The 58913-nt window shown below is 31.5% G+C and overlaps 3 protein-coding genes across 3 annotated transcripts; 1 reads left to right on the top strand and 2 right to left on the bottom strand.

Moving 5' to 3' along the window:
* Positions 1–11124: 11124 nt before the first annotated feature.
* LOC100809848 (uncharacterized) lies at positions 11125–17672 on the bottom strand. The gene is made up of 10 exons (XM_006591066.4): positions 17233–17672; positions 16673–16723; positions 15757–15873; positions 14488–14937; positions 13341–13780; positions 13105–13204; positions 12885–12944; positions 12585–12674; positions 12342–12461; positions 11125–11646 (listed from the first exon to the last, which is right to left on the bottom strand). Exons 1-10 carry the CDS (start codon positions 17617–17619, stop codon positions 11338–11340), a joined length of 2124 nt encoding a protein of 707 aa, XP_006591129.1. The 5' UTR covers positions 17620–17672; the 3' UTR covers positions 11125–11337.
* Positions 17673–21109: 3437 nt separating this feature from the next.
* On the bottom strand, positions 21110–27778 carry LOC100809312 (ABC transporter G family member 28). The gene is made up of 14 exons (XM_014764160.3): positions 27333–27778; positions 27136–27212; positions 26577–26852; positions 26282–26345; positions 26051–26197; positions 25836–25870; positions 25287–25360; positions 24056–24930; positions 23564–23860; positions 22745–23236; positions 22521–22669; positions 21945–22234; positions 21718–21857; positions 21110–21613 (listed from the first exon to the last, which is right to left on the bottom strand). The coding sequence occupies exons 1-14, from the start codon at positions 27554–27556 to the stop codon at positions 21457–21459; spliced, it is 3297 nt and encodes a 1098-aa protein (XP_014619646.1). The 5' UTR covers positions 27557–27778; the 3' UTR covers positions 21110–21456.
* Positions 27779–41625: 13847 nt separating this feature from the next.
* LOC102664392 (uncharacterized) lies at positions 41626–42243 on the top strand. The gene has a single exon (XM_006591551.1). The coding sequence runs from the start codon at positions 41626–41628 to the stop codon at positions 42241–42243; it is 618 nt and encodes a 205-aa protein (XP_006591614.1).
* The last annotated feature ends 16670 nt before the right edge of the window (positions 42244–58913 follow it).

The raw sequence follows: 58913 nt of genomic DNA, 5'->3' as shown, positions 1-58913 counted from the left end.
ATGATTTAAAATTATATACATTTTTTAGGGGGAAAATTATATACATAAATACTCACCCACACATATTGTTCAAGTTTATCATATTTTTTAATTTTGTTTTTCTAAATAGAAAATTAATGGAGACATATCTTTGATTTCTAAAATAAATAAATGGTCCTTAGATCTTGATAAATAAATAAAAAAATCAAAAGGAAAAACAAAAGAAAGTAATTATAAAGCTAGAATATAAAATTATTAATAATATGTCTTATACTATGTACTTTTTTGCAAAATATCTATATGTAGACGTGCATTATTGTGAGACTAGCCTTTCAAGCCTACGGTCTACGGTGATTAGGTGGCTATTCCAGTAGTCAGCTTCTTCAAGATTTGCACTTTTGTTGTAGCTTTGTACTATACTGATACCCCAATTACTCACCTCCCTCTATTCTCCATGTTACGGAAAAATTACCCATTCAAACTGTAATATACTGTAACCACTAGGAAGTTATATTAAATATGGCCAAATTTAATTAAGACTATCTGTCTCTCTTACTCTATTAATACATCCTTTTATTTCATTTAGTGAAAAATGCATAAAGAAAATATAACGTTAAAATATCTTCATATCTTTTTTTTTTTAATTTGGTATATAAGATAATATAAAAGTGAAAAATAGTTTGTTCTTTAAAATTACTTACATTTTGAAATAGAAATAGTAAAATTTATATAAACTCAATTTTTGTTTTCATGTTTATATAAACATGTTCAATATATAATGATGTGTTTTCATGTATGTTTTCTTTATAAAAATGAGGTACTAGTCTTAAATAATTTTGCATTACTATAAAATTTCGTAAATATGATTGATATGAAAAGAACTTTTCGATTTAATGATTTGTTTTAAGATAAAATTATTTCATTGAAAGTTTTTTTTTTTTTACCAAATTTAAATGAAAGTTACTAAATAGTATAATAAATTGTACAAATTATATTTATGTAATAATTAGTTTAAACTTTACTAACCAGTATCTGTCAAAAAAAAAAAAAAAAAACTTTACTAGCTAGTGTAATTTACTGTTGCATACGAGGATAATGATAATGAAATTTGAATTTTTCAACTTTGGCATAAGCTATTTAAACTCTTTTCTTTGTTAGTTCAATCTCGGTGGATTTTTCAAAAAAAAAATATAATTTTAACTTTAAAAATACTATAAGATAATTACAGGTACATGAACGTTCTATAAGTACACAGTAACACTGTGTTAGTTAATCATTATTAGTTCAGTAACGGTGTCAGATTTTTATTTTCTACTTACACATTTTATCATATAAGTCTAATTTTATAAATTTTATCACTTAAAATTTTAATTTTTGAATATATTATTGATACATGCTTGTAAAACAACATCAGTTCATTATCAACAGAATGACAAAGTGTGCAAAATTAAAAAGCTGGGTGATAAATTTGTGAAAAATAAACTTATATGAGAAAATGCACGAAAATTAAAAACTTTAAGCCATGAGATTTGTGGAAAAAAAAATTAAGAGATAAAATTTATAAAATAATAGTAATTAAATGATAAAATTTAAAATTTATTTTTTTTTAAATAATTATTTTAATTTCTAAATATATAAATTAATAACAATTTAATCCGTAGAAAAACAAAAATTCCATTTATGAATATGCAAAAGTTATAATAATTATATTATGTTATAAAATAAATGATAAATTAATTGTTAAATTTTAAATCTCAATGTCTAATTGTATATGAGATAAAATCATCACACTCTTACACATTTGAAAAATAAATCAAAATTTTTATTTTTTCAAATATTAATCCATCACTAATTTATATATTTAAAGAATAAAATTATTTTTTTATTGGTGCTAAAGAATTTTAACTCAGAAAAGTTTGAACTCAGAACTATTCTCCCACGTCCTGGCCATTCATTTTCCGTGAACAAACAAACGTTGTCTTATCCCTCATGTACGGTCAGTGTCTTTTGATTCTGTCACCGTGGGCTCTTTCTTCCTCCTCATGCTTCACCACCAAAATACCAACTTTTCTTTTTAGAAAACGGAACAAGTTTCCACGACATTTACTTATTATTACTACCATACTATTTGTTTTTGTTGCTATATATAACATTTTTAAGATTCAAGTTGAATTTAAAAAATATAATGATTTATATATATATATATATATATATATATATATATATATATATATATATATAAAACTTGATCATTCAAACGAAATTAATCCAATTCTAATTGGATTAATTTAAATCAGATAGGTTAAAAATGTTTTCAAAATATAAACCAAACTAAAGAACTTAATAGAGACTTTTATTTTTATTTTATTTCAGTCTATATTTCCGTTTTTCTTTCTATTTTTATTCACCGTATTTCACCTATTTTTTCTTCTTCTTACGAAACAAACTTGTGAGGTAAATAAATTTAGAGGAAATAAATTACAAATGTAATAAATGAAATAACATAAAATAAGATTGAAATATAAAGAGAATAGACTAAAACTAAAATGAAACAATAATGGATATATTTTATAATTTTTCTAAACTTTATTTAGGATCTTAAATAACATAATCTATATTCTCTTAAAATAGTTTGAATAATTCTGTTAATACCAAATAAAAAAATCATATATCTCAAAATTATAGCATTATCATATTTACGTAATCAAAATGTGTTTTTAATTACGTAAATATGATAATGCTATAATTTTGAGATATACGATTTTGTAATATATCGGTAAGTCTCCCAATTTTTTAGTTTTTAAATAGATCTTTAAAGTTTAAACTAAAGTAATAATATGTAATCGTGTCATTAAAATTAGTAAAATTGTCATAATTTTTTTTTTATTTCAGGTCATCATAAACTAACTTTAGAAATCTAATTGCGAAAATTGTAAAAGATAAAAAAATCAATCATAAACTTTTAAGTTTAATTACAAACTACAAAAATTTCAAAAAAAAAAAGAGAAGAAACCTACCAACATATTAAATCTGTTTCTTTTTATGGATAGATATTTAATGTTAAGTGTTTAAGAGTTTGATCTGACCTTTTAATGTATGTGTATGAAAAAATATAATTTATAAGTAATCAAAGGCAATATTTCAATTAGTTTTAGTTTTTTTATTAGTTAAAAAAATTATCTAGTAGTTTTAAATTTTGTTTAAAACATTATATTCTACTTTTTAACTTTTTATAATTTTTATATTTATATTCAGTATATTTATCTAATTTCTTAATTATTTTTTTAAAATAATATTTTGTTATTTTATAATTTTTAATTATTTCAAAAATTAATTTAATTGCATGTTTATAATTTAATAAATTAATTTTTAATTATCAATTAATTTTTGAACTTTTAACTAATTTTTTTAATAATTTGCCGAACATAGTCCAACTCATAAATAATTTTGACTAATGTTGAAAATTGACATACCTATTAAACAAGTTTAGAAGTTTTTGTAAAATTTCTTTAAAAAAAGTAGTTTTGCAAAATCTTTTTAATGCATACGGTACTTTTTTATACGTTAAATATTAATTATACTTTTTATTCAATATCTTTGTTAAAAATTAAAAATATTTATGAAAAAAAAAATTAATTATTTATTTAATTATTATCCTTTTTAAACTTATCTATTTTAGTTTTTATATTTAATAAGTAGATTTTTTAATCCTAAAATTTATATTTTAATTTTTGAAAGTGTATGTCCTTAAATTTTTTTAACACCGTTAAAGAATTATAAATTATATAAAAACTAAAAGTAATTAAACCCAATAAAAATTACTGCATTTGTTTTTCTACAGTTAAGATGATTCAAGAAGGGGATTATAAAGTACTACTCTCTGTATAAGTTACAGTAATATTTTAAGAAAATGAAAATGATTAATTACGCTGTGTCAGTAACAAATCCCAAGGTTTTAATTATAGTAATAACTCAGTGATTTTCATGATTGAGGCTTAGAAATCCACAAATATAGCTGACATAATGTTCAATCAGTATCCAGTGACTAATAGTAATCATTGCGGTAACCGCAAAGCACGAGGGAAACGGAGTGAAGAGGGTTAAGAATAGTGTGACCGGCTTTTCAATTTATCGGTAAATGGAGATATGATCACTGCCGTTAACCAAAAGATCTGCTGCAGACAGGTGCAGGATGAATGGTTCGACCCCCAAAACCACAACTAAACAGAAAAAATTAAAATAATAATAATAAACAATGACTGTGACAGACAGGGTATAATCCACAGTTGACGTAAGCTTCAGTTGCTGCCTCGTATGGTGAATTGAACTGAACGTGTTAGTAATTAGTACTGTATTATTTTTTCTTCTTTTCTTAATTCATGCATAGAATCTCATACCTGTAATAAATAAAATACATGTATATATGTGCACACTAGCAGCACTGCACCATGCAAGGTACTGTACATTTTACAGTGTTTTTCTATTTTTTTAAAGAAAATAAAATTGTAATGTTACGATTATTTTATTTTTAAATTAACATCTTACTTTAAAAAAAATTAATTTTATGCGGGGCAGAGTTAATATTTATTATTTTAAAATACCAACAAAAAAAATTATGTTGTAGATTGCAGATATATATATATATATATATTTAAAAAACATATTTAGGTTATATCTGAAATTAATAAAGCTTAAATATTATAAATGGATAAAATTAACTGAATTTCTTTTTGTCCTATTGGATAGAGAAAAGAAAAATGTGATAGATAAAAATAAAAGAGTTGTGTAAAAATAAGTAAAAATAAAAATATTTGATTGAAGAAAAATAAAAAAAAAATAGAAAAAGAGATAGAGTGAAAATAAGTACCAATTATAAAATCATTTTTCCTCTAACACTCACAAGCTTTACTTCGGAATGTGTATTTTTCCATTTAAACGCATTAGAATTCGTGCAACCAAAATTTTAAAGGAGTTTCCAAACATGTACTTAATCAGCTCAATGGATCTAGGTCTAATTAGAGGTCCCTTAACAAATGAAACACCAAGTACTAGCTGAGAAGAAGGAAGAATATATTTAGTTACCCTGAAGAAGGCCTTACAATGACTAGGTAAGGTATTTTGTAACAAAAACTCATTTCACTAACTTTAATCTATTATAAGTTAATCATTCACAGATTAATATAGTATTTATTTTCCACAAAAAGTTGTAATTTAAAATAGAGTTTACTGAGTTTTTTAATATAAAGTTCGTTTCGGTTTTTCGAAAAGTTGACTGCTTATTGATTTATTATTACTGTATATAATATAATTGTATATAATTGACGTTAAAAGCAAATTTTGTTGTATTCATTTTTCAATAGCAGTGAATAAAGTAGGCAATTCTTTTGGTCACGAGACTCTATTGTCCACGATGTCTTATTTCCGTATGTTTCAACTTTCATGCCTTCGGAGGAGCACGACATACATAAAAATGTCAGCCTCTGCCTACTGTATATCTATGGGCATGTGTTTGTATACGTAATATTCATGTGTCGGCATTTAATTTACACAAAAAACTTCATATGACAGATTTTTTTTTATTTAAAAACCGTCATAGCTAAGTGTTAACAAATTCTATAGCTTTGTTTAAATTTTGGCATAGATTCTTTTTTTATTTACCATTACTGTACATTTCTTTTACTTAAATCCATTAATTTAAAATAATATACCTTTGTATTTTAAATTTATTTTTTTTTTATCAATTGTGATGGCAATAGTTGAAAGTAAAGAGGAAATAAAAAAGAAACTAGGATAAGGTTTTTTTTTTCTTTAGAGAAACTAGGATAAGGTTAATTATTCGATGACGAAACGCATTATGAAAGATTGTTTACATGATATTAATTTTTTTTATAAGAAAACAAAGTTAGTGCTATGTGTGTGAATTATTATAGCGTATTGTTTAAACTTATTTATTAAAATAATTATTTTAAAAAATTTCTTTAAAAATAATTTGTATTTATTATAAGAAAAAAAATCTTATTTGCTACTTAAATAAATATTTCTATTTAAAATCATTTTTTAAAATTTAAACAAATTCATCTATAAATATCATGATATTTTCATAATTATCTTCAATTTTTTCTTATGAATAAAAAGATTACATAAGTTACCTTGGTATCATTTGAATGATGAAGAAGTGTTATAAATTTTTAAACATCGATTCTAGCCCATGAATTTTTTTATACATAAAACACCACAGAAGGAACGTTTATTGGTAATTGAACAAGTGCAAGGAGTTAATTAATTGGGAGTGAGGTCATGCTATCACGTCACTACAGAAACCCTAGCTGGACGATATAGGTACCTATAGTTGCGGCAGGTAGCATCGGCTGGAGCACTGTGAAAAACCACCAAATGAGAAAGAAAGAAAGAAAAAAAAAGCTGTGTAGCCCCATAAATCCATTCCCAGTTCCAGGCCCTGGCTTGCTTTGTGGGTCAGTGTGTTATGTGTGAGCATTGGGTAAGGGTTTTTGTGCTCAGTGCATGTCACTATCAACCATTCATTTATTCTCTCTCTTTCTCTCTTTTGCCACCTTTGTTTTCCTCTATTCACCCCACTGCCATCACTCTTTGTGTGTTCTTTGCCCTCGACGTGATAGCCTGTCCTTTCACCAAGAGTGAACACTCAACCATTTATGCACTTCATTCGTACCTTTTTGCTATGCTATGCTAAATGCCACACTCCTTAAGCAGGCCGTGTCCTTACATGCATTTTCGGCAAGCCGAAATAAAAAAATATGTTCTTAGCATATGAAGCAAACCCATGCGTCTATATCTCAGGTTATCTTTGTCATCATTCTTTCTTTGACTAATCATCATCTAACCTTTTACTTTTATTTTTTGTAATCATCATCCTAATCTCCACACTCCATCCACTCCTTCAGATAATCTCTTCATTTTGTTGATTAACATCAATTTCTTAAAATCCATTTTTTTTATCCGCAAAGTTGATTTAATTTACTAGCAATAGATAAATTAGCTTATATAAATTTATTCCGATTAAATAAATTAGACAATGTTTCATTTACCATTTAATTTGTCGTTACGAATTTCGAAATAAAATCCAAGGATCTAAAAGAAACTGACCACAAAAAATAAAGTACAGATGTTCTTGCAAAAGTAATTTTATATTAATGTTTATTTGCAATGATAAATCAAATATGTATTTAATAGTCTCAAATTTAAATTTTGAGCTTGTAGTTACCTTAAATAATAGTTAGAAAAAAAATTATTATTCATAATAATTTTATCTGATTTAAACAAATTTATCTTTTATAAAAATTATTTATCGTCTCATAAAAAATAATTTTATTTTATTTTATTTAAACTAAGTACTTATAAATGATTTATTTTATTTCTTTATATACGATGTTTGATTTTAGTAACTTAACATCAACATTAACATTCTACTTGGTAGCATAGAAATAGAAATAGGTAAGAAAATGAGAGGGGAGAGTGGTAATAAAAAGGATGATAAAAGAAATGAAATTATTTGATACATGTGAAATAGAGAGGAAAGAAATAAAACTATAATGAGCTCCACTTTAAATACTTATTTGCTATAATGAGGAGAAATATAGTGAAAATGTTTGTAAAAGCTGGTGATTCTTTCATTAATGGTTAATTGTGTTATACTACTTTTAACATTATTTTACTTTGGCTAAGAGAAAAGTGACAAATTGAAGTATATTCATGCACATGTGTAGTCAAAGAAAGAAAGAAAAAAAGTGGGGGGTGGCTGATATCATTTAGAAAGCAAAAAATTGAAGGGATGAGATTCTCACGTACAGCTAGGGAATACGGTCTACACACATATATATATATGCACTAAGTTGCGAGAATATAGAGATGAAGAAATTTCACAAGAAGGTACAGTGGATGATTTATCAGTCACATTGACCATTCATTTGCTTAATGACATGAAAGCATATAAAAGAAAAGAAGTGGGGTCTATCTCCGAGATGGAACATGTTCTGTTTTTCAAGTTGTAAGGAGCAGTCACACTTCAATTCACATAATTAAAGATCACGAATTGCAATCGATCCAAAGGGGTTGCGAATCGCAATCATGAACCTAATATAAACCAAAGCGCGCTTCAAAGAGAATTACGTAATGTAGGCATGTTGTTTGAAACGCCAGCATCATAGCATGCGTTGTGTTGCGTTCGGAAAATGCTTTGGCCCATCTACTCTTGGTGCTTAATTGCTTTACTTTATTCGAAATCAATTCAAAGTTAGGGCTTCAAAAATTATATCAATCGGTGCATCAACACTTTCCGTTATATATACACTTTCTTATCTCATGCTTTTTCATCTTTTCCTTCGTCAACAATTTTTTTTTTACCCCTTTTACTAGAAGGAAGGTTTTGTGTGCTAATAATGTCTTTGTGGCTTTTTCATTTATTATTTTATTTATCTATTTTTTATCTATTAATAAAAACAATTGGATTAAAACAAAGAAAAGGCTCTACAAATTGAAAATTCAATTAAAAGAGAATTTGGATTTTATTTTTTCAAAAATAAAATTTTAAATACTTATTAAGTTAGGAAAAATTAAATTAAAAATAATTTATGGTAAACATATTATAATTTAGTTCATGAGAAAAAAAGAACTATTAAATTTGGATAATAAACAATTTAAAACATTTTATTAGAATTTTTTAAAAGATTATAGTTCAGCAGTAACAGGTGAAACAAAAGGTGTTTTTTCGTGTAAAATTAGAAAATTTGCCCGGACCAATAAGAATATATAACTTCTTAAAGATTAAGGGTTTATTTGATTTGTTAAAAATTATGACACTAAATAAAATAAATATTTTTGTTTCATGTTAAATATAAAAAAAATATAGGATAACACAAATTAAACAAAACAGAATAGAACAAAAATTTAACTTTTTATTATTTAGAAAATCAAAGAATAATGATTTTTGTATAAAATATTCAAAAGATATATTATATCCTCAACTGAGTCACCTCTCTCTTAAATTTGAATCACTGTACTGCATTTGAATTCTCATTTTAAATGATAAAAAAATAAATAGATCGTAATCAAAGTTATAGTTTCATTGCAATAGTATTTTGTATTATCCTTTAATATTACCTTGTGGTGGGGCTTAGCCTCTTTCCCAAAGAGAAAATAACCTTTTTAATACATGCATGAGTTATTGAAGTGACAAATACACAATACTACGTATAAGTCTTGTCTATGATATAACTCCAATACAATTTACCACCCAAATTACTGAGATTCTAATGCTTTTTCAACCAATAAAGGCATGAGATGTAATGGTTAGCAATCACGTGTGGGAGAGACACTTGGCGCAGTTTCTAAAGCAGTACCTAAAGGCACTCATCTTTCACTAAAAATGGTCATGTCCTATAAGGACAACGATAAGTTCCTTGTCACACTTTGCTCTCATTAGGTTGACATTAAAACGATATTTACTTTATATATATATAAGATTTAAAATTTTACAAAAATAATCGGGGCAGAGGTGCTGTTGAGAAATCCCCGCCTGAACTGCACAATGCATGAATAGGCACAAACCTCTAGCCGAGACCCAAATTAAAGAAATAGTGGGCCCTGCCCACAACCGTCAATATCAACATATAATATCTGAATATCTAGCCCAGGCCCAAGGATGAGCTTTGATAGATTAACCATATAATATATCAAGTATTTAGCATAATAATCCTCTGGCCGGTGCTTCTTGCACTTCACTATTGTTTTCTGCACTTCCCATTACTTTATGGAAAGTCCATTCTGGATGAGAATTTATATTCTGAAATGAATTTTTCATAATGTAACGAGAAGTACATGAAACAATAGTAGATTAGTAAAAGTGTAAGAAGTTTTATCCTGATCCTCTTTCTGTGCTTTCCATGGGTTGTCATCTATTTTTTGTTGGGTTCAAAAGTGGCTGTTAAATGTGCTAGATATTTGATTCTTTAAATTAAAATGAAATATGAAATAGTGTATTACAGATTAAGAATATATTGATAGCATTTTTGTGTTTGGGTAAATCAAAGTAATACTTTTCACTTCGCTAATTGCGTAACTTTTCATGTAGTTGGGTTATATTAAAATGTTGAGCAAATTATACTGATACTTCCTCAGATTTTGTCAAATTACATAAAATATTGATACTTTTTTATGTAATGTTTTTAGAGTGTGTTTGAACGAGGGAATTTAAAATACTTCAATTGAATTTTTTTTTATTTTTAAAATTTTGTGTTTGGATAAAAAAAATTTAAAATTGTGATGGTGAAAAAAAATAAATGCAAAGAGAAGAAAAAACATGGTTGGTGTGCTTCCAAAGAAAAAATATTGATGTAGCATGGGTAGTCGCAGGAAAACCGGGACACGATGGCATACACCACCATACCCAAGCATTTGGTCAATGGCTCAAGGCATGGCCCAGACCCTCCACACCGGTGAGCACCTCCACCACGTGATAGGCAGCGACGGCTACTCCCCTGACTGGCATGTGCAGTTCTACATATTCCCCTATGCCCGCATCCAATCTACGTTCCGCGAGCTCAGACAATATTTTTTGAAGAAGAGGATCATGAGCGTGAGGGAAGAATCACGAGTTCAATAACGAGATTTCGGGAACTTGTACGTGGAAGAGATGATGAAGGTTATAAAAAAAATACACAAATATTTTGGAAGGTTCTTCCATCAAGAAGAGAATTTTAATTTCTCACCTTTTAGAAAAAAAATTAAAATTCCATAATTTTAGTTGTTTAAAATTCTGTTTTAAAATTCTAAAAATTTAAATTCTTCATAAAAAAATCCAAACAATAAATTTTAGATTAAACAAATTTAAATTCTCTAATAAATTACTTTCCTCAGTTCAAATTTTCTGTCCAATCACACTCTAAGCAAAATATGTGTAATGTAAGTAAAATTATGTGTGTGTAATATTTTTCAAATAATTAAGGGAGATATGTTAAAAGATATAAAAACTGAAGTATTTTGTGTAATTTGACAGAACCTCATGAGGTCTGAGGTGTCAGTATTATTTGCTACAAAATGTTTAAATTAAAAATATGCACTATTCAAAATTGTCTTAAAGTAACAGTATACAGTATATTAGAAAATAGAAATTCTCAACATGAAAAGAAGTGGATCAATATTCATAGCATATGACTTTTGTTCGAATAAAAAGTCAAATTGATATTATAATAACAATAAGGCTTTAAATTCTATGTAACAAAATAATTATACCTCAACATGGGACCATGGCAATTCTGCCCTTCTATATTTTGTATACTGAAAAAGTTTTATGGGGGATTAAGAGCAAGAAGAAATGTACATTTATATTGTTAACAAATACTGGAATTCATAGTCATAGGGTATCTTTTCAACAATGGTAGAAGGCTTCACATTACTGTGGCTTCTAAAGCAATCCACCATTGATTTCCTTAGAGTCCCAGATGTAGGTAACTGGCTGCATACCCACTCCACCAGTGAGTCTGTGTCCACAGAAAAATCAAGCATGTTTCTGAGAAGGAGCTCTGGGAATCCTATTCTTTTGGTGCTAGTTGCCAGAATTGAAGCCTGTAGATAGTCTAGCTTTGATTTCTCCAATTCAGCTGTAACACCATCTGCTGTGTATATCCTCACCTGCATCAAGTGCACATCATTCCCTTAATTTTCAATCGATTTGTCGATAACAAACGGATTTCAAGTAATCTGTCGATCTCACTTAAGTACATATCAATATAGATATCAATATATATAAAAATCTGCCAAATCTATTATGACATAACAGTAGGGCGCTCAATGGATCTTTTTTAATCTTCTAAGACTTTTTTTACGAACTTTGAATGGAAATTAAATAATTTTTTATAAAGTCTAATATAATGTATTCATATTTTATTCTGAATAAAAAAAGTCCTAATTCTTTAGAAGATCTATCTCTTTGAATTGAAATTTAAATAGCGATGCAAGTTCTGTCACCCACACATATCTATTTACTACCTTCCTTTATATCCATCAATGATATTTTTTGGCCTATTCTATAGTTAGACAATATTCTTTTGAAAGTAGACATCACTAGAAGAGAATTTGCCTATCTTAATAATATCTTTTTCACACACATAAATAGTAATTGACTTTTAGTCTAACAACTTTTAGGAACTCACTTATATATACCAAATGTAGCAGACTTTATTAATATATATTCTCTAGTACTGCTGACAATTAAACCGACTCATAGAACCAATTAACAATAATAGAAAGTGTGTTAAGAGTCGTTTAATTTATGTTATGAGGGAAAGAAGGAATACATAGATATGTTCTTGTGCAAAAGGACTTACAGCTGGAGAAGAACGAGTTCCACAACACAGAGCAAATGTGACATTAGGATCATTAAACTCAAGTCCATAAAGTTCACGGACAAACGATTCTTTCTCCTCCCATTCACCCTTTCGCTGTACCTAAAGCACGAGACACATTGTTTTGGAGATATATAACAACAACAATAACAAAATTAAAAGCTTAGTTGTTGATGTATTTAAAAGAACAAGAAAAAACTAGCTGATCATGTTTTTATTATTTACCTCTTTCACATTAGAAATATCTCGTTTCCTCAATATGAAATGCTCTATTGCTTGAGCGTTTATTATGTTGCCTCCTACGTTGAGAGTTGCCTGCACAGAAGCCAATTCAACATTATATGTTTAAAAATATTATAATAATTAAATGTGTTCTCTTTTCATAAATTAGAAAAATTAAATTCTGAAAAGAATCATATTATAATTTTCTTTTCTTTTTAATTACGGCACTCGTCACCAAATCAGGGCAGAGTCCAAGAGGCCACAACAGGATAAGTAAAATCTATAACAAGATTTTTAAGGTACCTTGTTCATCAATGCAAGTAATTTTTCTGGGGTAGATGGCACTCCATATTGGATAAATCCCTGAAACAAACAATACATTAATCATTTTCCTAATCCATGTCCTAGAATTCTCATTAATCAGATTGGTAGTGAATCAAATTCCTAAACAACACTTAATCTGATGTTACAACAAAGATAATAAAGAAATTTAAAAAAGAAAAAAGGGAATCTTCTACTATACATGCATGATGCAAGCATTGCACACATTGATCCAGAATGCTAATTTCTGTTGGTTTGTAAGGCTTTTCAAGTCAACTGTTTGAAGATTGCTCATCAAGATCCTGTAGACCACATGAAAACAAAAATGTTACTTTGAATTTTGTCACTTGTCCTTGTACCACTTCCTTGTCTAGTAGAACTTAACAAAGTTGTCAATGTTGGTTTTTCTCATAAACGTACACATCATCCATGCCATACCTTAACTTCCTTAGTAATGGTATAGAGGATGGACTTGAGATGAACTTGGGATCCATAGAGCTAGAGGTGAATATGACCAAGTTCTTATAAGGACCAATGTCCCTTGGAATGGACTCTTCTGTGTTAAAGATACCATATGGGTCTTGCTGCCTTGATTCCTTTTGCAACAAGAGGCTTGGTTTTGGGTTTGATCCAATGTCCACCCTGAAGCTTCTTGAGCTTAAGGAAGAGTGCACAGACCTTGAAATTGGCCCTGATTTCTCCAATTCCATTGCTCTTGATGTTCTGAGTAGTCTCACATAAATGAAATTCAAACACTTCATGATGCTCTCAGATAGCTTGTTGGGTTGCCACTTGAGATCATTCTCTTCTGACAAAAGTGGATCAAGTAGTGATCTAGTTGGGAGATCCAAGTACATCTCTGGATTGCGTTCCCGAAACTGAAAATAGTAAAGTAATTGCAAATTAGCGAATTCACTCAGTTGACAACAATATCTCTTCCAAGTTAAATTGGTTAGAAGTTACAAGTTTAAATCCTCCAATTGCTATTTTTAATGAAATTAACAAATTAATATTTGTTGATAAAAAAAACAAAATTGATTAGTTTTAAATTTAAATATTGCTTTATGAAATAACGATAGAATTCAAATGATATTTAACTCATTAGAATTGACATAGTGGTAGAGTTATAATAATATACATGAAATCATAAATTCGAACCAAAAATATCTATTGATTCAGTGTTTTACAAAATATTTCCAACAAATTCAAGTAATCGAGCTGATCATAGTGGAATAAATTGTTTTTTGTTTAGACGAATTTTATTTTGAAAACCATAGGTTGATTTTACGGTTTACAAGATCATCAAGAGATTTATATATTTTCCCTTTTACTTTGGTGTCACAACAAGAAATTATTAAATAATTTAAGGTCACTATGATCTCCACTAATTTTTATATGACACTTGTAACTTAAAAACTTATTATTTGTCACGTTAAGAATCTTAACATTAACCAAAAATACAGACAGAATGATGATCCTAAACCATAAACCATAGAATAATTTATACCACTATGGCCATCTGGCCAAAACTTTTAATTAAGGAAAATAAAGCTACATGCATGAATGGGAAAATGGGCATGCATACCTTGGGTGATGGATGGCGGGGGTCACGCATAGGTGAAGGAGGCTTCACCATCCCATTTTTTCTTGGAAGTTTTTCATGAAATTTCACATCTTCTTGGAACTTACTTTCTTTCGGTTCGACAGAAGTCTTAACAAAACCTGTCTTGTCATTATAACTGAAGTCATTGAGATTGTAATCGCCCTTTATAGCTTTGCTTATGAAATGCAACGCCTTGGTTTCAAATGCCATCCTTTCTTGAACATTTCTGCGAATAGGACTAGGATTTGGAACCGGAGAAGTTGATAAGTGATTGTTAGAATTGCTCAAGTTCCCTTGATTCCACGTTTTAGGCTTTGATTCCTTGGTGATTTCTTGTTCATGTTTCAAATCAGCTTGGAGTTCGCTTATTTGGGATTCAAGTCTAGCTATCTCACCCTCAACCATGACTAGCTCTCCTAAGAGTTCTCTCATCTGCACAAATTGCAAGTTGCTTCAGACATGTTTGTAAGACTATTCACTACTGCCACCTGATAAAATTCCAATTTAACCATTCTAGATATATTCCATATATTTTATGTTTATAGCTTCTAGATTTAATTCCTAAATTAAGGTTATGTATTATGAAAAATTTAATTCAAATCATCAATTAGAAATGTTAACCATACACTTTTTAACATTTTTTTAATATAAACTCTATTATTGATTGAAATTTATTAAAAAAAAATAACTTCTTATATAATGAATGCTTCTTCTAATTTTGTAATTTTTAATAAATTTTAACTAATAATAAAATATATTAGAGATTGTGTGGCTAATACTCCTCAACAATATATGCATTTCTTAATTTATTGTAGAAGAGTTAAATGAATAGCTTCTTCTATACACCTTAAATGAGATGCACAATATTAAATTGAGACAAGTTATAACATTTTAGGAACTCGGTTGGTGAAGTTATAGACTTTGATGGACCTACTTATTTTTGTTTGTTTGACAGATGATATACCTCTTTTTTTTTTTTTTTTTTTTACTGAATAGATGATAGACCTACTCAATATGGAATATGGAAACATGTTGAAGTTTTTTTTTTAAAGAGAGCCCTCCTGAATGCAATGGACAAACTTGCTCTATATATTGAGCCCATATCCCTAGCTCGATACTTTCAAAGCACACACATAAGCCCATCGTACTTACCTAAATGAAATTTTGAATGAAGAGCTATCTATCACTCTAGCCAGAGAAAGAAGGCAATAACATTATAGCAAATTGTGATCGAGGTGAGGATTAGATTACCTTGGGTGGAAGAAAATTGGGAATTGATATCGATGACCCATTTGGTCTACTATGCACCATCTCCAAAATCTCATGAAACTTTTCTTCTTGGTCCAACAACTTTTGAAGCATAGCGACCTGTTCATTACATTAAAAAAAATCATGTAATTTTCTCACTAAGTGTGGAAATGTCACATCCGTGAAAAGAATATATGCAATTCTCAATTTTGTCCCTATTAAATACATACACTTAATTGTCAAATCGGTTGAACATCTAAACTATGATATGAATATGCACAAAATTTCCCATTTAAGGCTGGGCCTTTGAGGGGTATGGTTCTCATTCACCGCTCGTACTCTCCATTGGCAAAAATAGAAAACCTATAGTTCCAAAGTTTGTAGAAGTAATTGCTGACATAATCATGAACCCAGTGGTAGCTTTTTCAAAAGGAGAGCGACACTTTTCACTCCCATCTTGATTGGCTAATAAAAGTATTGGTTACAGTTTCAGACAATCATCTTATAGAAATGGTATATATAAAATCTATAGAGAGCATGCTCTACGATGATTAAAAGAATATTGTACTTCATAATTTTTGGTTATGGGTGACGTTAAATGATACATAATAAGTTAATTAATCTTGATAGGTAAATGATCAAGAGTTCGCTAATTCTGGCGCAAATCGTAATTAGTAGTGACATCCTTAAATGCACGCACCGCTGGTTTTGTTTCATGTAAAAAGAAAAAAACTCAACTATTTTCCATGTCAAAAACAAAACTAATTTTTCTTATCAATGTATGGTTAAATATCATCTATGAATTGAATCATCACTCATTGAAACGAGCATGCAGCAATTGAATTTTAGATGTTTCATTCTACATGGTAATTAGAATTTGCTATCAAAATGTGCAGTGCGTATCAATATATATATATACCTCCTTTTCAAGTTCCTCTCTCTTTTGCCGCCCAGTAATTTTCTTTTTCCTCTGCAAACAAAGAAGAAGAAGAGGCGGAAGCGTTTTAGATCGTGATGCACACAATTTTTTTTGTTATCTGGAATTCTGGATGGAGGAATTGAATACAAACAAGTGCATTGCTTTATCGAAGAACAAAATTGAAGCATGTAATAATAAAAACTAAAGAAGTCTTACTCACCAACCAAAACAAAAAAAGGCAAATAAAAGCATACCAACTACATATGTCTTCATTCTAAACACCCTTAATATATGCCACGCATGCACTAATTGGATTGATTGTCTTATATACATAGCAGATGACATTTATACATAGCAAAACAACAGTTCTAGTGACGCACGCCTATACATTCGGTACAATTTCCTCACAAACATTAATTTATATTAGAAGGGTTAAAACTATGATCACTAATACTAATTTTAGCTCAGTTGATTGAGTAGAATACATAAATTATTGTAAATCTCTGGTACTTGTCTTTGATTCTTATAGATAAAAAAATTGATGAAATTAATAGACTTACAATGATCTCAGAGGCAGAGTGAAGTGATGATGAGAATTCTACTTGAGGGTCCATGGAGGTGCAACCAAGCTTGAAGGCACTCCAACGCCTCGAAGAGACATTAAAACAATTACAAGGGAATGAGGAGGAGGGGCTGTGAGGTTCATGGAAGTAGTAGTGTTGGTGAGGGGATGATGACACAATCTTGGGGCCAAAGAAAGAGTGTCTTGGGGTTGATGTAGTTGACGTTGTTTCGGAGTGAATAAGACATAAGGGGATTTTGGTTTTGTAATGTGTTTGAGAAGATGAGAAGGAGCTTTCAGCAGGGTGTTCACGAAGTTGGTTCAGGCATTGAGATAATAACCGTCTTTGTTGTGGTTGTGGGTGCTGGTGGGAGTGGGACATCATGCACAGAGAGAAGAAAGAAAAAAGAAGAAGAGAGGGTGGTGTGTTTGGTTTGGTCTCTCTTGGCGTAGCTTGCAATCCTGGTTTAATTTTTGAGAGTTAGCTACGGGTTATGGCATGCTATTGGTGCATTCCCATCCTAAGTTCCTTTCTAATTACATGACTGACTTTAAATAAAGCTAACCTCCTCCTCCGTTTTTGTTTTTCTAATGTATATAGGAGGAATGATAAAGTTAAACTAATTATTCATCTTTATTGTTCATACTCTTAAAATCTAATGATTAACATTAATTATAATTATAACTATTGAATTTTAAAAAATAAATAAAAATAAAAAATAAGTATTTTAGAGTTATTTTGGAGTAACTTCATTCCTCCTCTTTATATATATTCTTGTTTTTGTAGTTTATACTCATACACCAATTAAAAAAGGACAATAATCATGATGAATCAATGTTGATAAATCTTTACCACTAGACTTGGATGTAACATAATGGGTTAATTTCTTATAACGTAAATAACAAAGATTTAAATATTTATTGAAAGAAATATTTATATTTAATGTTTAATTATGATTCAAATAAGATTATTTTTTTAAGGAGGATAGATATAAAATAATGATAGTTTTTGTTTTTAAGTTTGTTTGTATAAAAAATACAAAAGAAGAAACTCTTTTAATAAAAAATTATTAGCTAGTTTAAGATAATTATAATTTTAATTAATTTTCATATCACATATAATAAAATATTATTAATTTTTTCTCTTAAATTGAAAACTTATATATATGTTGTAAAGAAATTGATTAAGATCATCATAGACACTTGGTAGTTGGTAGTTTGGGGCTTTCTAATATATTAATGTTAATTAAAATTTGGTCAAAATGTTAATTAAATGTCAATTTAATTAAATTTTAATTTGGTCAAAAAAATCTTAATTAAAATTTAATAAAAATCACAAAATTTTCTCCATTTAATATCTTACCATTTAATATATGGAACTTAGTTATTAAATATTTATTTTATTAATAAATAAATAAAAAAACAAAAAACCATCCAACTGAGCTGGATGTTAATTCTGGTTAATTCAACTGACTTTTTTTTAAATAAATAAACAAATTAAATCGCACGGCAAATATCTCTATTTTCATATATCAATTAAGGACTAAGAAGAAAAAAAAAGTAAAGTAAAACTGGAGAGGCAACGGGATCCAGTTTTTTATTAGGTTTGTTGATGTATAAAGAGATCTCATTCATCCCCATCCACCTATAAAGAGAAAAAATAGCTTGTTTTTAGGGAATGAACGGGAAAAATAATCCACGCATAAGAGCCTGGTGCCCATGCTTTCGTGTCACATATATACTGTTTACACTCATTTGGATTTTGGACCATGCTAGCTCTATATTGTTTCATCATGCTACCCGCAGAGCTGCCTAAGGCGATGATATTTATGCCCAATTTTATTTTTGTATAAATTAATTATTAGTTAATCAAATTATTTTTTATTTTTCTGTTAAGTTTACAGATCCAACTCTTTTTCACGTTTTTTTGTATAAAGAAAAAACTAATGAAAGAGTCCAAGCACAATAATCAAGTGATAAATACATCTTTAGCTATAATTGCTTTTAACAATTGTATACTCTATTGCTTTCTATAGTTTGATTGTTGTGAAAAATTAAAACTGAAATTAATCACTATGGGTGAGTGATTTCATAAACCTCTTGTCCTGTTATCTGTGACTGTACCAGGCTCTAATCATATGCAGTTTTTTTTTTTCTTTTTCAGTTTAAGGTTTTATCATTCATAATGGCTGTCTGTCGTTGTATGTTGACATGTTTTTGGAGAACCTATGCGTGGCAGATTGTGATGCACTTAGTAAATTAATGTTAATATTTATGTGTACGATACAAATGCTCTTTTTTTTCTGCATTATGAAGACTAATTTACTTTTTTTTATTTAACTTTATTTTAAAGAAAGGATTTATCAAGCACCTAAGCTTAGTCAAGACGCTGTAATGATACCCGGGCCTTTATTGGAGGGATAAGAGAAAGAAACGTGTACTAGTCAGTGTAAATGTATTTATACTGGTGCTTTTTGTTTTAAAAAAAATCGTGGGACAAATCAAATCAAATGAAAATAGATTGGATGAAAGCTCAATTTTCTATTACGGGATACATTATGAGACAGTTTTTTTTCCTTTAAGTACAAAATATTTAAGGGTTTTAATATTTAAATGATAATTTAAATAAAATTATGTTAAGAGAGATACAGATTCATGTTATTATGTTTTACTTTTTTCTTCTATTCATATGAATAAAAAAAATTTACTTTAACACTTTATATTCAATATTGTTATAACTGTTAAAATGAGTTGTGTGATCAAAGTGTGAAAAATGGATTCAGATTGATTCAAATTTCTTACATGCTACACTTTTGTCAGTCCAATCTAGCTTGACTTGTTGACTTATAAGTTGAGGTAAATTGACCCTATTTTATCTAATTTTATTTTTAAAAAAATTTAAGAAAAAAATATATATGAATAAAATATCAAGTCAAAATAGGTTCGATAGTTCATGGGCCTAAATTTCATGGGCACGCTCGAACTACTTGACCGGGTCAATTTTAACAACAACTCTATACATTCTTATTCAATTAGGCTTGCTTACTTATTCCAAACACACACATTCATGCTATAATGTTTTGCTTTAAGATCCTATGTTGTTACTAGTTCTTTTATCATATGTTGCACATTTTTTTTTTTATCTTGAATGTAGATTATAATAATTATTTAAATTAAAATTTATATTTTTATATTTTCTTGCCAATATTTTTTAAATGACTTTTGTAATTAAATATTATTTATGAAAGTTAAAGAAATAATTGTTTAAATTGACTATTTTAAATTGGGTAAAATATATATTTTATCTTTTAGTTATATATATATATATATATATATATATATATATATATATATATATATATGTATGTATATTATTATGTAAGCGCCTTCATGGATAAAGAGATAAGGGGTGTATCCGCTTTCAATTCATAGGGAACAAGTTTTAAAGTTGGTTAAAACTAACATTACAGAGAATTTCATCTAAAAAAACATTACATAGAGATTTATGATTTTTATAAATATGGCTCACATTATAAAGACATTACCTGAACATTATGAATATAAAATAAAAAATAAAAAAATTAGTTCAACATTTATAAAAAAGGTTAGTAACTTCTCTAAATCAGCGAGATAGTAAACCAACAATTTGTTACATTCTTCTAAATTATATTTAAGATGCACACTAATAGCTTTTTTTTCTTCTAAAAAAACAATATTTAAGATGCACACCAACAATTATATTTAAGATTCTTCTAAAAAAAATATTTCTTTTTTTCTTTTTTAACGAAATGGGTTGTAATCTGTTCACAACTGCACACTAATAGTTTTTTACCCAAAAAAAAATAATAATCATAGAAACATATATTGAAGGATAGATAGAACAATTAAAAACTCAACAAATTACACTAAACGAAATGATGGAGTCGTGAATGATAATGTTAATCACAAAACTATTGAAGCCTATTTGAAACTAGTTATTGTGATGAAAATGACAATTAGTGAGAAGGATTATCTTTCAAGGAAGTACAATGCTACATTATCCACACCTATCAAATGTCAGACTTGCTCTAATAAACTTTTGTCTATACCAAGATACACCAATGTCATGTTGCTTTACACAGTTGTTGGGCACACACCACAAGTTGTAGCACCAGTCACAGTTTTGGACTTACCGTCTTTAAATTTGTCCAAAAAGAAACTAAAGGGATTGAAGCTGTTGAAACTATTTCTTCTGGAATGTTATCATACAGGAAAAAGCAAGCATGCGACTAATGATTCCCATTACGATAAGAAGGCCTAAACATTGGTACCAATGTTTAAGATCATAGCCATTAGTATAGAGTGCCCCACATCGACTTATTAACCAAACTCCAGTGTATCTACATGGGAGAAAAATTATCTTAAAAATCAGCATATGAAAAAAATCAAGAGATAATATAATAAATCAATGTGATGCAATGAACATATATATCATAAGTCGAACCTTTTAGCATTTGATATTACAAATGCTTCAAGAGCCCACTTGGTGTAGCACAAGTCAGATAGAAATTTTATATATTTGCTATCTTCCTCATTGCTATAGGTTGCTACCAGAGTCAAAACTACTGGAAGTAACACTGACCACTGCAAAAATACAACAAATGACTTGTAACTAAAAGTAATTAAGACATGGCAACATCACCTACAGTGGAGCAAGATTTAAATGCTCACCAGTTGTGCTGGACCTGGTTGAAGAAAGATTGCTAACACATAAGCTATGCCAGTGACACAATAGACTAAACACAACAGAACCATGTAGTTATCTGTGACTGAAGATCTTGGATTGTTGAAGAAATAAAACATGGAAAGGTAAACTAGTGGCTTGATAATTGTGCTAAAATGGTCAACGGTATCTTTTGATAGAAAGTAAGCCAAACTACTCATGCCTGAAGAACTTTCTCGCCAATAGTGCAACTTATCCAATGAGAATGATCTTAAAGCTGCGATTTTAGAAAGGAGAGCTGAAAATAAAGCATCATTAGATGACAACATAGGTAACTTGGTAACAATAACAGAAAAAATGCTAGCAATACACTCTATTTAACACACCCTTTATTATTGGATGAAATTTATTAGAAATCACATAATTATATGTGGTTCTCACTTTATATTTAATGAGTCACACTCATGATTTTGTAATTTTTAATAATTTTCAACCAATAGTAAAAGGTGTATTAAAAAAAGTGTGTCAGAAAATGTATCACTGACACTCCTCAACAGTCAACAACAAATTCAAATGAAACTTACATACTGCTATTACAGTGTATGTGTAACCAGTTGCTCCAAATGATTCATCACTCACTTTAGCAAGTGTTCCTAAGCAAAGGCCAGCTAAAAGCAAAATCAAAAAATCCACAGCCTGTGTTCTAGCTTCTCTTAGTCGCTGCTTACCAACTCTGCAAGGAACCAATAACAAATATAAAAAAAAAAGTGACAATTATTTGAAATATTCCTTAAATCTCATAACTTACCTTCCAAGAAAGTATTTGTATTGGTTGAACACTCCTGGTGTTAATCGATCAGACAAATCATTTGAACTTAAGAAGTTCAGGTGAAGGTTATCCTTTTTCATCTCAACATTGCACTTTACATCCTGCCAAAGTTCTCCAGCAAAAGAAGGTGCTTCGTTGTTTTCTGTAGCAGTTGCTGCTCCATGTGATGAACCTTCACCACTTGGCGCAGCCATTCCTTCCATAGTTTGTAGCATATCCATGGGCACAGGGTACCCATTATGAAGCATCCATCTAACAGGTAGTTGTTTATAGTTCACTCCTAAGCTTGGGCTTAATTTTACTATTCCTTCTAAAATGTCAATGAAGTAATCTGGAGGGTTAACACGGTCAGGGACATTGATGCCCATGCTTGAAAAATACTCTTCCACTTTGTTCACTGGTCCATGATACACTGTCAGGCCTCCCTTTGCAAGTAGTATAAAATCGTCAAACATCTTGAACAAGGTGTAACTAGAGATCACACAAAAAAAAGGTATTATTTTTTGTAAGTGACACCATTGTGTGGTAAAATGTCAGGATACATTTGATTAAACACCTAGATTAGACTAGTAAGTGTCGATCACTTTAGTACATGACTTCTTCTAAGCCTTTATTTGGTTCTTAATTTAGTATTTTAGTATCTTATTTTTTATTGGCATTAAGAACAAAAGCAAATGACTTTTTGCAAAGTCAAGGATTAACGTAATCAAGTCTTACAATTTCAGAAACTAATCTTGGGGTTTACTTAAGAAGCATTTTGATATATATGTGTGTGAGTGAGAAAATTATGAAAATCACCTCGGTTGGTGAAGGACCATACATATGTTTACTCCCTCAAGAGCTTCACGTCTAAGTGCTCTAAGTAGTAATTGAGAAGATGAGCTATCCAAACCAGAAGTGGGTTCATCCAAAATTAAAAGGGAAGGTTCCATAACCATTTCCAATCCTACATTTACTCTTTTCCTTTGACCTCCAGAGATTCCTCGTTTCTCCACTGTCCCAACTAAAGAATCCCTTATTGCTTGTAGACCTAATGACTCAATGACTCTTTCAACCACTAACACCTTCTCTTCTTTTGGTAGATCAGCAGAGAGTCTACAATGACAAACAAATATAGTGAAGAGAGAAAATTGATAGTAAGAAAATGTATTCAATAAACTCACAAACCTTTTTATTTACAAGACTTGTGAATAAAAGTAGCTAAATAGCTAACCTAAGGATGTTAAAACATAGTACTTGTTAAACATAAAAAGTCGTGTAACAGAATAAAATGCTTAACATATAGTATACCTGCATCTAGCACTAAACCATAGATTTTCCTCCACTGTCAAATTGCCATGCACAATATCATCTTGTGGCACAAAACCTATGATTTTCTTGTATGATCTGATAGAAGATTCTTTACCATTTACAAGAACTTGCCCAGTTGTGTGACATCCAGTTGCTTTTCCAGTTAAAGCAGAAAGAAATGTTGTCTTGCCGGCCCCAGATGGACCCATGACTGCTGAAACTCTACCTGGATGTAATTTACCAGTCACACATCTCAATAAATGTTTATTTTTCCCTTTCAAAGTGAGGGTTAAGTCTTTGAAAGCAACCTCAATGGTAGGTCTCTTCCTTATCTCAATGTCATTAGCCATTGAAATTACTCCAGAAAAGGTTAAGTTTTTGTTTTGTTCTGCTAAAGCCTTCTCTTTTTCAATCTGGCCATATGCATACTTGAAAATTTGACTTTGAGTGTGTAATTGCTTGCCCCTTGGTGCTTGTTTTTTGACATTTTTATCTCCTATCTGAACATTAAACCCTTCTGAATTATTAGGATTTTCCTCAATGTCATTTATTATTTTTGAGAGATTGTTTTTGTCCTTTTTCTTTCCCTTTGATGTACCAACAGGTGGTAAAGTAGAATCCGAATGTTTAGAACCAAAACCTTTCAAATCTGGATTCTTTGAAGTTTTGCGAGAAAATGTACGTGATAATTGTGATTGTAGTCCTACTGCATGCTTTTTAGCGGTGTCTTTTGCAGATTTCCATTTTTCACGTGCTTGTGATTCTCGCACACTTTGAGCAGCTCTTTCTCTTGATTTTGCTTGTCTTTTTTCTCGAGTTGCAAGAACTTGGTCAGAACAATTGTATATGATAATAAGCAAAAAACACAAGCCAGCCTGTATTGAAAAGTTAAGAGTTAGTTCTATTGGACCATAATGGACTTGAATCTTAAACATGCTACAAATTCCATCTAAAAATGCTGAATTCTGCAATAGTCTCCATTATTGCCTCTAAAGTGACATAAAGTTCCTTTTAAAAATTCAAAAGAAAAGAATAGTTAAATTATAAGGTAATCCATTCCAAGCTCAACTAATCCCTTTGGCAAAAGATGTGTAGCATACAACCCAAAAATAAAGAGCACACCTTAAAATTCCTTTTGAAATAAAACTAAAAACAATACCATGGTTCACACTTCACAATGACTTGCATAAGAGAAATATTTCTTAAAATGAAATGTTTAAATATTACTTACAAAAACTAAGACACCATATGCAGTAATATTTTGATTTGATGACTTAGGCTCGCAAGATGCCAACTTGAAACACCCTGGAGAAATAAAAAATATATATATAAAAAAGAGAAATATTCATTAGAATTATATCGTGCCACACAAATCAGCTTTTACACCCATATGGTATCTAACAAATATATAGTTGTATAGCATATAAAATTAGCATGATGACTATCAAATGATTAATGGATACATCAAGTACTAACAAAAAGAATATTTCTTTTAAGTTTTAAGAGAAACATATTAATATGCTTATCAACTTCTTTATAAGAGAACACACCTAATTACCCAACCCCTTTTTTTGGTCAGCCAAAAAGAATTTAGATTAAACAAGAAGTACAAGAGGTAACCCGACCCTGATACAATTTTTTTTGTCGCCCTTGCATTCACATTTTATAAATTTCGTAAACTTAAGAACATAGAGAATGAGAATAACCATAAAAAAATGCGTTTACAAGTAAATTCAATTCACAAAAGAAATCAAATAATTAATAGACTTGGAAAACTTACGCTCCTGAGTAGTAGAACCTGTTCTACAATAATACCTACAATCCACATTTAAAAGCAATTTAGAATAGTATATAAATGACATGAGAACAAACAATAAGCAAAAACAAAGTGCAAGATTTTTAGCATATCGTTATAGACAGTGAGAAATCAAGTGGCTATATATAAATTTAAAAAGTAAGTTCTAAAACTGAAAGTTTAGGTATAGATATTACTACCCTTTATTGCAAGGATTTTTTACAATTGTAGAGGGACAAAATGACCCTGCTGAACAGAACACCTCACTACTACTCTGAATATCTGCCCAAATATCTGCCCCACCACAAGTATGGTTAGGCTTTCCAGGAGGAAGCTGATAACGATATCTGCATATTGATTCTGTTGATAAATATTAAAGTGTGCCAAAAACAAAAATTAGAACAATATAACTTAAAAGGGAAAGGACTTACGGTTCACATACTCCACTAGTTTTATTGAGTTGTGCACGTGGACAATAAGAGCCTAATGGGCAAGCTTCAATAGTAAACAAACAAACAACAACAACAAAAAAAAACACAACAAATGAATGAAATTAGAACATTAAAACATATTAACATGATATATAAATTTTTCTTTTGTTTGAAGTTGTAAAAGTCAATCACATTAGTAGGTAGAGCACACGACAATGAAGGGCAAAAATACAGAGAGAAAAAAAAAACTAATTAGTGTTGTGATTGTTCTTGTATGTGCATAAATAATACTTACGGATCATGCAAGTGAGACCATGAGGGCAAAAGAAGCCTTCACAACAAGGTTGGCAATCAACGGATCTGATAGGTATGCCCTTCTTGTGACTACCAATGTCTACTTTTTGATTAGCTTTGCAACCCCATCCGGGTTCACAACCATTAACCCATGAGCTCAAATTACAATTTATGTTGGGCTTCAAAAAGCTAGATCTGGTTCCTGACTTCCCACTAGCAAAACTTTGGCCATAAGCTTGTATTTCTGCTTCTGTGCACATTCGTTGTGTAATATCTCCTAAAAAGTCACACAAAAAAAAACACAAATTATCCCAAAAACTACTAAAAAAATTAAGAATGAAACAAAGATTCATGGTTCTATCCCAAAAAAAAGTCCCTACATATTTTGCATAATCAATTTTTTCCCTCATGTACATACACGATCATCAATATTGATATGATGGTATTAAATATTTCTGTGTTACACTTTTTGTGTATATGCAAAAAAAATTGTATCATTTACCAATCTACAAATATTTCAAATGCTAGTCATTGTTTTTATGATGAAAGTAATTAAGTACCCTTCAGTTGTTGGGCACAAATGGTCAAAAAGGTAAGATCTTTGGTGAAATTGAATGCTCCATTCCAATCAGCGTCCCTGAAGGGAAACAAAATGACACCCATCAATAATGTGATATATTTGAATCAACACTATCTAAGACAAGAATAAAGGTACTTGTACATAGTTTGTGATTAAAACATTAATGATGGGACTCACACATCAACTATGCAATAACCCAATTCTTTTTTTATTGCACTCTTGAACACGGATGTATAATTGGACATACTACGATATACTTCTTGAGCGATTATCTCAAGGCCACCACCACCACCACCACTCTTCTGACAAAAAATTAGTCTGGGTCCCACAATGAAGTTTATTAATACAACAACTATAACAAAAGGAACCTTCCTTGTCTCTTTAGGAAGATTCATCATCATATCTATTTATTTACAATGTGGAAGATTTATTGATATCAAAGGAAAGGGAAAAAATTGTAGGTACAAAGGGTTGGGTTCATGATGAAAATGGGTTGACAAGCAAAGAAGCAAAATAATAGAGATGAGATGAGATGACAATGGAGAATAGGAAACCAGACAGTGGGTGGAGACAGAGAAAGAAAGCGCAAGATTTGGGTATTCGCATTTTCCTATGAAGAAATGGCAACAAGGAGGAAGAGTTGGCGATGTATAAGGAAACAACATTTACTTATATCAAAATGAATGCATTTATGTACCCTATAAATCAACGAATGAAAATTAATGTATTAAAAAATATATGCATTAGTCCTAGAATTATGATGCAATTAAGGCAAGTGTCTCACCCATAAGTTGGTTTCTCTAAATGACTCGTGCAACTTCGCAATACACCATATTTTAGTTGTCATCATTACTAATACCATTTTGATATCAACAATGCACGGCTTATATATAAACTTATTTTTATATAACTATTTCATGATAAATAAATATATTTAAATGGAATTCACAAATAATATAAAATAAAAATATTAATTTTGTAAATTAAATATTAATATGGGCTAAATATGTTTTCAGTCCCTCAAATTTATGTTAATATTATTTTTGGTCCCTTAAATTTAAATTTATTTTTTTAGTCCTCAATTTTAAAAAGTGATCTTTGTAACCTCTCATGTGGTGGAAAAAAATGACACAAATTATGTACTTAAACCATCAGAAATAAGTCAAAAATAACTAAAAATAACACTTTTAAAATTGATAGACTTAAAATAGCAACATTAATCTAAACTTAAGGGATTAAAAAGGTATTTAAGTCAAATAATAATTTTATGTAAAGTTTTTGTAAATATAATTGTGTAATTTATTTAGTGGTATGCTTTTATTTGAAGTTTTTGTTCACATAGAATGTAAATATTTGTCCCTTAACTGTGTATGTTAATATCATTAAATGTAAAGTTTCAATTTCATATATTTAGTGATTTGCATATTAATATGATTTTTGTAAAATTTTAATTTCCATGTCACAGAAATATTTATTCTTGTGATTTAAATATCAATATCATTCCTTTTTTTTTTTGGTAGGCAATATCACCATTCTAATTTGAACTCTGATGTAAAACCAAATACTTATCTAATTGTTATAATACATTTTTATAACATGATGTGAAAATGTATATATAATTTTATATGATTCCGTAAAAAAATTCTAATGTGAAATTTATTTTATCGGTGAAAATCAATTTATAATAATTCATTCATCATACTTAACCAATTAAACTAAAACCACTAATATTTACATTGTGATTTATGAAGTAATACATTTTAATATAAAGTTTCTATTCCAATAGATGCAAACATTTGTTTCCATAATTTAAATATTAATATATTTATAAATAAAGCTATAATCTTTTGTGATGCAAATATATTTACAAAATAAAAATATCAATATACTTATAAATATTTATTCCTATAGTTTAAATCTGAATAGATTAATAAATATTTATTATTTTATTTATTTATTTTATTTAAATTCGTATAAAACTTATATCACTTTTATGATACATATATTCAGCACTATAATTTAGAAAGTAATATGATTTTTATTTTTATTTTTGACAGAAGAAAGTAATATAATTAAAGGAAAATAATTTACCCTATAAACAAATACGTACGTATGCATTCCTTTGAACATATATACTCACCCGAGATCGTACGCATTCAACTCCTCTCTCCCCCTCATTGCGTTTCAATTACTCTCTTTGCGTTTTGACTGCCTCGTTGTCGTTTTAGTATGTTTGGATATCAATTGGGTTGAACATGTGAGGCGCGGGTTTGGGTTGTGGTGGTGGTTACCCGTAGCCCAAATTTCTTGGATTGATGGATTCTCATGGTCGTTGCTTTAAGCACTCAAGCATTTTTGTTGAAACACCCAATAACAAAGATAAAAAGATTAAAATGTCTTTCACCTTTTGTTTATAAAAAAAATCATGACTCGTCCCTACGAGTCATTTCTCGTTGTTGTGCCATTTTTTTGCTTTTTCTTCCTCCATTCCTGCTTCATTTTCTTCCTTCGTGGGTCATGCTCCTTCGTTGCTGCTTCTTCTTTCTTGCGTCTTCTTCATTCGTGTTCTTCATTTGCGTTCTCCTTCAAAGTAAGTATTGTCATTATTATTGTTTGTGATTGTTTTGTTTGAATGATTGTTGATTGAATGATGGCATTCGCGTTCAATGACATTTTTTTTGTGAAAAAAACTCATACGGATCAACAATTCGTAAGACACATACATATCAACAATAGCAATCCGTATGATTCATACGAATTGTCCAATCCGTATGGCCCATACGATCCGAATGGTTCATATGGATTGTCAATCCGTATGAATCTGTATGAAATTCATACAGATTGACAATCCGCATGGACTGATCCATATGAGATTTATTTTTGAATTTTTTTTAATTCTAAATATATATTTGTGAATCATTTTTTATATTTTTTTGTAATGTAATTTTATAATTTTTTATAATTTATTTGTTAAGTATTAATTTTTGTATAAAAACAAAAAAAAAATATTTTAGTTATTACTAAGATTAGAGTAGATTGCTAAGACAAATTAGATTAGATTGCTAAAACTAATATTAGATTGACCAAAATTTTAATTTAAAATATTGTAATATTATATTTGTTTAACTTTTTAAAAAATTGAAATAAATATTTAAAAGATATTAAATTTTTTACTTATGACAAATATTGAAATCATAATTTAAATTTTTTAGTTATTAAAAATATTGAAACAAAAATTTTAAATAATTTAAATTTGTTATAAAAAATGTTGAAACAAATATTTTAATTGTATAATAAATTTTTTAGTTATAAAAAACTATTGAAACCAAAATTTAAAATTGTTAGTTAGTTTTAAAAAGTTGATGAAACCAAAATTTAAAATATATTAAAATTGTTAGTTAGTTTTAAAAGTAATTGAAACCATATATTAAAATATTTTAAAATTGTTAGTTAGTTTTAAAAAATGATTGAAAAAAAAATAAAATATTTGAAAATTGTTAGTTAGTTTTAAAAGATGATTGAAACCAAAATTTAAAATATATTAAAATTGTTAGTTAGTTTTAAAAAATGATTGAAACCAAAATATTAAAAATGTTAAAATTGTTAGTTAGTTTTAAAAAATGATTGAAACCAAAATTTAAAATACGTTAAAATTGTTTTTTAGTTTTAAAAAATGATTGAAACAAAAATTTAAAATATTTTAACATTGTTAGTTAGTTTTAAAAAATGATTGAAACAAAAATTTAAAATCTTTTAACACTTATAGTTAGTCTTAAAAAATGATTGAAACAAAAATTTAAAATATTTTTAAAAATATTGTGCAAATAATGGTTAGAACTAGAGGTCTCGGTCAGGTTTTAGCCGAACAATAGGAAAAGTCCTATGGAGGAGAGAGGCTAGTGATGATGATAATGACGCCCCAACGGTGAAAGCCTACCGCATCTGCCCGAAGGCAACGACAACATGCGCGTGTTGTTGAGGATCCTCCGACGACCGCGGAGGAATTGAACGAAGAGCAGCAACAACCACCTGTTGAAGAAGGTATTACTGATGTTAAGGGTTTTCCAAGCGAACCCCATGACACATCAGTTTTGAGAGATTTTGAAAATCACATTGCTTTGAGAGTTTGGAATGGAGAGGTATGTAAATCTTAAAAAACATAAAGCATGTAGTTTAACACTTATTATTATTTTGTTACATGATCGATATTATTGTTTGCAGGAACGTCCTGAGCTGAAGCTATCCTCCCATGGAAGGAAGATGACTAAGTTCGGGAGGCCTGCTCCAGAGATTGAAGGTCTTGTGGCTTCCAACGGACTAAGTTCTTTGATCACATGTTCCCTAGATACGGGCGATCGAGGACTAATGTCTGCTTTTGTGGAACACTGACATAAGGAAACTAGTAGTTTCCATTTGTCTGTCGGAGAGATGACTATCACCTTGGATGATGTGGCGTCGTTGCTACATTTGCCTATCGTAAGGGCATTTCATATCTTCGAGCAACTTCATGTCAACGACGTTGTCGATATGTTGGTGGAATTACTTGAGGTCAGCACTACAGAGGCAAGAGTTGAGATGATTCAATGTCATGCCTCTTATGTTTGACTATCGTGACTGCGAGATGTGTATCATACGAAAATCGATGCATGTCACTGGATTGTAGCAGCGCGATCGTATTTGTTGCATTTGTTGGATGCACACTCTTTGCTAACAAGAGTGTCACACACGTGCACGCAATATTCTTGGATGCACTACGTGACTTGACACAAAGTGGGACTTATGCTTGGGGCGCTGCTGCACTTATGCATATGTATGATAATTTAAATGAGACGTCAAAGAGCACGGTGAGGCAGCTTGCAGGATATATTGCTCTGTTACAGGTTAGTTCAAATGTTAATAAAACATTATTTCATTGGTGTTGGTTATTATATGTTGTTTCTTATTTTAATGAATATGTTTGCAAAATGTCTTTAATGTTGGATCTACAAGCATTTCCCGTCTTTAAGGTACTCATCAAAATAACTCTCACATGGAAGGTCAACTAAACTCCCCGAAGCCTCCATCACATAATCCTATGCATTCTTTTGAGCAATCAGGGTTTTTAACTTTACCTTCATATTTTTGTCAATGTGAAACTGACACAAAAAGTTTATAGCATTCGGGAATACATTTTTCACAGCATTCATCAAAGACAAATCTCTGTCAGTAACAATAACGCCAGGGAATGCATCAAATTCCATGAAAAGACCCCAAAATCAATGTAGAGCCCAAACAACATTATTAAGACGTTCTCCTTCCAAGTAAGCAAAAGCAACAAAGAATGTCATTAGTGTTGGTGTAACACCAACAATATCAAGCAACAACAGTTTGTACCTATTTGTTTTGTAGGTACTATCAATCAAAAAACCAAATTACAAGAATTGATTAATTTGACTGCATCAGGATGACTCTCGAACAAGTCACGTACAACATTTTCATCCTTCATCCTATGCCAGTGAATATATTGATCTCGGTCAAGCAGCATCATGAGTTGTTGCATTTTGGTGTTACTCCCTCTTATGGAAGAACGATACACATTTTTTGCATTGTAAATTTGTTTGATTGTTGTATAACTGTTGGCATTGTGCTCATTCAACGTCAAAAAAATATTTCTTGGCTTCACCATGGACTTTGTCATATCAGCAACAACAATTTTCTCATCTTTATTCAGTCGACTCGCATATAGATGCCCAACAAATGACTTTGCTATTTCATGATTGTGAGTCCTGCAAATTAACTTCACCATCCATCATTCTCCTCCCAAAACTGGTTTCGCATGCAACTTAAACGAGCATCCACATTTTCTACTATCAGTGCGTGTTCTAACCAAATCATTCTTCTTAAGCCTATACTCACCACTCTTTTTGCAAGCTATTAACAGAAATGAGGTCCTTGCTCTAACACCAATATTTGTGTTTGACCTCATTATCACGGCAACAAATCCAATTTCATGAGCCACCGATCGAGCCCAATGTAAAACTTCATCACTGGTAGCCAACAACTATAACACAATCCAAAGAAGGTCTGAGATCAATGAACATTTATGTAATATAATTATTGTACCAATAACAAATTAGACAAATACTTGAGAAGTATTAAAGGCATCAAAGCAATCAACGTGTTCTACTGTTCTCCGTTTATTCTCCGTCCATCTTAATAAAGCATTTAACACATTCAATGATAAACAAAAAAAACTTTTAAAAAAATATACAATCACCTTATTTGTTATCGACACAAATATAGCTCTATACATGTGTTTTTTTTTGTTGAATTAACAAGCTATATATGTGTTTTTTTTTTTGCTGAATTAACAAGCTATATATGCTAATATTAGGGACTAACATTTTGTGCAATTGGTAATTAGAAAATAATTTAGACAAACACCATAAATCTATCTATTCTTTCTTTTTTTCTTCCATCACTATCTTGTCCGTCAACCCAACTTTGTGATCAATGATTGCAGGATTGCCATCTCATTAGTAGAAAACTCCACATCAAATTTTGCCAACAAATCAAAATCCAATGGTAGAAATTCCTTTTTTGACTCGATCTCATTGTGGCATTTCAATAAAAGCTGGGAATAAAAGGAAAAGAGTTGATCTAAGGATGAATGCTCTCCTAGAACCTAAGTTTGCATCCTAGAAAAACCATGAATTGTTTGTAGCCCAGCCTCATTACAAGCCAAGAAAGTCCTTTAGATTTTATTTGTGTGTTTGTGATTGTATGTCATGAGATGAAATGCAAAAGTTGAGACTTATGTTGGTTGTTGATTTGAAGAATTACCTTAAACACTTGTGCTTATCAGAGAAACAGTGACTGTGAGGATTAGGCTTGATGAACCTTCCTTGATACATGTCTTGCTTACTAGCTTATTTCACTTGTGCTGCTTAATGATCATGTAATAAACATCTAAATAAAATACTAAATTTGTCTAATTATCAATTGTGGTAATAAACATATAAATACATCATTCACTTAAATATCATATTTGTTTAATTTTCAATCAATGTAATAAAGATCTAAATACATCATTCAATTAAAAATCCAAAGTTGTTTAACTATTAATTTCTGTAATAAATATTTAAATACAACATTCAGTTAAATATCAAAATTGTTTAATTATCAACTTTAGTAAATATTTTAAATGTATACAAAAAATTGTTTTAACAGTCTAATGTTAGTTTTAGCAATCTTTAAAAGTTTATATATATTATCATTTTTTTACCAATCTAATTACTAAATTAGTTTTTTTTATTGTTTTTATACCACTATAAAATAATATCTCCATTGCTAAAAAATTATTACAAAAAAATTACACTACAAAACAAATTAAAAAAAATAAATTTACAATTAAAAAAAGCCATAATCCGTATGTTTTTAAAAAATTACGCATCTCTTCTTCTCCGGCGCAAAAAAAATAATCCAACTTCACCGTATATTCGTAAATAACATACCTACATCACCAGAGACAACAAACACTCGGAATAGGAGGCTAACGGAAACAATTTACATTAAGGGAGTGAGATTTTATGAAAAAAATAGGTGCTGCAAAAATGAAAAACATAGCCTACTATTTATAACAAAAAATACCCATAACGTTTTTTGAAAAAAACTGTTAGGTGTCCTAGCAAAAACATTGGGTGCCCCAAGCAGTTGCCTCAAGCAGTTGCCTTCTTAAAATTGAGAAGCATAGATATGTTTTTTATAGTTAAATTATAATTTTAGTCTCTTATAATTTTAAATTAGGAATTTTGGTTTATTTATTTTTTAATTTAAGATATTTAGTTTCTTTATTTTTCATAGTAACTTTTACGTGTGAAAAAAGATTAAAATAAAGTGAAAAATAAGAGCGCTTTAATAAAAATTAAACGCATAACTTCTTATTCATAAATAAAGCAATAAATTATTAATACACTTGCTTTTTTAGTTAATTATATTAATATTATTTTCTATATATCATTGGTCAGGATTTCTTACTTTTTTCTAAATTATCAAAATTTATAAATTAAAAAATATTTAATATATAAATCTTTTTAATTTTATTTTATATCATTTTAGTTTGAATAGCTTACGTATTTTTATTTAATTTTACCAATTTATAATTAAATTTCATAAATTAATATGTGATTATTTACATAATTTTTTGTAAATTAATTTTTACTCTAAGTACCCACTTAAATTATATGATTTGATTTTGATGTGTACATTTTTTGTACAAAATAACGCTAATGATAAAGATTTCTTCATCTCAAAAGAAAAAACCACATTACAAGACATTTTTCTACAATTAAAGCCCTAAATCGAATAAGCCAGCCTATTTAACAAGCTATATGTGTTTTTTTTTTGGCTGAATTAACAAGCTATATATGCTAATATTAGGGACTAACATTTTGTGCAATTGGTAATTAGAAAATAATTTAGACAAACACCATAAATCTATTTATTCTTTCTTCTTCTTTTTCCATCACTATCTTGTCCGTCAACCCAACTTTGTGATCAATGATTGCAGGATTGCCACCTCATTAGCAGAAAACTCCACATCAAAGTTTGCCAACGAATCAAGATCCAATGGTAGAAATTCCTTTTTTGACTCGATCTCATTGTCTGTTGACACAACCATTGGATTTGTATGCATACCAATAGTGCTTTCATCCTCACACAATGATGGGGTTGATGTTGATGCAGATACAACCATGGAAGAAGGTAATATCCCAGTGCCAGTGGCGGCGATAATGGAAGGTTCTGCCTGGCGTAGAAGCCATTCTATGGTCTCCCCATGAGTCTTGTAACCTAACTCATGAGTGAGTTGGAAGACGCGAGCAGCACATAAAGGTGGCAAAAGAACACGGCGTTCTCTCCCATTCACCTTGGTGTGGCGATCCTTCTTTGCTTTCAAAGATGGTAGCTTTGTGTTGATGGCTTTAAGAGTGATAGGTGTCTCAGAAGCCATGGCTAGCTTTTTGCTTAGTTTAACCAAAGAACTTCAATAAGAACAAGACACAAAGTCAGAGTGAGACCTCTTTATAGTGATCATCCCACACCAGCAATCAGCAAAAACATTTAATAATAGAGTAATATTGTATCTTTTATGATTTTTTGTATAAAGTATGTATTAAATAAATACAGTAAATATATTTAATGTATCAAAAACATAAAAAAAATCATTATTTACCACACATTAAACAAGTAGATGGATTAGTAAGAGAATATTCTAAGAAAATGCATAATTATTCATGTTAACAGACTTTTGTTTTGGAGGATTACTTAATAATGTATGTAATAAATATATGTATTAAAACTTAACTTAAGTCACCAAGATAGTACTAAAAACAAATAAGGAATTGTATTTAATACAAATTTTTGTTCTCTTAGACTTACAGTTCAGCATGAAGGAAGATGTTCACGTTCTTTTTGCATTCAAAATTTCAAACTAGGAAGGTCTTTGCATAATCTGAACTTGAATTTTTGGCTTGTGACCGAATATGGTAGAATCATTAATGCATTCTTTTGTAACACCCAAGATAAAGCTTGAGCAACATAAGAATTTTTAGTGTTATTCAAAGGTTTGAAAGTCAATCTGCCAAGGATTCAATCCAATGTTTGGTGTCATTCAAAGAAGAGTTGACACATTTTTAGAAGTTATATTAACTTTTGCGTGGTTGCTAAAATGCAAGTGCAAAAGTCATGAAGACAAGTAAGGTAATTAAAATAACTATTATAGTACTCAAGTTCATGACTTTAAACGTTCTCAAGCATATTGCTTAGTTGTCTTCTCTTTACGGGATTTAAAAAAAACAAGTTGACAACTCATATGTAAGGAAGCTTATAAGGACTCAATAAGAGGAGTGTTTCATAACACACCCTCACTTTATTCTTTTCACATAGAAACAAGCACCAAATCATCAATAACATTTATTTATGATTGATAAATAACACGATAATTAAATAAATGTGAAAGAGGAAAAAATGAGAAGGCTAAGAGATTTAAATTTAAATCTAACAATTTTGATGATTTTGTGACTTTTTTATACTCATTTATGTATGTTGAAAATAAGTTTTGGGTATATAAAGCTTAGATACAATTCCATACATATTTTCGGCTTTATTAGTCAATCAAAATTAGTTTAAACTTAGTAACTGTTAGTCGTTATTTATGACTAACTTTTGTATTGAATAGTTACATAAAATTAGCATCTTTTCTCCAATTTATGGTTCTTTTTGTAGGAATTGTACATATTTCCATGTTTAGTTTGATTTTATATAGTAGATACTCCCATTTTGTGAATTAATGTTGAAACCACTTCAATTTCAGGCTAAAAGGAGAGAAGGTTCAAGCAGCTGATGTCTCGTTAAGCGAGGCATATGCACTTAGCGAGTGACATTCGCTAAGCGAGGCATGCAACTCGCTTAGCATGCTAGGAAACCCTAGAAGAGGATCAGTCAGAGATGTGCTCACCCAGTGCGCCACAAGCTCGCCCAAGGAGTCGTTTGTCTCTTCTCGCGCTCAGTGCACCCAGCTCGCTAAGCCAAATTTCACTTACTCTCGCTTAGCGAGCCTTTAGAAGCTGAAACGTCTAAGTAGCCTTTAAAACACTAAAGTTGGCGGAAACTAAAAAGAGGAGTCGAAAAACATATTCAAGAGAGAAGCTAGAGCGACAAAAACAGAGCCACCAAGAGAGTTTAAGTTAGAGGAGTGAGATTAGGGTTTTAGAGGTTGAAGGAAACATCCTTAACCCTTCTTTTCCATTTTCTTTCACTCAAGCTCTGCTCTTCCTTGTATTGTAAGCTTATTTCTTGTAATGGAAGGTTAAACCTCTTGGTTGGAAAGTTCTGCTAAACCCTTGATGTAACATTCTTTCACTATTTATTTAATGTTGTTTTTATGTGTTCATTGCTTCTATCTATGCTTATTTTTACATGCTTGTGGCTTGATCACCCATTTGTATGTATATTTAGGATTTTTAGCATTGGGAAGTGCTTTAAAGCCTTAGAACTTGGTAGAGCAAGCTAGAAAACTGTATGTCTAGGAATGGAGTGCAACGATCTAGTCCATATTATGTTGTAAACTTAATGCAACTCTTTTAGGCTGAGTTTGTTGAGAGATCAAGGATGAGGTTTAAAAAGAGTTAGGCCCATTCACTTGAGGGATATTGATTTGGGTAATTTCTCAGCATAAGAACACTAGGATAATATTAAATAGAGAAAAATACATAACAACATTAAGAAAAATTCAGTAGAACGACCCAACGCTTTCTACTTGACTGTTTTACTTCTCAAACCTTGGATATTTAGTTTGTATTTAACTAGATTTTAAAAACAAAATCCCAACTTGATATTTATTTCACTTTTGGTTGTACAAATGTTTTCTCACTGAATGTACAGTTCTGAGTGAAACAAATTCCATGTGGATACGATACTCGGTCTTACCGTTTTAATATACTACTTGTGCGAATCGGTACACTTGTCGATGCTTCAAACAAGTTTTTGGCACCGTTGTCGGGGAATTTCTTTCCACTTAGATAGTATAGTTCAGTTGTAAACATTTATTCTTTATTCTTTAATTGATTTTGTGAATAGTTAGCTAGGACTTATTTCCTCTTGATTTGGTTAACTGCTACTTTGTTTAGTACTTCTTGTATGCGAGGTAATTTTTCAGCAAGAAATTTAGGTCCATTAGATTTGGAGATAGAAGCCACTTGCAGGAGAAACAACGCAGAAAGAAGGAAGAAAGCTTTGCAAGAAAGGACAACACAACCAAGTTCAGAAGGAACTCAATCATCTGAATCACCTTCAACATTTCCAAACTTAAGGGAATCTGAAGTAGGTGCATCTGAAGCACATATCATGGCTGAAGATCAACCACGAAGGGTGACTCTTGAAGATTATTCTAGCTCGACCGTGCCGCAATTTTTCACAAGCATTGCGCGGTCGGAAGTTCAAGCTCATAACATTACATATCCTCATTCCTTGATCCAGCTGATCCAAGGAAAGTTGTTTCATGGTTAGCTAAATGAAGACCTTATGCACACCTTGCTACTTATATAGAAATCTGCAATACTGTGAAAATTGCAGGTGTGCCGGAAGATGCAGTAAGGCTTAGCTTGTTCTCATTTTCTTTGGCTGGAGAAGCCAAGAGGTGGTTGCATTCTTTCAAAGGAAACAACCTAAAGACTTGGGAAGAGGTTGTAGAGAAATTTCTAAAGGAATATTTCCCTGAGTCCACGACAACTGAAGGCAAGGCAGTTATCTCCTTATTCCATCAATTTCCAGATGAATCCCTGAGTGAAGCACTTGAGAGATTTTGTAGCTTGCTGCGGAGAACACCAACTCATGGATTCTCCAAGCCGATTCAGCTAAACATTTTCATAGATGGTTTGAGACCGTAGTCCAAGCAGTTATTTGATGCTTCTATTGGAGGAAAAATTAAGTTGAAGACCCCTAAAGAAGCAATGGAACTTATTGAAAATATGGCTGCTAGTGATCATGCTATTTTGTGTGATCGGACTCATGTACCTACAAAGAGAAGCCTGCTAGAGTTTTCTTCATAAGATGCACTGTTGGCACAGAACAAGCTGCTAACTAAGCAGCTAGAATCGTTGACGGAGACACTTAGTAAGCTGCCAACCCAATTACAAGTTACTCAACCTTCACATTCAGCAATTATGTAGGTTGGAGGTTGTAGTATATGTGGAGGAGCGCATGAATCTGGTTGTTGTATACCTCTTGATGATGCTGCAAAAGAAGTGAATTATATGGGAAATCAGCACAGACCAGGGTTTAATGTAGGTGGATTTTCAGGTTACCAGCAAGGTGATAATTTTAATCAGAATCAAAGGCCTAGCTTGTACAAAAGACCAAGGAGGACCATCCAATAGGTCTTAGAATCAAGGGCCTAGTTTGTATGAAAGGACAACCAAGTTGGAGGAGACTTTGGCTCAGTTCATGCAAGTTTCAATGTCCAATCACAAGAGCACTGAGTCTACTATAAAGTACCTGGAGATTCAAGTAGGACAGCTGGCCAAGCAAATAGTTGAAAATTCTTCTGGAGGTTTTGGGGCCAATATGTTGGACCTTGTGGCCTCAATAATCTTAAGAGGGATAGGCTTAGAATGTAGAAGAAGCAACAACAATCAATTTAATAATGTTCTTTAAACATGCAAGGTAAAATTGATTGCAATAACATAAATGAGATAAGGGAAGAGAGAATGCAAACACAGTTTTATACTGGTTCGGCCACACCCTTGTGCCTACGTCCAATACTCAAGCAACCCACTTGAGTTTTTCACTATCTTTGTAAAATCCATTACAAAGTTTGAACCACACAAGGACAACCCATCCCTTGAGTTCAGATGCTTTACAACAAGAGACTCACATTCTCTTAACCAATCTCATTGAATAAGAAGAATGGAAAAAAAAATCTCTCTTCAAGAGAAGAATATTACAATGAAGATCATGTAAGAATCCTTATAGATTTTGCAAGTGTTTGGTCAAGGATTTCTTTTGAGAGAGCATTTGACAATGAAGTTCTTTGGGAATCTCTCTCATTATCTTTTGAAAGGATAAGACATTTTTGCCAAGCAAAAAACTCTCTTAAAATTCGTGCCCAAGTCACCTATTTATAGGCCTTTGATGGCCATTCACAAATCCAATGAAAAGATGTGACTGTTGGTAGATTTTCTGAAAACTCTCTACTAGTAATCGATTACAACATTTGTGTAATCAATTTCACAGTTATGATTTGAAGGGTCATGACTTTTGAATTTGAATTTCAGGAGTTTCGTTGCTGGTAATCGATTACAAACATATGGTAATCGATTACATGTTGAAAATTCAAATTCAAAACCTTTTTCAACAACTACTTCCTGGTAATCGATTACCAGAGCCTTGCATGTCTTGAAAGCACTTTATTTTAAGGCAAGGCTTTGTTTGTTGAAGCAATCTTGAATTATTTTTGAAGCAAATGCTTATCCTTTGAAGCAGCCTTGTTAGACTCTTCTTTGACATCATCAAAATCATGTATACATACATTCACACAATATTGAGAAAAATCCCAAAGAAAAATGCAAGGTTGTCATAACTAGAAGCAAGAGGGAGACCATGGTGGAAGATGAAGGGAGGATTAGTGATGAGCAGGAGTTAGTAGATGAAGAAAAAAAAAGAAAAAGAAGAAAATCAGATGAGGGAGAAAAAAATAATTGATGAGGAGGAAGAAGAAAAAGAAGAAAAAAATGAAAAAAAAAAAGAGGAAGAAAAGAAGACAAAGAGTGAGTTGGCCAGAGAAAAGAAGAAAGAGATTGTTCCATGTACAGGGAAGGAAGCACCATATCCCTTGGTGTCATCCAAGAAAGACAAGGAATGACACTTCGCTCGTTTCCTTGATATCTTCAAGAAATTGGAGATAAGTATCCCCTTTGGAGAAGCCTTACAATAAATGCCACTCTACTCAAAATTTCTTAAAGATTTGTTGACAAAAAAGGGAAAATATATCCATAGCGATAATATTGTGGTGGAGGGAAACTGTAGTGTTGTTATCCAGAGAATCCTTCCACCTAAATACAAGGATCCAGGGAGTGTCACAATCCTTTGCTCTATTGGTGCGACGTCAGTTGGAAAAGCCCTCATTGACTTGGGGGCCAACATTAATTTGATGTCTCTCTCTTTGTGCAAAAGGATTGGAGAGCTGGAAATCATGCCAACAAGAATGACATTGCAGTTGGCAGATCGATCTATTACAAGGCCTTATGGCGTGGTAGAAGATGTTTTGGTTAAGGTGTGGCAGTTTACTTTCCCTATAGACTTCATGATCATGGATATTGAAGAGAATGTTGAAATCCCACTGATATTGGGTCATCCCTTCATGTTAACTATCAATTGTGTGGTGGATATGGGGAAAGGTAATCTAGAAATGGGAATAGGTGATCAGAAGATCACATTTGACTTGTTTGATGTAGAAAAGCACTCACTTGACCGGAATGTTTGTTCTAAGATGGATGAGTTTGAGAATGAGATGGTTCTGATGGCTAGAGCCAAGATTGCTCTAGACCCTTGAGGTAACATGTGTAAAGCTAATGACGTGAAAGAAGCGCTTACTGGGAGGCAACCCAGTTCTTTTTCCTTGTTTTGTTAATTACTATTTTCTATATACCATTGCATATAGCTAGGTTTCAACTTGTTTGTGATTTCTAGAGTAGACATCAGCATGTTTTTGTATGATATAAGGGGTTGCTAAAGCTATGGATGAGGAATAACTTAGAAAAATTTTCAATCATCCACTCGCTCAGCGTGCCTTGTGCACTAAGTGAATCAGTCTTCATGTGCTGAGCGAGTATTCACTAGCACTGAGCGCGCCAACCTCTACCCATTGGTTGAAGGGGTCTCGCTAAGTGAGATAGTTGCGCTGAGCCCAAAAACTTCTCTAGAATTGCATTTATTGGAATTGGGCTAAGCGAGCTAGCTCACTAAGCACAACAGAGAGTCTCGCTAAGCACAAATAGCTATATGTCTGGACCCCCATGTCAATTGGGCCAAGCGAGTCATACCCGCTAAGCTTAAATCCCTCTCTAGAATGACATTGCGCTAAGCGAGACCATCTCACTAAGCGTGACCCTACTACTACATCTTGAGGCATTTAATTCGCTAAGTCGGCCGCGTCCCGCTTAGCGGAAGTTGTAGACCAATCAGAGCTACAAAACTCGCTAAGCGCACATCTATGCGCTAAGCCCAAAACCTTCTCGAGTTTTCTAATTCTCGAATTGGGCTAAGCGAGTCTGTCCCGCTAAGCGCGTGATTTTAAAATTTGAAAATTCAAACATCACTGAGAGTGCTCGCTTAGCGAGCCACTCGCGCTAAGCGAGACAATCGAAACTGCCAAAAATAAGACTTAACTGCCTTGGACAGTTACTTTGTACAAAAATTATAACTCCCATCATTTGCATTTCTTCCCTCCATCTACATTGAGCATTCATCCTAGTCTCTGCTTCTTTGCCTTCTTTTCGCACATCACTCTCTGCAATCCAAGTAAGCTTTCTACTCCATTTTTCTTTTTAATTTCAGTTTTGAACCCTAGGATAGAAGACATTTTGCTTTCTCTGTGATTGTCGATTTTGTGTTGATGTTGTTGTCGATTAGTTAGTTGTTTGATAGCATGTTGTTAAGGCTTTAGTTTAGCATATAATCTAGGTTCATTTGACATGTTTTGCTTAGAATTTTTAGGCCTGAAAGTGGCTGGAAAGTGGGGGCTTCAAAACCCCAATTTTTTTTGGAAATTTCGATGTACCCGCTAAGCGAGTTCATCAATTTTGGATGAATTTCTGGGTTTTCTAATGAACTCGCTAAGTCGGCCCTGTCCCGCTAAGCGTATTCATCATTTATGTTTAAATTTTTGCTTATATGTATAAACTCGCTAAGTCATTGCACTTCGGCTTAGCGAGCATCTAAATTCCCAGTTTTAATTTTTGAGTTCGTATGAACTCGCTAAGTCGGCATGCCGCGCTTAGCGAGTTAATTTTGTTAGGTCTAATTCATAGAGGTTGTTGGTATTTTGGTTGCGGCTAACTCGCTAAGCCACCAGGCCTCTATTGTTTGAATAAGCCTGGGCTAAGCGAGTTAGTCTCGCTAAGCCCAAGGCAATTTAGTTGTTCTAAAGTTTGTTCATGCGCTAAGCGAGTCATCCTCGCTAAGCACAATTTCTTCTATGTTTTTGAATAAGGCTTAGCGAGCCTGCTCGCTAAGCCAATTAAGTTCCAATGGTCAAGTTAGGCTACGCGCCTACTGGCGCTAAGCCTGTATAGTGCGTCGTGCTAAATGAGTCGGTCTCGCTAAGCGCAATTAGTTCTCTGCTAGAGAATAAGGCTTAGCGAGTCATGCTTGCTCAGCCATTGTACTGTGTCAACTAAGCGAGGGTGTCTCGCTTAGCCAGAGTCTCTATTTTTCTGTAGTCGCGCTAAGCGCGCCCTGCCCGCTAAGCGTATCATGTTATTTTCTAAAGGTGCGCTAAGCAAGTCTGTCTCGCTAAACGCCCAGACCATTTTTTTGTTTTATTTTTATGCTTTTAGTCTTGAATAAAACCTGTCTAACTTTGTTTCCTGTGATTCTTTTGATGCAGATGGCCTCTAGGAAGAGAAAATCAACCGCCTCTCGACCTCAAGAACCATATGACACGACCAGATTCATTTCAGAGGTCGCCTGGGAAACATATGAGCAGAACGTTCACTCCCAGAACATCCGTCCGGAGAGGAACGTTAACCTATATGTCACAGAGTACGATGAGTTATGCCGGGAACTCGAGAGGAGGCGGTGGCATAAAGCCTTGACCAGGCAGCCTGATGGTCGCATTGATGTGGCCTTGGTCAAGGAGTTTTATGCCAATTTATATGATTCAGAGGACAAGTCCCCAAGGTAGGTCAGAGTGCAGGACAAGTTGATAAAGTTTGATGGGGAGACGCTTAACGCCTTTTTGGAGACCCCAGTGGTTTTGGAGCCAGGGGAGCACTACTTAGCCTTCTCCAAGTTCTGCCATATACACCTAGATCCTCAGGAGCTTGCTTCCAAGCTCTGTATTCCAGGGCGTGGTTTTGTGTTTAAATGATGAAAGAGCGCCCTAGAAGCTCCTAAGGAAGGATCTGACTACTTTGGTGTAGACCTGGAGCGTCTTATCCTATTCTAACCTCGCCCCCACTTCTCACACGTCCGATTTGAATATGGACAGGGCGAGGTTAGTTTACAGACTCGTTCATCTCAGGCCAGATTTCTCAGATGGCCCAGTCCAACTCCTCCTAGCTTGGCTTCCCGACCCTTATCACTGCTTTATGCATTGCCAGGGGAGTTGTTCTAGACTCGTTGACCTTCGAGTCCCTCATCCCTGCCATTAATTTGACATATATTAGAAAGAACTATTAGAACCCGGATGATCCCACGATCACATTTTCGGGGACCCGCAAGACCCGGGCTAGGGGACCTGACGCTTCTGCTCCACCTGCTCCAGCTCCACCAGTTCCTCTCCCAGCATCCTCTAGCACCTCCGCTCAGAGCATCGAGATCTTAGTGCCAATGCTGCAGAGCCTCCACCATGGCTTATGCCTGGTGATGAAGAGTATTCACGACTTGGCTCAACATCAGCCCATTATGAGCATGGAGTATTTCATGACTCAGGTGCCCTGGCCAGGAGTCCAGCCTTCTCCTGTGGGGGGAGGTGAGGCTCCTACAACCCAGGAGTCGCAACCAGAGCCGGAGGCGACGCCCGAGGCCACATCGGAGGAGACTCCAGAGGTCATGCCTGCTGCCACACCCACCGAGGACACAAATTATGCAGCAGACATGGCGGCGGCTTAGAGCACCTGGGATCCCTGGCCCACTCCAGCACAAGATATACCTCAACCAGCGTAGGATGCTCCCTCCTCACCTCATGATGATCCCACTCCAACACAAGATGATTGAAGATATGACCTTATTTATTTTTTTGCTTTTTAGATTCAGTTTCAGTTTTAGTTTATTTACTTATTTAGCAAATTCTACAGCTTTTTGAACAATTTACATTTATATGCACAGTGGTTTGTTTTGGTTTAAATTATGGTGTTTGTGATTGGTTTTGAAATTGGTTGATTGCATGACTTGAGTGAATTGCGATGTTAGATCATGTGCTTTGAATAAGTATGTGGTAATTAGAAGAGAAAGAACATGAATTAGGGGCGTGAGTGAAAATGTTAGTTTGTTTGACAGGTAAATAGTGAAGGCAATCATTAGCCATAACTCGGTGAGTTGTGTGAACCTTAGTTGTGAGAGAATGACTAGCATTAAGTACCAATTTTTGCATGAATCTCTGAATACTGAATGAATGCATAATTTTGGAAATGATGAAGGTCGTGATTGATTGAATTAGCCACTTAGTCAAATAGCTTACCTTGTTCATGAATGATGAATCCTTTGCACCCTTTTTGAGCTTAAATCTGATTGATTGAGTTGAACCCTAAGCCTGTTGAATTATAATCTCCATCTACCTTTCTTTAGGTTGTAGGAGAGCATTGTGGTTCAAAGCAAATTTGTCCCAAATTTGGGGGAAGGTATTGGGTGATGATAATTGTGGTAAGACAAGCAACAACCACATAAAAATTGTATCAAGAAGCAGTAAGTAAAAACTGCTAAAATAAAAAAAAAATGAAATTTTAAGAATAAGCAAAATCTATGTGTGTTGTTGCTTAACTTAAGTGCCTTATATGATTGTGGCATTTCAATAAAAGCTGGGAATAAAAGGAAAAGAGTTGATCTAAGGATGAATGCTCTCCTAGAACCTAAGTTTGCATCCTAGAAAAACCATGAATTGTTTGTAGCCCAGCCTCATTACAAGCCAAGAAAGTCCTTTAGATTCAATTTGTGTGTTTGTGATTGTATGTCATGAGATGAAATGCAAAAGTTGAGACTTGTGTTGGTTGTTGATTTGAAGAATTACCTTAAACACTTGTGCTTATCAGAGAAACAGTGACTGTGAGGATTAGGCTTGATGAACCTTCCTTGATACATGTCTTGCTTACTAGCTTATTTCACTTGTGCTGCTTAATGATCATGTAATAAACATCTAAATAAAATACTAAATTTGTCTAATTATCAATTGTTGTAATAAACATATAAATACATCATTCACTTAAATATCATATTTGTTTAATTTTCAATCAATGTAATAAAGATCTAAATACATCATTCAATTAAAAATCCAAAGTTGTTTAACTATTAATTTCCGTAATAAATATTTAAATACAACATTCAATTAAATATCAAAATTGTTTAATTATCAACTTTAGTAAATATTTTAAATGCATACAAAAAATTGTTTTAACAGTCTAATGTTAGTTTTAGCAATCTTTAAAAGTTTATATATATTATCATTTTTTTACCAATCTAATTACTAAATTAGTTTTTTTTATTGTTTTTATACCACTATAAAATAATATCTCCATTGCTAAAAAATTATTACAAAAAAATTACACTACAAAACAAATTAAAAAAAATAAATTTACAATTAAAAAAAGCCATAATCCGTATGTTTTTAAAAAATTACGCATCTCTTCTTCTCCGGCGCAAAAGAAATCATCCAACTTCACCGTATATTCGTAAATAACACACCTACATCACCAGAGACAACAAACGCTCGGAATAGGAGGCTAACGGAAATAAGTTACATTAAGGGAGTGAGATTTTATGAAAAAAATAGGTGCTGCAAAAATGAAAAACATAGCCTACTATTTATAACAAAAAATACCCATAACGTTTTTTGAAAAAAATTGTTAAGTGTCCTATCAAAAACGCTAGGTGCCCCAAGCAGTTGCCTCAAGCAGTTGCCTTCTTAAAATTGAGAAGCATAGATATGTTTTTTATAGTTAAATTATAATTTTAGTCTCTTATAATTTTAAATTAGGAATTTTGGTTTATTTATTTTTTAATTTAAGATATTTAGTTTCTTTATTTTTCATAGTAACTTTTACGTGTGAAAAAAGATTAAAATAAAGTGAAAAATAAGAGCGCTTTAATAAAAATTAAACGCATAACTTCTTATTCATAAATAAAGCAATAAATTATTAATACACTTGCTTTTTTAGTTAATTATATTAATATTATTTTCTATATATCATTGGTCAGGATTTCTTAATTTTTTCTAAATTATCAAAATTTATAAATTAAAAAATATTTAATATATAAATCTTTTTAATTTTATTTTATATCATTTTAGTTTGAATAGCTTACGTATTTTTATTTAATTTTACCAATTTATAATTAAATTTCATAAATTAATATGTGATTATTTACATAATTTTTTGTAAATTAATTTTTACTCTAAGTACCCACTTAAATTATATGATTTGATTTTGATGTGTACATTTTTTGTACAAAATAACCTAATGATAAAGATTTCTTCATCTCAAAAGAAAAAAACCACATTACAAGACATTTTTCTACAATTAAAGCCCTAAATCGAATAAGCCAGCCTATTCAACAAGCTATATGTGTTTTTTTTTTTTGGCTGAATTAACAAGCTATATATGCTAATATTAGGGACTAACATTTTGTGCAATTGGTAATTAGAAAATAATTTAGACAAACACCATAAATCTATCTATTCTTTCTTCTTCTTTTTCCATCACTATCTTGTCCGTCAACCCAACTTTGTGATCAATGATTGTAGGATTGCCACCTCATTAGCAGAAAACTCCACATCAAAGTTTGCCAACGAATCAAGATCCAATGGTAGAAATTCCTTTTTTGACTCGATCTCACTGTTTGTTGACACAACCATTGGATTTGTATGCATACCAATAGTGCTTTCATCCTCACACAATGATGGGGTTGATGTTGATGCAGATACAACCATGGAAGAAGGTAATATCCCAGTGCCAGTGGCGGCGATAATGGAAGGTTCTGCCTGGCGTAGAAGCCATTCTATGGTCTCCCCATGAGTCTTGTAACCTAACTCATAAGTGAGTTGGAAGACGCGAGCAGCACATAAAGGTGGCAAAAGAACACGACGTTCTCTCCCATTCACCTTGGTGTGGCGATCCTTCTTTGCTTTCAAAGATGGTAGCTTTGTGTTGATGGCTTTAAGAGTGATAGGTGTCTCAGAAGCCATGGCTAGCTTTTTGCTTAGTTTAACCAAAGAACTTCAATAAGAACAAGACACAAAGTCAGAGTGAGACCTCTTTATAGTGATCATCCCACACCAGCAATCAGCAAAAACATTTAATAATAGAGTAATATTGTATCTTTTATGATTTTTTGTATAAAGAATGTATTAAATAAAAACAGTAAATATATTTGATGTATCAAAAACATAAAAAAAATCATTATTTACCACACATTAAACAAGTAGATGGATTAGTAAGAGAATATTCTAAGAAAATGCATAATTATTCATGTTAACAGACTTTTGTTTTGGAGGATTACTTAATAATGTATGTAATAAATATATGTATTAAAACTTAACTTAAGTCACCAAGATAGTACTAAAAACAAATAAGGAATTGTATTTAATACAAATTTTTGTTCTCTTAGACTTACAGTTCAGCATGAAGGAAGATGTTCACGTTCTTTTTGCATTCAAATTTCAAACTAGGAAGATCTTTGCATAACCTGAGCTTGAATTTTTGGCTCGTGACCGAATATGGTAGAATCATTAATGCATTCTTTTGTAACACCCAAGATAAAGCTTGAGCAACATAAGAATTTTTAGTGTTATTCAAAGGTTTGAAAGTCAATCCACCAAGGATTCAATCCAATGTTTGGTGTCATTCAAAGAAGAGTTGACACATTTTTAGAAGTTATATTAACTTTTGTGTGGTTGCTAAAATGCAAGTGCAAAATCTTGAAGACAAGTAAGGTAATTAAAATAACTATTATAGTATTCAAGTTCATGACTTTAAATGTTCTCAAGCATATTGCTTAGTTGTCTTCTCTTTACGGGATTTAAAAAAGAACAAGATGACAACTCATATGTAAGGAAGCTTATAAGGACTCAATAAGAGGAGTGTTTCATAACACACCCTCACTTTCTTATTTTCATATAGAAACATGCACCAAATCATCAATAACATTTATTTATGATTGATAAATAACACGATAATTAAATAAATGTGAAAGTGGAAAAATGAGAAGGCTAAGAGATTTAAATTTAAATATAACAATTTTGATGATTTTGTGAATTTTTTATACTCATTTATGTATGTTGAAAATAAGTTTTTGGCATATAAAGCTTAGATACAATTCCATACATATTTTCAATTTTATTTGTCAATCAAAATTAGTTTAAACTTAGTAATTGTTAGTCGTTATTTATGACTAACTTTTGTATTAAATAGTTACATAAAATTAACATCTTTTCTCCAATTTATGGTTCTTTTTGTAGGAATTGTACATATTTCCATGTTTAGTTTGATTTTATATAGTAGATACTCTCATTTTGTGAATTAATGTTGAAACCACTTCAATTTTAGACTAAAAGGAGAGAAGGTTCAAGCAGCTGATGTCTCGCTAAGCGAGGCATATGCACTTAGCGAGTGACATTCGCTAAGCGAGACATGCAGCTTGCTTAGCATGCTAGGAAACCCTAGAAGAGGATCAGTCAGAGATGTGCTCACCCAGCGCACCACAAGCTCACCCAACAAGTCGTTTATCTCTTCTCGCGCTCAGTGCGTTCAGCTCGCTAAGCCAAATTTCACGTACTCTCGCTTAGCGAGATTGGCTCGCTAAGCGAGCCTTTAGAAGCTGAAACGTCCAAGTAGCCTTTAAAACACTGAAGTTGGTGGAAACTAAAAAGAGGATTCGAAAAACAGAGTTAAGAGAAAAGCTAGAGCGACAAAAACAGAGCCACCAAGAGAATTTAAGTTAGAGGAGTGAGATTTGGGTTTTAGAGGTTGAAGGAGACATCCTCAACCCTTCTTTGCCATTTTCTTTCACTCAAACTCTGTTCTTCCTTGTATTGTAATTTTATTTCTTGTAATGGAAGGTTAAACCTCTTGTTTGGGAAGTTTTGTTGAACCCTTGGTGTAACATTCTTTCACTATCTATTTAATGTTGTTTTTATGTGTCAATTGCTTCTATCTATGCTTATTTTTACATGTTTATGGCTTGATCACCCATTTCTATGTATAGTTAGGATTTTTAGCATTGGGAAGTTCTTTAAATCCTTAGAACTTGGTAGAGCAAGCTAGAAAACTATATGTCTAGGAATGAAGTGCAGGTGTCTAGTCCATATTATGCTGTAGACTTAATGAAACTCTTTTAGGTTGAGTATGTTGAGGGATCAAGGACGAGGTTTAAATAGAGTTAGGCCCATTCACTCGAGGGATCTTGGTTTGGGCAATTTCTCAGCATAAGAACACTAGGATAATATTAAATAGAGAAAAATACATAACAACATCAAGGAAAATTCAGTAGAACGACTCAATGCTTTCTACTTGACTGTTTTACTTCTCAAACCTTGGATATTTAGTATGTATTTAACTAGATTTTGAAAACAAAATCCCACTTGATATTTATTTCACTTTTGGTTGTACAAATGTTTGCTCACTGAATGTACAGTTCTGAGTGAAACAAATTCCTTGTGGATACAATACTTGGTCTTACCGTTTTAATATACTACTTGTGCAAATTAGTACATTTACCGACGCTTCAAATAGTAACCTATGATGACATATAATATAAACTTTTATTATGCAAACTATTATGATTAAAAAATCAAATTCTAATTGAAAAGTAATACTCTCTCCTTCCCAAAATAAGTGTAGGTTTTGAAAAAGAAATTGTCCTGAAATAAGAGTTGTGTTAGTTTTTCAATGCAATTTTAATTTCTTTTCACTAATACCCCTAATAAGCATCACCTTAACAAGTTTATCTTTTCAATGAAATAATATTAATGATAAGGTTAGTTTCATAAAATTATCACTATTGTTCATCTCTTTATTAGTTTTTCATGATTTGCATAAAACAACCTAAAATTACACTAGTTTTGAGACGAAGGAAGCACTAAATGTAGACAGATGCTATAGTGCTCTATATTTACCTATCATTAGATTAATCTAAACTTCACAATCATATCCTACACTCTCCACATTGGATTATACCTCCCAACTCCTTCATAAAGCCCTTCCCTCTTAGAACTCCTTTAGCTATCGTTTGTTGTTGTTGCATTTCAGTTTTTTTCTTATTCTTTCTTCACAACCTACACATTTTCGACAATTCATTCCATTTGTTCCAAAATGGTCAAAGACCTAGTTCTCATTCTCCTCATTGGTGATGCAAATGCAATTATTGTTTTCATCCTCATAATACCTTCTTAATCAAACATGCTTCAAATTCATCGTGATCGCTTGATTTTTCCCTTTTGTATTATTAAGAGGCAAGATTTGTGACCTGACTATGGTTTTGAATTGATTTCATGATTTTCAATTTTGACTTTGCTTTTGAATCATGATATGCTTACGACGACAATAAAGCTTTAGTGAATTTCGAAAAGGGCTTTTGAGACTGGCATTAGAGCTTTGGAAATCGTCAATGGTATTGAAAGGGATTTTGAAAATGCATGAGGGGGGAAGGCATGATCGATGTGACAATTTTGGATCTTTCTATACACAATGAACAATCTTCAATTCATTGTTGGTGACAAATGATATGAGAATACTTAGGATAGTCTTGAAAACAAGTATAAACAAAAAAGAACATGACTCTAACTGCGACCTGTCGGTAGAACCAAAGTTATCAAAAGGAGCGTGATCCTAACCGCGACCTGCCGGTAGAACCAACAGTCCAACACTATTAGTTTTTAACCCAAGAACAAAGGAAAAGCTCTCATAATAGAGAAACTCTCAAATTTCATTAATCTTCTAAAATTTTCCAACAAAGTGTTTAAAAAGTTTATTTATACTCCTACTAATGACCCTAATTTAGGCCTAAGGCCCAATAACTAATCTAATAATTAAAAGACTTTAAAATAATAATAAAATGTCGTGCATGTTGGACTTAATTATTATCTAATCAACCCAATATTAATAGTTCATCAAAATTGATCAACTTAACCCATGGATGCTTCTTGTCTTGTAAATTGGGCTTCCCAAAGTGATTCTTCAAGTTGTCCTCAAAACATCTTCATCAACATGTAGGAGAGTAACCCAATTAGGTGCAACCCTTAGTTCACATTTCTCTTCTTTCTCTTTGATCTTTAGAATCAGGCCTTGCAATGCTTGCTTTATCTTCTTAGTCTTGGACCTTGTCATAGGATCTTCAATCCCCTGTAAAGGATCATTAAACGGGCTAGTTGCACCTCCATCATTCCCTCCCTCTTCGAAAGGATTCATCCTCAAATATGATTCATTACCTACATCAAAGAAAGATATATTAGTCACATTAAAGGTAGTATTTATGTTACCATATTCTTTGTCAAGTCCAGCTTGTAAGCATTGACATTTATCTTTTCTAGAACTTGAAAAGGCCCATCTCCTTTTGGTTGCAACTTGGATTTTCTTTGAGTAGGAAACCCTTCTTTCCTCATATGAACCCAGACCCAATCTCCTGGTTCAAAAATAACTTTGGGGAGACCCTTATTTGCTTACTTTGCATATTGTTCATTCTTCTTCTCAATGTTGGCTCGAACTTTTGCATGCAACTCTTTGATAGAATCTGCATTTTTCTTATCATCAAAATTAGCATACTCATTAGAAGGAAAAGGTAAGATATCCAAAGGATTAAAGCCATACACAACTTTGAAAGGAGAATAATAAGTAGTAGAATGAACAGACCTTTTATAAGCAAACTCAACATGTGGCAAGCATTTCTCCTAGGTTTTCAAATTCTTTTTGACAAGTTCATTTAAAGGTGTAGCAAGTGAACTAAAGTTCTTCGCAAATCTTCTATAAAAACTTGTTAAACCATGAAAAATTCTTACCTCATTAGCATTCTTAGGTATAGGTCAATCCTTATTTGCCTTTGCCTTTTTTTCATCCACACTTATTCCTTTTGAGCTAATGATAAAACCCAAGAACACAACATATTCAACACAAAAAAAAAACACTTTTTAAGATTGACATACAATTTATTTTCTCTCAAAATATTAAAAACAACATGTAAATGATCAATATGTTCCTCTAGTGTTTTGTTATATATCAAAATGTCATCAGAATACACCAGAACAAATTTCCCAATGAAAGCACGCAAAACATGGTTCATTAACCTCATGAAGGTACTAGTCACTCATGGTCATGAAAAAACTAAAAATTATAAAGGAAGACATGAAAACAACACAAGAGAGAGAAATTTTAACAAGAAATGATCCCCATTGCGACTTCCATGCTCCTTTGTAGCCACAAATGCTCTCCCGATGTTTTTCTCCCTTGAAAATCCTAAAATTGTGTTTTAGAGGAAACATATGGGGTTTCTGTTTTAAACCTCACTATTAGAAGGCAGATTCTAAATGATTATCAACTCCCCGCGGGCCACGACCATGGTGAAAAGCTCAGAGAATTTCCACACATGGCCATGGTAAGTGGAGTGTGACCATCTTCAACACTTTGTAGAAATTCAGCGCTTGACAGTGGTGATCTTAGTATGGCCATGGTGATGACCATGATCATGGTCAGGCTAGTATGACCGTGGTCAAATTGCTAGAATCTTCATTCGAGCCAAAATATGTAGTTGTTTTTACTCTTTTTTCACTTGTAACTTCTAAATATCCATGTTGCACAAACTAATACCTAAACATGAGTTTTGACAATAAAATAAACCAAGGATACATGATTATCGCACAAAAACTCATGAATCAACAAGATAAACTACCATTTTATCAAGGCATAATAATATATTATTCAAATATTTCTTTTTATAATTAAAATGAGTACATTCATGTGTGCGAATGCATAGGACACATTGATCTTTTACATGTAACATATACTAAATATAATATATGTCTTACAATTTGATAAGTTACTTTAAGTTGTTGTGAATAATATTTTATAAATATATAAATATGTATAGTAAAAGTAAATATATTTATATAATTGTTTTAGCATGATAAATAATTTATTTACTAATTGTTTTTAATCCAAATGAAATGGAAGTAAGAGAATATGATGATGATTATGCTAATAATTTATATATGGCATGAGACATAATTAAAAAAATAATAATACCAGAATGACAATATATATTTATGTTCAAAAATCAAAATGCTAGCAAGTGATTAACTTCAAGGACTAAAATAATAACAAATTATTAAATTTAGAAACTAAATTAAAGATACTACTTTTAGACATGTGTCCACGTGGATGATATATGTCAACTATCAATTGTCACATCATTACCAAAGGTACCATGTAGACGTGCACATCAAGGATAATTGAGAAGAATTAGCAACATAATTAAAAGTCGAATAAATAATGGGTGAATTTGTTTAGGCTTAAAATAACTCATATATTTATAAGTGATTTTACAAAAGCTTAATTCCCATTTATGTTTGGTTACAATTATAAAAAAATGTTTTTAATTAAAAGTGATTATTAACTTGTTTGAGTATGAAAAGTGAAGAAATGCTTTTTTATTCCAAAATTACATAAAAGACCTTATCAGCACTTATGAAGTAAACATGTTTGTTTAGTAAAAATCATTTTTTATACATGCATCATATGCACACTATTTTAATTAAAAAATACATTCAAATATGAATAATCGATAAATGAAAATTCCAAATATTATTTTTTTAGCCTAACAACCATGTTATTAAAATATTTTATTAATAAAATGTTTTCAAATTTTGGTGATTATTATTGGTCCTACACATGAACTTACACTAGAGTTTATTAATAATATTGTTATTATATTTTTATTTTAAAAATTACCTCATAGAAAAATCAATAATATGTATTAAAAATATTTATTATATTTTTTCTACAAGTATTTTATAAATTACCTCATAAAAAAAAAGAGAAAAATTAAGCAAAATAAATAAGACTAGAAAACATAAATGCTTAAATTAACTAAAACTCACATATCCATTAATATGCTAAATAAGTACTCCAATTACTTGTAGAAGCAGCCAATCAAAATTAAAATGTCAAACTTATTTTTTCAAAGAGCAAAGACCTAAGAGAAACTAATGTCACACTCATCTTGGCAATTGATCTCTGATAACATTTCTTACTTCTTCCATGTATCTAACATATGCTTGAGATGGTTCTTGCCATTCTTTATGATGTGGTATATCATTATGATCTCTACCATTAAAATTTTGCTTTCTAGCTCATAATACTTCAACATTCTCTAAGTTTTCAAGAATATCTAAATCTCCTAAATATATCCTTTTAACATAATTATGGAATGCAAAACATGGCCATATGATAGAGATTTGAGTTTCAAGTTTAAAACTGGTGATGTGTTGCAATATTCTCCATCTTGCTTTGCAAACACCAAAAGTTCTTTTAATAACATTTCTCAAACTAGAATGATGAAAAATAAATATTTCATCATTTGATATGAAATTTGGAGTCAATCTAAAATGTTGAAGATGATATCTCGCATTTCTATAAGGTCCTAAGAAGCTTTTGAATGATGGATATCCCAACTCAATAGGGTAATATTTACCTATAAATACATAAAAATGTGTTAAGAATATTGTAAAAAAATAGTCATCAATTAAAATTAAAATAATTAAAGCTATATAAAATTATATTTAATGGGATAAGGGAATCTTAGATTTGACTTTCAAAGAGTATCGGTGAAAATCCATGAACAAATCCTTCCCAACCACACAAAGCAAATGTAAAACACATGTTAAAATCATATACAACCATGACATTTGTGTTTGTATGTCATTTCCTATTCAAAAATGACAATTTCTTATTTGTAGGAAGATGTAAAGTAATACGAGTTCCATTTATGGCCCCTATGCAATCTCTAAAGTAAGGCCAATAACGACCATCATCTTTGATGTAATCAGACGCATCAACATGCATAGGATCAATTGATCTAATTATGTTATTTCTCAATTTGTGCACAACTATTAGAACTCTATAGAAATGATTATGAATGGTCTCACGAGAATGCTAAAATCATTCTTCAACTGTCTATATGAGGTTCCATTACCAATCATATATAAGAACAAAACAACACTTTCTTCAACATCGATATGTTTGGTAGGTGATAATCCGTATTTATTGGTTAACTCACATACCAATAACTTACACACATTTTTCCTCATTTGAAGTTGCTCAAAAAACCTATTCTCATTTCCTTGTATTAATTCTACATACCACTTGTGACCAATGAGAATTGAATTGGTTTTAGCTTCTTTCACAACATGTTTCAATGCATGATTTGTGATTAAGAATGCAGCCAAAGTAGTTGCAACATGCAGTGGAAACATATTAGTATTATTATTTGATACTTCAATTTCCATGTAGAGCTATACTCACTTTCATCTGAACTATTTGTCATCCTGTAAATCAAAATATAAATCTAATCACTATTTAAAACAAGACATTTAAAATACTTGCATCATACAACAAATCTTAAAGTGGCATCAATTTCATACATTAAAAGATCAAGTCTAAATATTCAAAGCGTCAAACATCAAATTACGACAAAGATAACAATTAAAACAACATAACAAATATTGAAATCTCAATCTTAAGAGCCACAACCACTAGGCCTATGCATGAAATATCCTAACGATGAGCTCGAGGGATGTCCACCTCAGTAAAAGTGCTCAACCAATCAAAGGTCATCTCACGATCATTATCCATGAAGTATTAACATGCTACTCGATTCTCTTTGATGGTTAATATTCTCACAGCCAAAAATATAAATGTGAACCCTTCATTAAGTTTGGAACTTCATTCAATAATGGTAAACACTTGTTATAGTTGTAAAGATCTTTTGGTTTTGGTTCGGTAATGGTAATATTTGAGTCCCGATCCAACACATGGACAACAAAATTAAGAGATTGTTGAAGTCTATTTGTTGTCCCAAATTTTTGGTCTCCTTTTCCCACCCTTTTCCTCTTTGCATTCACATTTGAGGGACTTAGCGTGAAATTTGGTGGTTCTTCATTCGCATCTTCATTACCACTTCGATAATTACCAGTCCCACCTTCATGAAATTGAGTTTCTCCATGCATTGCATTATCCTCACCATCAACATTAGGTGCTTCATATGTCGGTGGATCTTGATATGGAATTGAAACAAAAAATTCATTAGCTATTGATGTGATCTTGACTAGGAACAGATCGCTTGATACAAGCTACGGAGATTTGGATGACGCCACTTCCAGTGAAGGAAGATAAGTCAGGGTAGACGCCACAAGGATTACCTTGATAAGTCTGAGATTGGTTCAACAAGGAACCCAGAGAGAAGCTCTCACCAAATTTTACGAAAATGCCAATTTTTTTTATTGAAAACAAAAACCAATACTTATAGCGTATCTGAACAAAAAGATAAAAATAGACATGGGTCTTCAAAACAGTTTGGGCCAAAAAAAAATTATAAATAAAAAATTAGAACATATTTATTATGAGCCTTCAAATTAATCTGGGCCTTTAGCAACAATTAATAGTCTTGATAGTGTCTCTGCCTCTGGGCCTTCATCATTCTCCACTTGGGCCTTCATCCTTTTCCACTCGGGGGCTTTGTCCTTCTCCACTTGGGCCTTCGTCCTTCTCCACTTGGGCCTTTAGCCTGTATTTGGCCAGTTTCAGGATTCTCATCAGCTTTGACCTTCTCCACTTGGGCCTTCGTCCTTCTCCACTTGGGCCTTTAGCCTATATTTGGCCAGTTTCAGGATTCTCATTAGCTATTGTGCCCTTGAAGCATTTTTCCAACAAATCTAAGCATTTAGGTCCCTCGTGCTTCCATTTCAAGACATCTGGATCTCCCTATAGTCAAATATAAATAAGTAAATTAAAAAATAGAGAATCAAAACATAAATAAAAAAAATTATTTGCATAGTATAACAAAAACATGAACATACCTTGCTTTTTGAAATCCGCCATTCTTCATGTGCTGGGATGGTATTTTTCTCATAATTCCAACCAAGACTGGTGTCTTTCACAACCAACTTGGCAAAAGATTGAAAATCCTTTTTTTAGTGAATCTGGTTTATTTTTTAATTGAATCCTGTCATAAGAACTTTTTGTTCTTTCATGAAATTTTCCTCTAAATTCTTTACTAAAATGAGTTCCTGGTCTATTCTTAGCATCT

The sequence above is a fragment of the Glycine max genome, chromosome 11 (genome assembly GCF_000004515.6).
Source record: "Glycine max cultivar Williams 82 chromosome 11, Glycine_max_v4.0, whole genome shotgun sequence".
In the NCBI taxonomy this organism is placed as follows: Eukaryota; Viridiplantae; Streptophyta; class Magnoliopsida; order Fabales; family Fabaceae; genus Glycine; species Glycine max.
This window is presented reverse-complemented; position numbering and strand designations above follow the sequence as displayed.

Excerpts from the sequence above, each read along its gene's own strand:
- LOC100809848 (XM_006591066.4), bottom strand. The coding sequence starts at position 17,619 with ATGATGTCCCACTCCCACCAGCACCCACAACCACAACAAAGACGGTTA. Across the intron at positions 16,724-17,232 it reads ACTCTGCCTCTGAGATCATT|AGGAAAAAGAAAATTACTGG; the intron begins GTAAGTCTATTA and ends CTTTGTTTGCAG. Across the intron at positions 12,462-12,584 it reads ATATTTCTAATGTGAAAGAG|GTACAGCGAAAGGGTGAATG; the intron begins GTAAATAATAAA and ends CTCGTGCTTTAG.
- LOC100809312 (XM_014764160.3), bottom strand. The coding sequence starts at position 27,556 with ATGATGATGAATCTTCCTAAAGAGACAAGGAAGGTTCCTTTTGTTATA. Across the intron at positions 25,361-25,835 it reads AGGTTCTACTACTCAGGAGC|GGTGTTTCAAGTTGGCATCT; the intron begins GTAAGTTTTCCA and ends TTATTTCTCCAG. Across the intron at positions 23,237-23,563 it reads ATGGTCCTTCACCAACCGAG|TTACACCTTGTTCAAGATGT; the intron begins GTGATTTTCATA and ends TGTGATCTCTAG.
- LOC102664392 (XM_006591551.1), top strand. The coding sequence starts at position 41,626 with ATGCCACTCTACTCAAAATTTCTTAAAGATTTGTTGACAAAAAAGGGA.